General features: G+C 54.2%; 1 protein-coding gene across 1 annotated transcript; it reads left to right on the plus strand.

Annotated features, from left to right (window-relative positions):
* The first annotated feature begins 2869 nt into the window (after nucleotides 1-2869).
* LOC137346935 (trichohyalin-like) lies at nucleotides 2870-41715 on the plus strand. The gene is made up of 19 exons (XM_068010890.1): nucleotides 2870-2974; nucleotides 6754-6972; nucleotides 7201-7362; nucleotides 10231-10392; nucleotides 11161-11502; nucleotides 12331-12522; nucleotides 16081-16362; nucleotides 16447-16632; nucleotides 17912-18103; nucleotides 21662-21943; nucleotides 22028-22213; nucleotides 23313-23504; nucleotides 23679-24014; nucleotides 26945-27136; nucleotides 34136-34357; nucleotides 35459-35587; nucleotides 37929-38150; nucleotides 39252-39380; nucleotides 41512-41715. The coding sequence occupies exons 1-19, from the start codon at nucleotides 2870-2872 to the stop codon at nucleotides 41713-41715; spliced, it is 3936 nt and encodes a 1311-aa protein (XP_067866991.1).
* Nucleotides 41716-69170: the final 27455 nt, after the last annotated feature.

Genomic DNA, 69170 nt, shown 5'->3' on the forward strand with positions numbered 1-69170 from the left:
TCTAGGAGTTACAGCAACAGCAGAGGGAGGTCTAGGAGTTACAAAAGCAGCAGAGGGAGGTCTAGGATTTATACCAGCAGCAGAGGGATGTCCAGGAGTTACAATAGCAGCAGAGGGAGGTCTAGGAGTTACAGCAACAGCAGAGGGAGGTCCAGGAGTTACAGCAACAGCAGAGGGAGGTCCAGGAATTATACCAGCAGCAGAGGGGGGTCGAGGAATTATACCAGCAGCAGAGGGGGGTCTAGGAATTATACCAGCAGCAGAGGGGGGTCCAGGAGTTACAACAGCAACAGAGGGAGGTCCAGGAGTTACAGCAAAAGCAGAGGGAGGTCCAGGAGTTACAGCAACGGCAGCAGAGGGAGGTCCAGGAGTTACAACAGCAGCAGAGGGAGGTCCAGGAGTTACAACAACAGCAGAGGGAGGTCCAGGAATTATACCAGCAGCAGAGGGGGGTCCAGGAGTTACAACAACAGCAGAGGGTGGTCCAGGAATTATACCAGCAGCAGAGGGAGGTCCAGGAGTTACAGCAACAGCAGAGGGAGGTCCAGGAATTATACCAGCAGCAGAGGGAGGTCTAGGAGTTACAACAACAGCAGAGAGAGGTCCAGGAATTATACCAGCAGCAGAGGGGGGTCCAGGAGTTACAACAACAGCAGAGGGAGGTCCAGGAATTATACCAGCAGCAGAGGGGGGTCGAGGAATTATACCAGCAGCAGAGGGGGGTCTAGGAATTATACCAGCAGCAGAGGGGGGTCCAGGAGTTACAACAGCAGCAGAGGGAGGTCCAGGAGTTACAGCAAAAGCAGAGGGAGGTCCAGGAGTTACAGCAACAGCGGAGGGGGGTCCAGGAGTTACAGCAACAGTAGCAGAGGGAGGTCTTGGAGTTACAACAGCAGCAGAGGGGGGTCCAGGAGTTATACCAGCAGCAGAGGGAGGTCCAGGAGTTATACCAGCAGCAGAGGGAGGTCCAGGAGTTATACCAGCAGCAGAGGGGGGTCCAGGACTTGCAACAGCAGCAGAGGGAGGTCTAGGAGTTACAACAGCAGCAGAGGGAGGTCCAGGAGTTATACCAGCAGCAGAGGGATGTCCAGGAGTGACGACAGTAGCAGAGGGAGGTCCAGGAGTTGTACCAGCAGCAGAGGGCGGTCCAGGAGTTACAACAGCAGCAGAGGGAGGTCCAGGAGTTATACCAGCAGCAGAGGGAGGTCCAGGACCTGCAACAGCAGCAGAGGGAGGTCCAGGAGTTACAGCAACAGCAGAGGGAGGTCGAGGAGTTACAACAGCAGCAGAGGGAGGTCCAGGAGTTATACCAGCAGAAGAGGGAGGTCCAGGAGTGACGACAGTAGCAGAGGGAGGTCCAGGAGTTATACCAGCAGAAGAGGGAGGTCCAGGAGTGATGACAGCAGCAGAGGGAGGTCCAGGAGTTACAACAGCAGCAGAGGGAGGTCCAGGAGTTATACCAGCAGCAGAGGGAGGTCCAGGAGTGATGACAGCAGCAGAGGGAGGTCCAGGAGTTATTCCAGCAGCAGAGGGAGGTCTAGGAGTTACAACAGCAGCAGAGGGAGGTCCAGGAGTTATACCAGCAGCAGAGGGGGGTCCAGGAGCTATACCAGCAGCAGAGGGGTGTCCAGGAGTTATACCAGCAGCAGAGGGAGGTCCAGGAGTGATGACAGCAGCAGAGGGAGGTCCAGGAGTTATACCAGCAGCAGAGGGGGGTCCAGGAGTTATACCAGCAGCAGAGGGAGGTCCAGGAGTTATACCAGCAGCAGAGGGAGGTCCAGGAGTTACGACAGCAGCAGAGGGAGGTCTAGGAGTTACAGCAACAGCAGAGGGAGGTCTAGGAGTTACAAAAGCAGCAGAGGGAGGTCTAGGATTTATACCAGCAGCAGAGGGATGTCCAGGAGTTACAATAGCAGCAGAGGGAGGTCTAGGAGTTACAGCAACAGCAGAGGGAGGTCCAGGAGTTACAGCAACAGCAGAGGGAGGTCCAGGAATTATACCAGCAGCAGAGGGGGGTCGAGGAATTATACCAGCAGCAGAGGGGGGTCTAGGAATTATACCAGCAGCAGAGGGGGGTCCAGGAGTTACAACAGCAACAGAGGGAGGTCCAGGAGTTACAGCAAAAGCAGAGGGAGGTCCAGAAGTTACAGCAACTGCAGCAGAGGGAGGTCCAGGAGTTACAACAGCAGCAGAGGGAGGTCCAGGAGTTACAACAACAGCAGAGGGAGTTCCAGGAATTATACCAGCAGCAGAGGGAGGTCTAGGAGTTACAACAACAGCAGAGGGAGGTCTAGGAATTATACCAGCAGCAGAGGGGGTTCCAGGAGTTACAACAACAGCAGAGGGTGGTCCAGGAATTATACCAGCAGCAGAGGGAGGTCCAGGAGTTACAGCAACAGCAGAGGGAGGTCCAGGAATTATACCAGCAGCAGAGGGAGGTCTAGGAGTTACAACAACAGCAGAGGGAGGTCCAGGAATTATACCAGCAGCAGAGGGGGGTCGAGGAATTATACCAGCAGCAGAGGGGGGTCTAGGAATTATACCAGCAGCAGAGGGGGGTCTAGGAATTATACCAGCAGCAGAGGGGGGTCCAGGAGTTACAACAGCAGCAGAGGGAGGTCCAGGAGTTATACCAGCAGCACAGGGAGGTCCAGGAGTTACAACAGCATCAGAGGGAGGTCTAGGAGTTACAACAGCAGCAGAGGGAGGTCCAGGAGTTATACCAGCAGCAGAGGGAGGTCCAGGAGTGACGACAGTAGCAGAGGGAGGTCCAGGAGTTATACCAGCAGCTGAGGGAGGTCCAGGAGTTACAACAGCAGCAGAGGGAGGTCCAGGAGTTATACCAGCAGCAGACGGAGGTCCAGGAGTGATGACAGTAACAGAGGGAAGTCCAGGAGTTATACCAGCAGCAGAGGGAGGTCCAGGAGTGATGACAGCAGCAGAGGGAGGTCCAGGAGTTATTCCAGCAACAGAGGTGGGTCCAGGAGTTTTACCAGCAGCAGAGGGAGGTCCAGGAGTGATGACAGCAGCAGAGGGATGTCCAGGAGTTATTCCAGCAGCAGAGGGAGGTCTAGGAGTTACAACAGCAGCAGAGGGAGGTCCAGGGGTTATACCAGCAGCAGAGGGGCGTCCAGGAGTTATACCAGCAGCAGAGGGGGGTCTAGGAGTTATACCAGCAGCAGAGGGAGGTCCAGGAGTGATGACAGCAGCAGAGGGAGGTCCAGGAGTTATACCAGCAGCAGAGGGAGGTCCAGGAGTTATACCAGCAGCAGAGGGATGTCCAGGAGTTACGACAGCAGCAGAGGGAGGTCTAGGAGTTACAGCAACAGCAGAGGGAGTTCTAGGAGTTACAAAAGCAGCAGAGGGAGGTCTAGGATTTATACCAGCAGCAGAGGGAGGTCTAGGAGTTGTGCCAGCAGCAGAGGGGGGTCGAGGAATTATACCAGCAGCAGAGGGTGGTGTAGGAATTATACCAGCAGCAGAGGGGGGTCGAGTAATTATACCAGCAGCAGAGGGGGGTGTAGGAATTATATCAGCAGCAGAGGGGGGTCTAGGAGTTACAACAACAGCAGAGGGAGGTCCAGGAATTATACCAGCTGCAGAGGGGGGTCTAGGAATTATACCAGCAGCAGAGGGGGGTCCAGGAGTTACAACAGCAGCAGAGGGAGGTCCAGGAGTTACAACAGCAGCAGAGGGAGGTCCAGGAGTTATACCAGCAGCACAGGGAGGTCCAGGACTTGCAACAGCAGCAGAGGGAGGTCCAGGAGTTATACCAGCAGCAGAGGGAGGTCCAGGAGTTACAACAGCATCAGAGGGAGGTCTAGGAGTTACAACAGCAGCAGAGGGAGGTCCAGGAGTTATACCAGCAGCAGAGGGAGGTCCAGGAGTGACGACAGTAGCAGAGGGAGGTCCCGGAGTTATACCAGCAGCTGAGGGAGGTCCAGGAGTTACAACAGCAGCAGAGGGAGGTCCAGGAGTTATACCAGCAGCAGAGGGAGGTCCAGGAGTGATGACAGTAGCAGAGGGAAGTCCAGGAGTTATACCAGCAGCAGAGGGAGGTCCAGGAGTGATGACAGCAGCAGAGGGAGGTCCAGGAGTTATTCCAGCAACAGAGGTGGGTCCAGGAGTTATACCAGCAGCAGAGGGAGGTCCAGGAGTGATGACAGCAGCAGAGGGATGTCCAGGAGTTATTCCAGCAGCAGAGGGAGGTCTAGGAGTTACAACAGCAGCAGAGGGAGGTCCAGGGGTTATACCAGCAGCAGAGGGGCGTCCAGGAGTTATACCAGCAGCAGAGGGGGGTCTAGGAGTTATACCAGCAGCAGAGGGAGGTCCAGGAGTGATGACAGCAGCAGAGGGAGGTCCAGGAGTTATACCAGCAGCAGAGGGAGGTCCAGAAGTTATACCAGCAGCAGAGGGATGTCCAGGAGTTACGACAGCAGCAGAGGGAGGTCTAGGAGTTACAGCAACAGCAGAGGGAGTTCTAGGAGTTACAAAAGCAGCAGAGGGAGGTCTAGGATTTATACCAGCAGCAGAGGGAGGTCTAGGAGTTGTGCCAGCAGCAGAGGGGGGTCGAGGAATTATACCAGCAGCAGAGGGGGGTGTAGGAATTATACCAGCAGCAGAGGGGGGTCGAGGAATTATACCAGCAGCAGAGGGGGGTGGGTGTAGGAATTATACCAGCAGCAGAGGGGGGTCTAGGAGTTACAACAACAGCAGAGGGAGGTCCAGGAATTATACCAGCAGCAGAGGGGGGTCTAGGAATTATACCAGCAGCAGAGGGGGGTCCAGGAGTTACAACAGCAGCAGAGGGAGGTCCAGGAGTTACAACAGCAGCAGAGGGAGGTCCAGGAGTTATACCAGCAGCACAGGGAGGTCCAGGACTTGCAACAGCAGCAGAGGGAGGTCCAGGAGTTATACCAGCAGCAGAGGGAGGTCCAGGAGTTACAACAGCATCAGAGGGAGGTCTAGGAGTTACAACAGCAGCAGAGGGAGGTCCAGGAGTTATACCAGCAGCAGAGGGAGGTCCAGGAGTGACGACAGTAGCAGAGGGAGGTCCAGGAGTTATACCAGCAGCTGAGGGAGGTCCAGGAGTTACAACAGCAGCAGAGGGAGGTCCAGGAGTTATACCAGCAGCAGAGGGAGGTCCAGGAGTGATGACAGTAGCAGAGGGAAGTCCAGGAGTTATACCAGCAGCAGAGGGAGGTCCAGGAGTGATGACAGCAGCAGAGGGAGGTCCAGGAGTTATTCCAGCAACAGAGGTGGGTCCAGGAGTTATACCAGCAGCAGAGGGAGGTCCAGGAGTGATGACAGCAGCAGAGGGATGTCCAGGAGTTATTCCAGCAGCAGAGGGAGGTCTAGGAGTTACAACAGCAGCAGAGGGAGGTCCAGGGGTTATACCAGCAGCAGAGGGGCGTCCAGGAGTTATACCAGCAGCAGAGGGGGGTCTAGGAGTTATACCAGCAGCAGAGGGAGGTCCAGGAGTGATGACAGCAGCAGAGGGAGGTCCAGGAGTTATACCAGCAGCAGAGGGAGGTCCAGGAGTTATACCAGCAGCAGAGGGATGTCCAGGAGTTACGACAGCAGCAGAGGGAGGTCTAGGAGTTACAGCAACAGCAGAGGGAGTTCTAGGAGTTACAAAAGCAGCAGAGGGAGGTCTAGGATTTATACCAGCAGCAGAGGGAGGTCTAGGAGTTGTGCCAGCAGCAGAGGGGGGTCGAAGAATTATACCAGCAGCAGAGGGGGGTGTAGGAATTATACCAGCAGCAGAGGGGGGTCTAGGAGTTACAACAACAGCAGAGGGAGGTCCAGGAATTATACCAGCAGCAGAGGGGGGTCCAGGAGTTATTCCAGCAGCAGAGGGGGGTGTAGGAATTATACCAGCAGCAGAGGGGGGTGTAGGAATTATACCAGCAGCAGAGGGGGGTCCAGGAGTTATTCCAGCAGCAGATGTGGGTCCAGGAGTGATGACAGCAGCAGAGGGAGGTCCAGCAATTATACCAGCAGCAGAGGGAGGTCCAGGAGTTACAACAGCAGCGGAGGGAGGTCCAGGAGTTATACCAGCAACAGAGGGAGATCCAGGAGTTATAACAGCAGCGGAGGGATGTCCAGGAGTTATACCCGCAGCAGAGGGAGGACCAGGAGTTATACCAGCAGCAGAGGGAGGTCCAGGAGTTATACCAGCAGCAGAGGGGGGTCCAGGAGTTATACCAGCAGCAGAGAGAGGTCCAGGAGTTTCAGCAACAGCAGAGGGAGGTCCAGGAGTTATACCAGCAGCAGAGGGAGGTCCAGGTGTTATAGCAGCAGCAGAGGGAGGTCCAGGAGTGATACCAGCAGCAGAGGGAGGTCCAGGAGTTAAACCAGCAGCTGAGGGAGGTCCAGGAGTTAAACCAGCGGCAGAGGGAGGTCCAGGTGTTATACCAGCAGCAGAGGGAGGTCCAGGAGTTATACCAGCAGCAGAGGGAGGTCCAGGAGTTAAACCAGCGGCAGAGGGAGGTCCAGGAGTTAAACCAGCAGCAGAGGGGGGTCTAGGAGTTACAACAGCAGCAGAGGGAGGTCCAGGAGTTAAACCAGCAGCAGAGGGAGGTCCAGGAGTTAAACCAGCGGCAGAGGTAGGTCCAGGTGTTATACCAGCAGCAGAGGGATGTCCAGGAGTTAAACCAGCAGCAGAGGGAGGTCCAGGAGTTAAACCAGCGGCAGAGGGAGGTCCAGGTGTTATACCAGCAGCAGAGGGAGGTCCAGGAGTTATACCAGCAGCAGAGGGAGGTCCAGGAGTTAAACCAGCGGCAGAGGGAGGTCCAGGAGTTAAACCAGCAGCAGCGGGCGGTCCAGGCGTTATACCAGCAGCAGAGGGAGGTCCAGGGCCTATACCAGGAGCAGAGCGAGGTCCAGACGTTATACCAGCAGCGGAGGGAGGTCCAGGAGTTATACCAGCGGCAGAGGGAGGTCCAGGAGTTGCAACAGAAGCTGAGGGAGGTCCAGGAGTAATACCAGCAGCATAGGGAGCTCCAGGAGTTATACCAGCAACAGAGGGAGGTCCAGGAGTTATACCCGCAGCAGAGGGAGGTCCAGGAGTTATACCAGCAGCAGAGGGAGGTCCAGGAGTTATACCAGCAGCGGAGGGACGTCCAGGAGTTATACCCGCAGCAGAGGGAGGTCCAGGAGTTATACCAGCAGCAGAGGGAGGTCCATGAGTTATACCAGCAGCAGAGGGAGGTCCAGGAGTTATACCAGCAGCGGAGGGAGGTCCAGGAGTTAAACCAGCGGCAGCGGGCGGTACAGGAGTTATACCAGCAGCAGAGGGAGGTCCAGGAGTTAAACCAGCAGCAGCGGGCGGTGCAGGAGTTATACCAGCAGCAGAGGGAGGTCCAGGAGTTATACCAGCAGCAGAGCGAGTTCCAGGAGTTATACCAGCAGCAGAGGGAGGTCCAGGAGTTGCAACAGCAGCGGAGGGAGGTCCAGGAGTTATACCAGCAGCAGAGGGACGTCCAGGAGTTACAACAGCAGCGGAGGGAGTTCCAGGAGTTATACCAGCAACAGAGGGAGGTCCAGGAGTTATAACAGCAGCCGAGGGAGTTCCAGGAGTTATACCCGCAGCAGAGGGAGGTCCAGGAGTTATACCAGCAGCAGAGGGAGGTCCAGGAGTTATACCAGCAGCAGAGGGAGATCCAGGAGTTATACCAGCAGCAGAGGGAGGTCCAGGAGTTATACCAGCAGCTGAGGGAGGTCCAGGAGTTACAACAGCAGCGGAGGGAGGTCCAGGAGTTATACCAGCAGCAGAGGGAGGTCCAGGAGTTATACCAGCCGCGGAGGGAGGTTCAGGAGTTATACCAGCAGCAGAGGGAGGTCCAGGAGTGATGACAGTAGCAGAGGGAAGTCCAGGAGTTATACCAGCAGCAGAGGGAGGTCCAGGAGTGATGACAGCAGCTGAGGGAGGTCCAGGACTTGCAACAGCAGCAGAGGGAGGTCCAGGAGTTATACCAGCAGCAGAGGGAGGTCCAGGAGTTACAACAGCATCAGAGGGAGGTCTAGGAGTTACAACAGCAGCAGAGGGAGGTCCAGGAGTTATACCAGCAGCAGAGGGAGGTCCAGGAGTGACGACAGTAGCAGAGGGAGGTCCAGGAGTTATACCAGCAGCTGAGGGAGGTCCAGGAGTTACAACAGCAGCAGAGGGAGGTCCAGGAGTTATACCAGCAGCAGAGGGAGGTCCAGGAGTGATGACAGTAGCAGAGGGAAGTCCAGGAGTTATACCAGCAGCAGAGGGAGGTCCAGGAGTGATGACAGCAGCAGAGGGAGGTCCAGGAGTTATTCCAGCAACAGAGGTGGGTCCAGGAGTTATACCAGCAGCAGAGGGAGGTCCAGGAGTGATGACAGCAGCAGTGGGATGTCCAGGAGTTATTCCAGCAGCAGAGGGAGGTCTAGGAGTTACAACAGCAGCAGAGGGAGGTCCAGGGGTTATACCAGCAGCAGAGGGGCGTCCAGGAGTTATACCAGCAGCAGAGGGGGGTCTAGGAGTTATACCAGCAGCAGAGGGAGGTCCAGGAGTGATGACAGCAGCAGAGGGAGGTCCAGGAGTTATACCAGCAGCAGAGGGAGGTCCAGAAGTTATACCAGCAGCAGAGGGATGTCCAGGAGTTACGACAGCAGCAGAGGGAGGTCTAGGAGTTACAGCAACAGCAGAGGGAGTTCTAGGAGTTACAAAAGCAGCAGAGGGAGGTCTAGGATTTATACCAGCAGCAGAGGGAGGTCTAGGAGTTGTGCCAGCAGCAGAGGGGGGTCGAGGAATTATACCAGCAGCAGAGGGGGGTGTAGGAATTATACCAGCAGCAGAGGGGGGTCTAGGAGTTACAACAACAGCAGAGGGAGGTCCAGGAATTATACCAGCAGCAGAGGGGGGTCCAGGAGTTATTCCAGCAGCAGAGGGGGGTGTAGGAATTATACCAGCAGCAGAGGGGGGTGTAGGAATTATACCAGCAGCAGAGGGGGGTCCAGGAGTTATTCCAGCAGCAGATGTGGGTCCAGGAGTGATGACAGCAGCAGAGGGAGGTCCAGCAATTATACCAGCAGCAGAGGGAGGTCCAGGAGTTACAACAGCAGCGGAGGGAGGTCCAGGAGTTATACCAGCAACAGAGGGAGATCCAGGAGTTATAACAGCAGCGGAGGGAGGTCCAGGAGTTATACCCGCAGCAGAGGGAGGACCAGGAGTTATACCAGCAGCAGAGGGAGGTCCAGGAGTTATACCAGCAGCAGAGGGGGGTCCAGGAGTTATACCAGCAGCAGAGAGAGGTCCAGGAGTTTCAGCAACAGCAGAGGGAGGTCCAGGAGTTATACCAGCAGCAGAGGGAGGTCCAGGTGTTATAGCAGCAGCAGAGGGAGGTCCAGGAGTGATACCAGCAGCAGAGGGAGGTCCAGGAGTTAAACCAGCAGCTGAGGGAGGTCCAGGAGTTAAACCAGCGGCAGAGGGAGGTCCAGGTGTTATACCAGCAGCAGAGGGAGGTCCAGGAGTTATACCAGCAGCAGAGGGAGGTCCAGGAGTTAAACCAGCGGCAGAGGGAGGTCCAGGAGTTAAACCAGCAGCAGAGGGGGGTCTAGGAGTTACAACAGCAGCAGAGGGAGGTCCAGGAGTTAAACCAGCAGCAGAGGGAGGTCCAGGAGTTAAACCAGCGGCAGAGGTAGGTCCAGGTGTTATACCAGCAGCAGAGGGAGGTCCAGGAGTTAAACCAGCAGCAGAGGGAGGTCCAGGAGTTAAACCAGCGGCAGAGGGAGGTCCAGGTGTTATACCAGCAGCAGAGGGAGGTCCAGGAGTTATACCAGCAGCAGAGGGAGGTCCAGGAGTTAAACCAGCGGCAGAGGGAGGTCCAGGAGTTAAACCAGCAGCAGCGGGCGGTCCAGGCGTTATACCAGCAGCAGAGGGAGGTCCAGGACCTATACCAGGAGCAGAGCGAGGTCCAGACGTTATACCAGCAGCGGAGGGAGGTCCAGGAGTTGCAACAGAAGCTGAGGGAGGTCCAGGAGTAATACCAGCAGCATAGGGAGCTCCAGGAGTTATACCAGCAACAGAGGGAGGTCCAGGAGTTATACCTGCAGCAGAGGGAGGTCCAGGAGTTATACCAGCAGCAGAAGTAGGTCCAGGAGTTATACCAGCAGCGGAGGGAGGTCCAGGAGTTATACCCGCAGCAGAGGGAGGTCCAGGAGTTATACCAGCAGCAGAGGGAGGTCCATGAGTTATACCAGCAGCAGAGGGAGGTCCAGGAGTTATACCAGCAGCGGAGGGAGGTCCAGGAGTTAAACCAGCGGCAGCGGGCGGTACAGGAGTTATACCAGCAGCAGAGGGAGGTCCAGGAGTTAAACCAGCAGCAGCGGGCGGTGCAGGAGTTATACCAGCAGCAGAGGGAGGTCCAGGAGTTATACCAGCAGCAGAGCGAGTTCCAGGAGTTATACCAGCAGCAGAGGGAGGTCCAGGAGTTGCAACAGCAGCGGAGGGAGGTCCAGGAGTTATACCAGCAGCAGAGGGACGTCCAGGAGCTACAACAGCAGCGGAGGGAGTTCCAGGAGTTATACCAGCAACAGAGGGAGGTCCAGGAGTTATAACAGCAGCCGAGGGAGTTCCAGGAGTTATACCCGCAGCAGAGGGAGGTCCAGGAGTTATACCAGCAGCAGAGGGAGGTCCAGGAGTTATACCAGCAGCAGAGGGAGATCCAGGAGTTATACCAGCAGCAGAGGGAGGTCCAGGAGTTATACCAGCAGCTGAGGGAGGTCCAGGAGTTACAAAAGCAGCGGAGGGAGGTCCAGGAGTTATACCAGCAGCAGAGGGAGGTCCAGGAGTTATACCAGCCGCGGAGGGAGGTTCAGGAGTTATACCAGCAGCAGAGGGAGGTCCAGGCGTTATACCAGCCGCGGAGGGAGGTCCAGGAGTTATACCAGCAGTGGAGGGCGGTCCAGCAGTTATACCAGCCGCAGAGGGAGGTCCAGGAGTTATACCAGCAGCGGAGGGAGGTCCAGGAGTTACAACAGCAGCGGAGGGAGGTCCAGAAGTTACAACAGCAGCGGAGGGAGGTCCAGGAGTTACAACAGCAGCGGAGGGAGGTCCAGGAGTTACAGCAGCAGCGGAGGGAGGTCCAGGAGTTACAACAGCAGTGGAGGGAGGTCCAGGAGTTATACCAGCAGCAGAGGGAGGTCCAGGAGTTACAGCAGCAGCGGAGGGAGGTCCAGGAGTTACAGCAGCAGCGGAGGGATGTCCTGGAGTTATACCAGCAGCAGAGGGAGGTCCAGGAGATATACCAGCAGCTGAGGGAGGTCCAGGTGTTATACCAGCAGCAGAGGGAGGTCCAGGTGTTATACCAGCAGCAGAGGGAGGTCCAGGAGTTAAACCAGCAGCAGCGGGCGTTCCAGGCGTTATTCCAGCAGCAGAGGGAGGTCCAGGAGTTATACCAGGAGCAGAGCGAGGTCCAGGCATTATACCAGCAGCGGAGGGAGGTCCAGGAGTTATACCAGCGGGACAGGGAGGTCCAGGAGTTGCAACAGCAGCTGAGGGAGGTCCAGCAATTATACCAGCAGCAGAGGGAGGTCCAGGAGTTACAACAGCAGCGGAGGGAGGTCCAGGAGTTATACCAGCAACAGAGGGAGATCCAGGAGTTATAACAGCAGCGGAGGGAGGTCCAGGAGTTATACCCGCAGCAGAGGGAGGTCCAGGAGTTATACCAGCAGCAGAGGGAGGTCCAGGAGTTATACCAGCAGCAGAGGGAAGTCCAGAAGTTACAACAGCAGCGGAGGGAGTTCCAGGAGTTATACCAGCAGCAGAGGGAGGTCCAGGAGTTATACCAGCAGCAGAGGGAGTTCCAGGAGTTATACCAGCAGCTGAGGGAGGTCCAGGAGATATACCAGCAGCGGAGGGAGGTCCAGGAGTTACAACAGCAGCAGAGGGACGTCCAGGAGTTATACCAGCCGCGGAGGGATGTCCAGGAGTTATACCAGCAGTGGAGGGAGGTCCAGCAGTTATACCAGCCGCAGAGGGAGGTCCAGGAGTTATACCAGCAGCGGAGGAAGTTCCAGGAATTACAGCAACAGCAGAGGGATGTCTAGCAGTTACAACAGCAGCAGAGGGAGGTCCAGGAGTTATAACAGCAGCAGAGGAAGGTCCAGGAGTGACAACAGCAGCAGAGGGAGGTCCGGGAGTTATACCAGCAGCAGAGGGAGGTCCAGGAGTGACGACAGCAGCATAGGGAGGTCCAGGACTTGCAACAGCAGCAGAGGGAGGTCCAGCAGTTACAACAGCAGCAGAGGGAGGTCCAGTTGTTATACCAGCAGCAGAGGGAGGTCCAGGAGTTATACCAGCAGCAGAGGGAGGTCCAGGAGTTATACCAGCAGCGGAGGGAGGTCCAGGAGTTAAACCAGCGGCAGCGGGCGGTCCAGGAGTTATACCAGCAGCAGAGGGAGGTCCAGGAGTTAAACCAGCAGCAGCGGGCGGTCCAGGAGTTATACCAGCAGCAGAACGAGTTCCAGGAGTTATACCAGCAGCAGAGGGAGGTCCAGGAGTTGCAACAGCAGCGGAGGGATGTCCAGGAGTTATACCAGCAGCAGAGGGAGGTCCAGGAGTTACAACAGCAGCGGAGGGAGGTCCAGGAGTTATACCAGCAACAGAGGGAGGTCCAGGAGTTATAACAGTAGCGGAGGGAGGTCCAGGAGTTATACCCACTGCAGAGGGTGTTCCAGGAGTTATACCAGCAGCAGAGGGAGGTCCAGGAGTTATACCAGCAGCTGAGGGAGGTCCAGGAGTTACAACAGCAGCGGAGGTAGGTCCAGGAGTTATACCAGCAGCAGAGGGCGGTCCAGGAGTTATACCAGCCGCGGAGGGAGGTTCAGGAGATATACCAGCAGCAGAGGGAGGTCCAGGAGTTATACCAGCCGCGCAGGGAGGTACAGGAGTTATACCAGCAGTGGAGGGAGGTCCAGCAGTTATACCAGCCGCAGAGGGAGGTCCAGGAGTTATACCAGCAGCGGAGGGAGGTCCAGGAGTTACAACAGCAGCGGAGGGATGTCCAGGAGTTACAACAGCAGCGGAGGGACGTCCAGGAGTTACAACAGCAGCGGAGGGAGTTCCAGGAGTTACAGCAGCAGCGGAGGGAGGTCCAGGAGTTACAACAGCAGTGGAGGGAGGTTCAGGAGTTATCACCAGCAGCAGAGGGAGGTCCAGGAGTTACAGCAGCAGCGGAGGGAGGTCCTGGAGTTATACCAGCAGCAGAGGGAGGTCCAGGAGTTATACCAGCAGCTGAGGGAGGTCCAGGTGTTATACCAGCAGCAGAGGGAGGTCCAGGAGTTATACCAGCAGCAGAGGGATGTCCAGGAGTTATACCAGCAGCAGAAGGAGGTCCAGGAGTTACAACAGCAGCAGAGGGAGGTCCAGGAGTTATACCAGCAGCGGAGGGATGTCCAGGAGTTATACCAGCAGCAGAGGGAGGTCCAGGAGTTACAACAGCAGCGGAGGGAGGTCCAGGAGTTATACCAGCAACAGAGGGAGGTCCAGGAGTTATAACAGCAGCGGAGGGAGGTCCAGGAGTTATACCCACTGCAGAGGGAGGTCCAGGAGATATACCAGCAGCAGAGGGAGGTCCAGGAGTTATACCAGCAGCAGAGGGTGTTCCAGGAGTTATACCAGCAGCAGAGGGAGGTCCAGGAGTTATACCAGTAGCTGAGGGAGGTCCAGGAGTTACAACAGCAGCGGAGGGAGGTCCAGGAGTTATCCCAGCCGCGGAGGGAGGTTCAGGAGTTATACCAGCAGCGCAGGGAGGTACAGGAGTTATACCAGCAGTGGAGGGAGGTCCAGCAGTTATACCAGCCGCAGAGGGAGGTCCAGGAGTTATACCAGCAGCGGAGGGAGGTCCAGGATTTACAACAGCAGCGGAGGGATGTCCAGGAGTTACAACAGCAGCGGAGGGACGTCCAGGAGTTACAACAGCAGCGGAGGGAGGTCCAGGAGTAACAGCAGCAGCGGAGGGAGGTCCAGGAGTTACAACAGCAGTGGAGGGAGGTCCAGGAGTTATACCAGCAGCAGAGGGAGGTCCAGGAGTTACAGCAGCAGCGGAGGGCGGTCCAGGAGTTACAGCAGCAGCGGAGGGAGGTCCTGGAGTTATACCAGCAGCAGAGGGAGGTCCAGGAGGTATACCAGCAGCTGAGGGAGGTCCAGGTGTTATACCAGCAGCAGAGGGAGGTCCAGGAGTTATACCAGCAGCAGAGGGAGGTCCAGGAGTTATACCAGCAGCAGAGGGAAGTCCAGGAGTTACAACAGCAGCAGAGGGAGGTCCAGGAGTTATACCTTCAGCAGAGGGAGGTCCAGGAGTTATACCAGCAGCAGAGGGAGGTCCAGGAGTTATACCAGCTGCAGAGCGAGGTCCAGGAGTTATACCAGCAGCTGAGGGAGGTCCAGGTGTTATACTAGCAGCAGAGGGAGGTCCAGGAGTTATACCAGCAGCAGAGGGAGGTCCAGGAGTTATACCAGCAGCAGAGGGAGGTCCAGGAGTTACAGCAGCAGCAGAGGGAGGTCCAGGAGTATACCAGCAGCAGAGGGAGGTCCAGGGGTTATACCAGCAGCAGAGGGAGGTCCAGGAGTTACAACAGCAGCGGAGGGAGGTCCAGGAGTTATACCAGCAGCTGAGGGAGGTCCAGGTGTTATACCAGCAGCAGAGGAAGGTGCAGGAGTTACAACAGCAGCAGAGGGAGGTCCAGGATTTATACCAGCAGCAGAGGGAGGTCCAGGAGTTATACCAGCAGCCGAGGGAGGTCCAGGAGTTATTCCAGCAGCAGAGGGAGGTCTAGGAGTTACAACGGCAGCAGAGGGAGGTCCAGGAGATATACCAGCAGCAGAGTGGGGTCCAGGAGTTTTACCAGCAGCAGAGGGGGGTCCAGGAGTTATACCAGCAGCAGAGGGAGGTCCAGGAGTGATGACAGCAGCAGAGGGAGGTCCAGGAGTTATACCAGCAGCAGAGGGATGTCCAGGAGTTACGACAGCAGCAGAGGGAGGTCTAGGAGTTACAGCAACAGCAGAGGGAGGTCTCGGAGTTACAAAAGCAGCAGAGGGAGGTCTAGGATTTATACCAGCGGCAGAGGGAGGTCCAGGAGTTATTCCAGCAGCAGAGGGGTGTCGAGGAATTATACCAGCAGCAGAAGGGGGTCTTGGAGTTCCAACAGCAGCAGAGGGAGGTCCAGGAGTTACAGCAACAGCAGAGGGAGGTCCAGGAGTTACAGCAACAGCAGAGGGAGGTCCAGGAGTTACAACAACAGCAGAGGGAGGTCCATGAATTATACCAGCAGCAGAGGGGGGTCGAGGAATTATACCAGCAGCAGAGGGAGGTCCAGGAGTTACAACAGCAGCGGAGGGAGGTCCAGGAGTTATACCAGCAACAGAGGGAGATCCAGGAGTTATAACAGCAGCGGAGGGAGGTCCAGGAGTTATACCCGCAGCAGAGGGAGGTCCAGGAGTTATACCAGCAGCAGAGGGAGGTCCAGGAGTTATACCAGCAGCAGAGGGAAGTCCAGAAGTTACAACAGCAGCGGAGGGAGTTCCAGGAGTTATACCAGCAGCAGAGGGAGGTCCAGGAGTTATACCAGCAGCAGAGGGAGTTCCAGGAGTTATACCAGCAGCTGAGGGAGGTCCAGGAGATATACCAGCAGCGGAGGGAGGTCCAGGAGTTACAACAGCAGCAGAGGGACGTCCAGGAGTTATACCAGCCGCGGAGGGAGGTCCAGGAGTTATACCAGCAGTGGAGGGAGGTCCAGCAGTTATACCAGCCGCAGAGGGAGGTCCAGGAGTTATACCAGCAGCGGAGGAAGGTCCAGGAATTACAGCAACAGCAGAGGGAGGTCTAGCAGTTACAACAGCAGCAGAGGGAGGTCCAGGAGTTATACCAGCAGCAGAGGAAGGTCCAGGAGTGACAACAGCAGCAGAGGGAGGTCCGGGAGTTATACCAGCAGCAGAGGGAGGTCCAGGACTTGCAACAGCAGCAGAGGGAGGTCCAGCAGTTACAACAGCAGCAGAGGGAGGTCCAGTTGTTATACCAGCAGCAGAGGGAGGTCCAGGAGTTATACCAGCAGCAGAGGGAGGTCCAGGAGTTATACCAGCAGCGGAGGGAGGTCCAGGAGTTAAACCAGCGGCAGCGGGCGGTCCAGGAGTTATACCAGCAGCAGAGGGAGGTCCAGGAGTTAAACCAGCAGCAGCGGGCGGTCCAGGAGTTATACCAGCAGCAGAACGAGTTCCAGGAGTTATACCAGCAGCAGAGGGAGGTCCAGGAGTTGCAACAGCAGCGGAAGGATGTCCAGGAGTTATACCAGCAGCAGAGGGAGGTCCAGGAGTTACAACAGCAGCGGAGGGAGGTCCAGGAGTTATACCAGCAACAGAGGGAGGTCCAGGAGTTATAACAGTAGCGGAGGGAGGTCCAGGAGTTATACCCACTGCAGAGGGTGTTCCAGGAGTTATACCAGCAGCAGAGGGAGGTCCAGGAGTTATACCAGCAGCTGAGGGAGGTCCAGGAGTTACAACAGCAGCGGAGGGAGGTCCAGGAGTTATACCAGCAGCAGAGGGAGGTCCAGGAGTTATACCAGCCGCGGAGGGAGGTTCAGGAGTTACAGCAGCAGCGGAGGGAGGTCCAGGAGTTACAACAGCAGTGGAGGGAGTTTCAGGAGTTATCACCAGCAGCAGAGGGAGGTCCAGGAGTTACAGCAGCAGCGGAGGGCGGTCCAGGAGTTACAGCAGCAGCGGAGTGAGGTCCTGGAGTTATACCAGCAGCAGAGGGAGGTCCAGGAGTTATACCAGCAGCTGAGGGAGGTCCAGGTGTTATACCAGCAGCAGAGGGAGGTCCAGGAGTTATACCAGCAGCAGAGGGAGGTCCAGGAGTTATACCAGCAGCAGTAGGAGGTCCAGGAGTTACAACAGCAGCAGAGGGAGGTCCAGGAGTTATACCAGCAGCGGAGGGATGTCCAGGAGTTATACCAGCAGCAGAGGGAGGTCCAGGAGTTACAACAGCAGCGGAGGGAGGTCCAGGAGTTATACCAGCAACAGAGGGAGGTCCAGGAGTTATAACAGCAGCGGAGGGAGGTCCAGGAGTTATACCCACTGCAGAGGGAGGTCCAGGAGTTATACCAGCAGCAGAGGGAGTTCCAGGAGTTATACCAGCAGCTGAGGGAGGTCCAGGAGATATACCAGCAGCGGAGGGAGGTCCAGGAGTTACAACAGCAGCAGAGGGACGTCCAGGAGTTATACCAGCCGCGGAGGGAGGTCCAGGAGTTATACCAGCAGTGGAGGAAGATCCAGGAATTACAGCAACAGCAGAAGGAGGTCCAGGAGTTATACCAGCAGCAGAGGAAGGTCCAGGAGTGACAACAGCAGCAGAGGGAGGTCCGGGAGTTATACCAGCAGCAGAGGGAGGTCCAGGAGTGACGACAGCAGCAGAGGGAGGTCCAGGACTTGCAACAGCAGCAGAGGGAGGTCCAGCAGTTACAACAGCAGCAGAGGGAGGTCCAGGAGTTATACCAGCAGCAGAGGAAGGTCCAGGAGTGACAACAGCAGCAGAGGGAGGTCCGGGAGTTATACCAGCAGCAGAGGGAGGTCCAGGAGTGACGACAGCAGCAGAGGGAGGTCCAGGACTTGCAACAGCAGCAGAGGGAGGTCCAGCAGTTACAACAGCAGCAGAGGGAGGTCCAGTTGTTATACCAGCAGCAGAGGGAGGTCCAGGAGTGACAACAGCAGCAGAGGGAGGTCCGGGAGTTATACCAGCAGCAGAGGGAGGTCCAGGAGTTATACCAGCAGCAGAGGGAGGTCCAGGACTTGCAACAGCAGCAGAGGGAGGTCCAGCAGTTACAACAGCAGCAGAGGGAGGTCCAGTTGTTATACCAGCAGCAGAGGGAGGTCCAGGAGTTATACCAGCAGCAGAGGGAGGTCCAGGAGTTATACCAGCAGCGGAGGGAGGTCCAGGAGTTAAACCAGCGGCAGCGGGCGGTCCAGGAGTTATACCAGCAGCAGAGGGAGGTCCAGGAGTTAAACCAGCAGCAGCGGGCGGTCCAGGAGTTATACCAGCAGCAGAACGAGTTCCAGGAGTTATACCAGCAGCAGAGGGAGGTCCAGGAGTTGCAACAGCAGCGGAGGGATGTCCAGGAGTTATACCAGCAGCAGAGGGAGGTCCAGGAGTTACAACAGCAGCGGAGGGAGGTCCAGGAGTTATACCAGCAACAGAGGGAGGTCCAGGAGTTATAACAGTAGCGGAGGGAGGTCCAGGAGTTATACCCACTGCAGAGGGTGTTCCAGGAGTTATACCAGCAGCAGAGGGAGGTCCAGGAGTTATACCAGCAGCTGAGGGAGGTCCAGGAGTTACAACAGCAGCGGAGGTAGGTCCAGGAGTTATACCAGCAGCAGAGGGCGGTCCAGGAGTTATACCAGCCGCGGAGGGAGGTTCAGGAGATATACCAGCAGCAGAGGGAGGTCCAGGAGTTATACCAGCCGCGCAGGGAGGTACAGGAGTTATACCAGCAGTGGAGGGAGGTCCAGCAGTTATACCAGCCGCAGAGGGAGGTCCAGGAGTTATACCAGCAGCGGAGGGAGGTCCAGGAGTTACAACAGCAGCGGAGGGATGTCCAGGAGTTACAACAGCAGCGGAGGGACGTCCAGGAGTTACAACAGCAGCGGAGGGAGTTCCAGGAGTTACAGCAGCAGCGGAGGGAGGTCCAGGAGTTACAACAGCAGTGGAGGGAGGTTCAGGAGTTATCACCAGCAGCAGAGGGAGGTCCAGGAGTTACAGCAGCAGCGGAGGGAGGTCCTGGAGTTATACCAGCAGCAGAGGGAGGTCCAGGAGTTATACCAGCAGCTGAGGGAGGTCCAGGTGTTATACCAGCAGCAGAGGGAGGTCCAGGAGTTATACCAGCAGCAGAGGGATGTCCAGGAGTTATACCAGCAGCAGAAGGAGGTCCAGGAGTTACAACAGCAGCAGAGGGAGGTCCAGGAGGTATACCAGCAGCGGAGGGATGTCCAGGAGTTATACCAGCAGCAGAGGGAGGTCCAGGAGTTACAACAGCAGCGGAGGGAGGTCCAGGAGTTATACCAGCAACAGAGGGAGGTCCAGGAGTTATAACAGCAGCGGAGGGAGGTCCAGGAGTTATACCCACTGCAGAGGGAGGTCCAGGAGATATACCAGCAGCAGAGGGAGGTCCAGGAGTTATACCAGCAGCAGAGGGTGTTCCAGGAGTTATACCAGCAGCAGAGGGAGGTCCAGGAGTTATACCAGTAGCTGAGGGAGGTCCAGGAGTTACAACAGCAGCGGAGGGAGGTCCAGGAGTTATCCCAGCCGCGGAGGGAGGTTCAGGAGTTATACCAGCAGCGCAGGGAGGTACAGGAGTTATACCAGCAGTGGAGGGAGGTCCAGCAGTTATACCAGCCGCAGAGGGAGGTCCAGGAGTTATACCAGCAGCGGAGGGAGGTCCAGGATTTACAACAGCAGCGGAGGGATGTCCAGGAGTTACAACAGCAGCGGAGGGACGTCCAGGAGTTACAACAGCAGCGGAGGGAGGTCCAGGAGTAACAGCAGCAGCGGAGGGAGGTCCAGGAGTTACAACAGCAGTGGAGGGAGGTCCAGGAGTTATACCAGCAGCAGAGGGAGGTCCAGGAGTTACAGCAGCAGCGGAGGGCGGTCCAGGAGTTACAGCAGCAGCGGAGGGAGGTCCTGGAGTTATACCAGCAGCAGAGGGAGGTCCAGGAGGTATACCAGCAGCTGAGGGAGGTCCAGGTGTTATACCAGCAGCAGAGGGAGGTCCAGGAGTTATACCAGCAGCAGAGGGAGGTCCAGGAGTTATACCAGCAGCAGAGGGAAGTCCAGGAGTTACAACAGCAGCAGAGGGAGGTCCAGGAGTTATACCAGCAGCAGAGGGAGGTCCAGGAGTTATACCAGCAGCAGAGGGAGGTCCAGGAGTTATACCAGCTGCAGAGCGAGGTCCAGGAGTTATACCAGCAGCTGAGGGAGGTCCAGGTGTTATACTAGCAGCAGAGGGAGGTCCAGGAGTTATACCAGCAGCAGAGGGAGGTCCAGGAGTTATACCAGCAGCAGAGGGAGGTCCAGGAGTTACAGCAGCAGCAGAGGGAGGTCCAGGAGTATACCAGCAGCAGAGGGAGGTCCAGGGGTTATACCAGCAGCAGAGGGAGGTCCAGGAGTTACAACAGCAGCGGAGGGAGGTCCAGGAGTTATACCAGCAGCTGAGGGAGGTCCAGGTGTTATACCAGCAGCAGAGGAAGGTGCAGGAGTTACAACAGCAGCAGAGGGAGGTCCAGGATTTATACCAGCAGCAGAGGGAGGTCCAGGAGTTATACCAGCAGCAGAGGGAGGTCCAGGAGTTATTCCAGCAGCAGAGGGAGGTCTAGGAGTTACAACGGCAGCAGAGGGAGGTCCAGGAGATATACCAGCAGCAGAGTGGGGTCCAGGAGTTTTACCAGCAGCAGAGGGGGGTCCAGGAGTTATACCAGCAGCAGAGGGAGGTCCAGGAGTGATGACAGCAGCAGAGGGAGGTCCAGGAGTTATACCAGCAGCAGAGGGATGTCCAGGAGTTACGACAGCAGCAGAGGGAGGTCTAGGAGTTACAGCAACAGCAGAGGGAGGTCTCGGAGTTACAAAAGCAGCAGAGGGAGGTCTAGGATTTATACCAGCGGCAGAGGGAGGTCCAGGAGTTATTCCAGCAGCAGAGGTGTGTCGAGGAATTATACCAGCAGCAGAAGGGGGTCTTGGAGTTCCAACAGCAGCAGAGGGAGGTCCAGGAGTTACAGCAACAGCAGAGGGAGGTCCAGGAGTTACAGCAACAGCAGAGGGAGGTCCAGGAGTTACAACAACAGCAGAGGGAGGTCCATGAATTATACCAGCAGCAGAGGGGGGTCGAGGAATTATACCAGCAGCAGAGGGAGGTCCAGGAGTTACAACAGCAGCGGAGGGAGGTCCAGGAGTTATACCAGCAACAGAGGGAGATCCAGGAGTTATAACAGCAGCGGAGGGAGGTCCAGGAGTTATACCCGCAGCAGAGGGAGGTCCAGGAGTTATACCAGCAGCAGAGGGAGGTCCAGGAGTTATACCAGCAGCAGAGGGAAGTCCAGAAGTTACAACAGCAGCGGAGGGAGTTCCAGGAGTTATACCAGCAGCAGAGGGAGGTCCAGGAGTTATACCAGCAGCAGAGGGAGTTCCAGGAGTTATACCAGCAGCTGAGGGAGGTCCAGGAGATATACCAGCAGCGGAGGGAGGTCCAGGAGTTACAACAGCAGCAGAGGGACGTCCAGGAGTTATACCAGCCGCGGAGGGAGGTCCAGGAGTTATACCAGCAGTGGAGGGAGGTCCAGCAGTTATACCAGCCGCAGAGGGAGGTCCAGGAGTTATACCAGCAGCGGAGGAAGGTCCAGGAATTACAGCAACAGCAGAGGGAGGTCTAGCAGTTACAACAGCAGCAGAGGGAGGTCCAGGAGTTATACCAGCAGCAGAGGAAGGTCCAGGAGTGACAACAGCAGCAGAGGGAGGTCCGGGAGTTATACCAGCAGCAGAGGGAGGTCCAGGACTTGCAACAGCAGCAGAGGGAGGTCCAGCAGTTACAACAGCAGCAGAGGGAGGTCCAGTTGTTATACCAGCAGCAGAGGGAGGTCCAGGAGTTATACCAGCAGCAGAGGGAGGTCCAGGAGTTATACCAGCAGCGGAGGGAGGTCCAGGAGTTAAACCAGCGGCAGCGGGCGGTCCAGGAGTTATACCAGCAGCAGAGGGAGGTCCAGGAGTTAAACCAGCAGCAGCGGGCGGTCCAGGAGTTATACCAGCAGCAGAACGAGTTCCAGGAGTTATACCAGCAGCAGAGGGAGGTCCAGGAGTTGCAACAGCAGCGGAAGGATGTCCAGGAGTTATACCAGCAGCAGAGGGAGGTCCAGGAGTTACAACAGCAGCGGAGGGAGGTCCAGGAGTTATACCAGCAACAGAGGGAGGTCCAGGAGTTATAACAGTAGCGGAGGGAGGTCCAGGAGTTATACCCACTGCAGAGGGTGTTCCAGGAGTTATACCAGCAGCAGAGGGAGTTCCAGGAGTTATACCAGCAGCTGAGGGAGGTCCAGGAGTTACAACAGCAGCGGAGGGAGGTCCAGGAGTTATACCAGCAGCAGAGGGAGGTCCAGGAGTTATACCAGCCGCGGAGGGAGGTTCAGGAGTTACAGCAGCAGCGGAGGGAGGTCCAGGAGTTACAACAGCAGTGGAGGGAGTTTCAGGAGTTATCACCAGCAGCAGAGGGAGGTCCAGGAGTTACAGCAGCAGCGGAGGGCGGTCCAGGAGTTACAGCAGCAGCGGAGTGAGGTCCTGGAGTTATACCAGCAGCAGAGGGAGGTCCAGGAGTTATACCAGCAGCTGAGGGAGGTCCAGGTGTTATACCAGCAGCAGAGGGAGGTCCAGGAGTTATACCAGCAGCAGAGGGAGGTCCAGGAGTTATACCAGCAGCAGTAGGAGGTCCAGGAGTTACAACAGCAGCAGAGGGAGGTCCAGGAGTTATACCAGCAGCGGAGGGATGTCCAGGAGTTATACCAGCAGCAGAGGGAGGTCCAGGAGTTACAACAGCAGCGGAGGGAGGTCCAGGAGTTATACCAGCAACAGAGGGAGGTCCAGGAGTTATAACAGCAGCGGAGGGAGGTCCAGGAGTTATACCCACTGCAGAGGGAGGTCCAGGAGTTATACCAGCAGCAGAGGGAGTTCCAGGAGTTATACCAGCAGCTGAGGGAGGTCCAGGAGATATACCAGCAGCGGAGGGAGGTCCAGGAGTTACAACAGCAGCAGAGGGACGTCCAGGAGTTATACCAGCCGCGGAGGGAGGTCCAGGAGTTATACCAGCAGTGGAGGAAGATCCAGGAATTACAGCAACAGCAGAGGGAGGTCCAGGAGTTATACCAGCAGCAGAGGAAGGTCCAGGAGTGACAACAGCAGCAGAGGGAGGTCCGGGAGTTATACCAGCAGCAGAGGGAGGTCCAGGAGTGACGACAGCAGCAGAGGGAGGTCCAGGACTTGCAACAGCAGCAGAGGGAGGTCCAGCAGTTACAACAGCAGCAGAGGGAGGTCCAGGAGTTATACCAGCAGCAGAGGAAGGTCCAGGAGTGACAACAGCAGCAGAGGGAGGTCCGGGAGTTATACCAGCAGCAGAGGGAGGTCCAGGAGTGACGACAGCAGCAGAGGGAGGTCCAGGACTTGCAACAGCAGCAGAGGGAGGTCCAGCAGTTACAACAGCAGCAGAGGGAGGTCCAGTTGTTATACCAGCAGCAGAGGGAGGTCCAGGAGTTACAACAGCAGCGGAGGGAGGTCCAGGAGTTATACCAGCAGCGGAGGGAGGTCCAGGAGTTAAACCAGCGGCAGCGGGCGGTCCAGGAGTTACACCAGCAGCAGAGGGAGGTCCAGGAGTTAAACCAGCAGCAGCGGGCGGTCCAGGAGTTATACCAGCAGCAGAACGAGTTCCAGGAGTTATACCAGCAGCAGAGGGAGGTCCAGGAGTTGCAACAGCAGCGGAGGGATCACCAGGAGTTATACCAGCAGCAGAGGGAGGTCCAGGAGTTACAACAGCAGCGGAGGGAGGTCCAGGAGTTATAACAGCAACAGAGGGAGGTCCAGGAGTTATAACAGTAGCGGAGGGAGGTCCAGGAGTTATACCCACTGCAGAGGGTGTTCCAGGAGTTATACCAGCAGCAGAGGGAGGTCCAGGAGTTATACCAGCAGCTGAGGGAGGTCCAGGAGTTACAACAGCAGCGGAGGGAGGTCCAGGGGTTATACCAGCAGCAGAGGGAGGTCCAGGAGTTATACCAGCCGCGGAGGGAGGTTCAGGAGTTATACCAGCAGCAGAGGGAGGTCCAGGAGTTATACCAGCCGCGCAGGGAGGTACAGGAGTTATACCAGCAGTGGAGGGAGGTCCAGCAGTTATACCAGCCGCAGAGGGAGGTCCAGGAGTTATACCAGCAGCGGAGGGAGGTCCAGGAGTTACAACAGCAGCGGAGGGATGTCCAGGAGTTACAACAGCAGCGGAGGGACGTCCAGGAGTTACAACAGCAGCGGAGGGAGTTCCAGGAGTTACAGCAGCAGCGGAGGGAGGTCCAGGAGTTACAACAGCAGTGGAGGGAGGTTCAGGAGTTATCACCAGCAGCAGAGGGAGGTCCAGGAGTTACAGCAGCAGCGGAGGGCGGTCCAGGAGTTACAGCAGCAGCGGAGGGAGGTCCTGGAGTTATACCAGCAGCAGAGGGAGGTCCAGGAGTTACAGCAACAGCGGAGGGCGGTCCAGGAGTTACAGCAGCAGCGGAGGGAGGTCCTGGAGTTATACCAGCAGCAGAGGGAGGTCCAGGAGGTATACCAGCAGCTGAGGGAGGTCCAGGTGTTATACCAGCAGCAGAGGGAGGTCCAGGAGTTATACCAGCAGCAGAGGGAGGTCCAGGAGTTATACCAGCAGCAGAGGGAGGTCCAGGAGTTACAACAGCAGCAGAGGGAGGTCCAGGAGTTATACCAGCAGCAGAGGGAGGTCCAGGAGTTATACCAGCAGCAGAGGGAGGTCCAGGAGTTACACCAGCTGCAGAGCGAGGTCCAGGAGTTATACCAGCAGCTGAGGGAGGTCCAGGTGTTATACTAGCAGCAGAGGGAGGTCCAGGAGTTATACCAGCAGCAGAGGGAGGTCCAGGAGTTATACCAGCAGCAGAGGGAGGTCCAGGAGTTACAGCAGCAGCAGAGGGAGGTCCAGGAGTATACCAGCAGCAGAGGGAGGTCCAGGAGTTATACCAGCAGCAGAGGGAGGTCCAGGAGTTACAACAGCAGCGGAGGGAGGTCCAGGAGTTATACCAGCAGCTGAGGGAGGTCCAGGTGTTATACCAGCAGCAGAGGAAGGTGCAGGAGTTACAACAGCAGCAGAGGGAGGTCCAGGAGTTATACCAGCAGCAGAGGGAGGTCCAGGAGTTATACCAGCAGCAGAGGGAGGTCCAGGAGTTATTCCAGCAGCAGAGGGAGGTCTAGGAGTTACAACGGCAGCAGAGGGAGGTCCAGGAGATATACCAGCAGCAGAGTGGGGTCCAGGAGTTATACCAGCAGCAGAGGGGGGTCCAGGAGTTATACCAGCAGCAGAGGGAGGTCCAGGAGTGATGACAGCAGCAGAGGGAGGTCCAGGAGTTATACCAGCAGCAGAGGGATGTCCAGGAGTTATACCAGCAGCAGCGGGGGGTCCAGGAGTTACAGCAACAGCAGAGGGAGGTCTAGGAGTTACAAAAGCAGCAGAGGGAGGTCTAGGATTTATACCAGCGGCAGAGGGAGGTCCAGGAGTTATTCCAGCAGCAGAGGGGTGTCGAGGAATTATACCAGCAGCAGAGGGGGGTCTTGGAGTTCTAACAGCAGCAGAGGGAGGTCCAGGAGTTACAGCAACAGCAGAGGGAGGTCCAGGAGTTACAGCAACAGCAGAGGGAGGTCCAGGAGTTACAACAACAGCAGAGGGAGGTCCATGAATTATACCAGCAGCAGAGGGGGGTCGAGGAATTATACCAGCAGCAGAGGGGGGTCTAGGAATTATACCAGCAGCAGAGGGGGATCCAGGAGTTACAGCAAAAGCAGAGGGTGGTCCAGGAGTTACAGCAACAGCAGCAGAGGGAGGTCCAGGAGTTACAGCAAAAGCAGAGGGTGGTCCAGGAGTTACAACAACAGCAGAGGGGGATCCAGGAGTGACAACAGATGCAGAGGGAGGTTGAGGAGTTACAACAGCAGCAGAGGGAGGTCCAGGAGTTACAACAGCAGCAGAAGGAGGTTGAGGAGTTACAACAGCAGCAGAGGGAGGTCCAGGAGTTACAACAACAGCAGAGGGGGATCCAGGAGTGACAACAGATGCAGAGGGAGGTTGAGGAGTTACAACAGCAGCAGAGGGAGGTCCAGGAGTGACGACAGCAGCAGAAGGAGGTCCAGGAGTTATACCAGCAGCAGAGGGGGGTCCAGGAGTTATACCAGCAGCAGAAGGGGGTCCAGGAGTTATACCAGCAGCAGAAGGGGGTCCAGGAGTTATACCAGCAGCAGAGGGATGACCAGGAGTGACGACAGCAGCAGAGGGAGGTCCAGGAGTTATACCAGCAGCAGAGCGGGGTCCAGGAGTTATACCAGCAGCAGAAGGGGGTCCAGGAGTTATACCAGCAGCAGAGGGAGGTCCAGGATTTACAACAGCAGCAGAGGGAGGTTCAGGAGTTTCAGCAACAGCAGAGGGAGGTCCAGGAGTTATACCAGCAGCAGAGTGAGATCCAGGAGTTTCAGCAACAGCAGAGGGAGGTCCAGGAGTTATACCAGCAGCAGAGGGAGGTCCAGGAGTTATACCAGCAGCAGCGGGGGGTCCAGGAGTTATACCAGCAGCAGAGGGAGGTCCAGGAGTTTCAGCAACAGCAGAGGGAGGTCCAGGAGTTATACCAGCAGCAGAGGGAGGTCCAGGTGTTATACCAGCAGCAGAGGGAGGTCCAGGAGTTATACCAGCAGCAGAGGGAGGTCCAGGAGTTAAACCAGCAGCAGAGGGACGTCCAGGAGTTAAACCAGCGGCAGAGGGAGGTCCAGGTGTTATACCAGCAGCAGAGGGATGTCCAGGAGTTAAACCAGCAGCAGAGGGAGGTCCAGGAGTTAAACCAGCAGCAGGGGAGGTCCAGGATTTAAACCAGCGGCAGAGGGAGGTCCAGGTGTTATACCAGCAGCGGAGGTAGGTCCAGGAGTTAAACCAGCAGCAGAGCGAGGTCCAGGAGTTAAACCAGCAGCAGAGGGAGGTCCAGGATTTAAACCAGCGGCAGAGGGAGGTCCAGGTGTTATACAAGCAGCGGAGGGAGGTCCAGGAGTTATACCAGCAGCAGAGGGAGGTCCAGGAGTTAAACCAGCGGCAGAGGGAGGTCCAGGAGTTAAACCAGCGGCAGAGGGTGGTCCAGGTGTTATTCCAGCAGCAGAGGGAGGTCCAGGAGTTATACCAGCGGCAGAGGGAGGTCCAGGAGTTAAACCAGGAGCAGCGGGCGGTCCAGGAGTTATACCAGCAGCAGAGGGAGGTCCAGGAGTTATACCAGGAGCAGAGCTTGGTCCAGGAGTTATACCAGCAGCGGAGGGAGGTCCAGGAGTTATACCAGCGGCAGAGGGAGGTCCAGGAGTTGCAACAGCAGCTGAGGGAGGTCCAGGAGTTATACCAGCAGCAGAGGGAGGTCCAGGAGTTACAACAGCAGCGGAGGGATGTCCAGGAGTTATACCAGCAACAGAGGGAGGTCCAGGAGTTATAACAGCAGCGGAGGGAGGTCCAGGAGTTATACCCGCAGCAGAGGGAGGTCCAGGAGTTATACCAGCAGCAGAGGGAGGTCCAGGAGTTATACCAGCAGCAGAGGGAGGTCCAGAAGTTGCAACAGCAGCGGAGGGAGTTCCAGGAGTTATACCAGCAGCAGAGGGAGGTCCAGGAGTTATACCAGCAGCAGAGGGAGTTCCAGGAGTTATACCAGCAGCTGAGGGAGGTCCAGGAGTTATACCAGCAGCGGAGGGTGGTCCAGGAGTTACAATAGCAGCAGAGGGAGGTCCAGGAGTTATACCAGCCGCGGAGGGAGGTCCAGGAGTTATACCCGCAGTGGAGGGTGGTCCAGCAGTTATACGAGCCGCAGAGGGAGGTCCAGGAGTTATACCAGCAGCAGAGGAAGGTCCAGGAGTTACAGCAACAGCAGAGGGAGGTCTAGGAGTTACAACAGCAGCAGAGGGAGGTCCAGGAGATATACCAGCAGCAGAGTAAGGTCCAGGAGTTATACCAGCAGCAGAGGGAGGTCCAGGAGTTATACCAGCAGCAGAGGGAGGTCCAGGTGTTATACAAGCAGCAGAGGGAGGTCCAGGAGTTATACCAGTAGCAGAGGGAGGTCCAGGAGTTACACCAGCGGCTGCGGGCGGTCCAGGAGTTATACCAGCAGCAGAGTGAGGTCCAGGAGTTAAACCAGCAGCAGCGGGCGGTCCAGGAGTTATACCAGCAGCAGAGGGAGGTCCAGGAGTTATAGCAGCAGCAGAGCGAGTTCCAGGAGTTATACCAGCAGCAGAGGGAGGTCCAGGAGTTGCAACAGCAGCGGAGGGAGGTCCAGAAGTTATACCAGCAGCGGAGGGAGGTCCAGGAGTTACAACAGCAGCGGAGGGAGGTCCAGGAGTTATACCAGCAGCAGAGGGAGGTCCAGGAGTTATAACAGCAGCGGAGGGAGGTCCAGGAGTTATACCCGCAGCAGAGGGAGGTCCAGGAGTTATACCAGCAGCAGAGGGAGGTCCAGGAGTTATACCAGCAGCAGAGGGAGTTCCAGGAGTTATACCAGCAGCAGAGGGAGGACCAGGAGTTATACCAGCAGCTGAGGGAGGTCCAGGAGTTCCAACAGCAGCGGAGGGAGGTCCAGAAGTTATACCAGCAGCAGAGGGAGGTCCAGGAGTTATACCAGCAGCAGAGGGAGGTCCAGGAGTGATACCAGCCGTGGAGGGAGGTTCAGGAGTTATACCAGCAGCAGAGGCAGGTCCAGGAGTTACACCAGCCGCGGAGGGAGGTCCAGGAGTTAGACCAGCAGTGGAGGGAGGTCCAGCAGTTATACCAGCCGCAGAGGGAGGTCCAGGAGTTATATCAGCAGCGGAGGGAGGTCCAGGAGTTACAACAGCAGCGGAGGGAGGTCCAGGAGTTACAACAGCAGCGGAGGGAGGTCCAGGAGTTACAACAGCAGCGGAGGGAGGTCCAGGAGTTACAGCAGCAGTGGAGGGATGTCCAGGAGTTACAACAGCAGTGGAGGGAGGTCCAGGAGTTATACCAGCAGCAGAGGGAGGTCCAGGAGTTATACCAGCAGCTGAGGGAGGTCCAGGTGTTATACCAGCAGCAGAGGGAGGTCCAGGATTTATACCAGCAGCTGAGGGAGGTCCAGGTGTTATACCAGCAGCAGAGGGAGGTCCAGGAGTTATACCAGCAGCAGAGGGAGGTCCAGGAGTTATACCAGCAGCAGAGGGAGGTGCAGGAGATATACCAGCAGCAGAGTGAGGTCCAGGAGTTATACCAGCAGCAGAGGGAGGTCCAGGAGTTACAGCAACAGCAGAGAGGGGATCTAAGAGTTACACCAGCAGCAGAGGGAGGTTCCGGAGTTACAACAGCAGCAGAGGGAGGTCCAGGTGTTATACCAGCAGCAGAGGGGGGTCCTGGAGTTACAGCAACAGCAGCAGAGGGAGGTCCAGGAGTTATACCAGCAGCAGAGGGAGGTCCAGGAGATATACCAGCAGCAGAGGGAGGTCCAGGAGTTATACCAGCAGCAGAGGGAGGTCCAGGAGTTACAGCAACAGCAGAGAGGGGATCTAAGAGTTACACCAGCAGCAGAGGGAGGTTCCGGAGTTACAACAGCAGCAGAGGGAGGTCCAGGTGTTATACCAGCAGCAGAGGGGGGTCCAGGAGTTACAGCAACAGCAGCAGAGGGAGGTTCAGGATTTACAACAGCAGCAGAGGGAGGTCCAGGTGTTATACCAGCAGCAGAGGGAGGTCCAGGAGTTATACCAGCAGCAGAGCGAGGTCCAGGAGTTATACCAGCAGCAGAGGGAGTTCCAGGAGTTATACCAGCAGCAGAGGGAGGTCCAGGAGTTACAACAGCAGCAGAGGGAGGTCCAGGAGTTTTACCAGCAGCAGAGGGAGGTCCAGGAGTTATACCAGCAGCAGAGGGAGGTCCAGGAGTTATACCAGCTGCAGAGCGAGGTCCAGGAGTTATACCAGCAGCTGAGGGAGGTCCAGGCGTTATACCAGCAGCAGAGGGAGGTCCAGGAGTTATACCAGCAGCAGAGGGAGGTCCAGGAGTTATACCAGCAGCAGAGGGAGGTCCAGGAGTTACAACAGCAGCAGTGGGAGGTCCAGGAGTTATACCAGCAGCAGAGGGACGTCCAGGAGTTATACCAGCAGCAGAGGGAGGCCCAGGAGTTATACCAGCAGCAGAGGGAGGTCCAGGAGTTACAACAGCAGCGGAGGGAGGTCCAGGAGTTATACCAGCAGCTGAGGAAGGTCCAGGTGTTATACCAGCAGCAGAGGAATTTGCAGGAGTTACAACAGCAGCAGAGGGAGGTCCAGGAGTTATACCAGCAGCAGAGGGAGGTCCAGGAGTTATTCCAGCAGCAGAGGGAGGTCTAGGAGTTACAGCAGCAGCAGAGGGAGGTCCAGGAGTTATACCAGCAGTAGAGGGGGGTCCAGGAGTTATACCAGCAGCAGAGGGAGGTCCAGGAGTTATTCCAGCAGCAGAGGGAGGTCTAGGAGTTACAGCAGCAGCAGAGGGAGGTCCAGGAGTTATACCAGCAGCAGAGGGGGGTCCAGGAGTTATACCAGCAGCAGAGGGGGGTCCAGGAGTTATACCAGCAGCAGAGGGAGGTCCAGGAGTGATGACAGCAGCAGAGGGAGGTCCAGGAGTTATACCAGCAGCAGCGGGATGTCCAGGAGTTACGACAGCAGCAGAGGGAGGTCCAGGAGTTCCAGCAACAGCAGAGGGAGGTTCAGGAGTTCCAGCAAGAGCAGCAGAGGGAGGTCCAGGAGTTATAACAGCAGCAGAGGGAGGTCCAGGAGTTATACCAGCAGCAGAGGGAGGTCTTGGAGTTACAACAGCAGCAGAAGGAGGTCCAGGAGTTACAACAGCAGCAGAGGGAGGTCCAGGAGTTACAACAACAGCAGAGGGAGTTCCAGGAGTTACAACAACAGCAGAGGGAGGTCCAGGAGTTACAGCAACAGCAGAGGGAGGTCCAGGAGTTACAGCAACAGCAGAGGGAGGTCCAGGGGATACAACAACAGCAGAGGGAGGTCCAGGAATTATACCAGCAGCAGAGGGCGGTCGAGGAATTATACCAGCAGCAGAGGGGTGTCTAGGAATTATACCAGCAGCAGAGGGGGGTCCAGGAGTTACAACAGCAGCAGAGGGAGGTCCAGGAGTTACAACAACAGCAGAGGGGGGTCCAGGAGTGACAACAGCAGCAGAGGGAGGTCCAGGAGTTACAACAGCAGCAGAAGGAGGTCGAGGAGTTACAACAGCAGCAGAAGGAGGTCCAGGAGTTATACCAGCAGCAGAGGGAGGTCCAGGAGTGACGACAGCAGCAGAAGGAGGTCCAGGAGTTATACCAGCAGCAGAAGGGGGTCCAGTAGTTATACCAGCAGCAGAAGGGGGTCCAGGAGTTATACCAGCAGCAGAGGGAGGACCAGGAGTGACGACAGCAGCAGAGGGAGGTCCAGGAGTTATACCAGCAGCAGAGGGGGGTCCAGGAGTTATACCAGCAGCAGAAGGTAATCCAGGAGTTATCCCAGCAGCAGAGGGAGGTCCAGCAGTTACAACAGCAGCAGAGGGAGGTCCAGGAGTTACAGCAACAGCAGAGGGGTGTCCAGGAGTTTCAGCAACAGCAGAGGGAGGTCCAGGAGTTATACCAGCAGCAGAGTGAGGTCCAGGAGTTTCAGCAACAGCAGAGGGAGGTCCAGGAGTTATACCAGCAGCAGAGGGGGGTCCAGGAGTTATACCAGCAGCAGAGGGAGGTCCAGGAGTTTCAGCAACAGCAGAGGCAGGTCCAGGAGTTATACCAGTAGCAGAGGGAGGTCCAAGTGTTATACCAGCAGCAGAGGGAGGTCCAGCAGTTATACCAGCAGCAGAGGGAGGTCCAGGAGTTAAACCAGCAGCAGAGGGAGGTCCAGGAGTTAAACCAGCTGCAGAGGGAGGTCCAGGTGTTATACCAGCAGCAGAGGGAGGTCCAGGAGTTAAACCAGCAGCAGAGGGAGGTCCAGGAGTTAAACCAGCAGCAGAGGGAGGTCCAGGAGTTAAACCAGCGGCAGAGGGAGGTCCAGGTGTTATACCAGCACCAGAGGGAGGTCCAGGAGTTATACCAGCAGCAGAGGGAGGTCCAGGAGTTAAACCAGCGGCAGAGGGAGGTCCAGGAGTTAAACCAGCAGCAGCGGGCGGTCCAGGAGTTATACCAGCAGCAGAAGGAGTTCCAGGAGTTAAACCAGCGGCAGAGGGAGGTCCAGGAGTTAAACCAGCGGCAGAGGGAGGTCTAGGTGTTATACCAGCAGCGGAGGGAGGTCCAGGAGTTATACCAGCAGCAGTGGGAGGTCCAGGAGTTATACCAGCAGCTGAGGGAGGTCCAGGTGTTATACCAGCAGCAGAGGGAGGTCCAGGAGTTATACCAGCAGCTGAGGGAGGTCCAGGTGTTATATCAGCAGCAGAGGGAGGTCCAGGAGTTATACCAGCAGCAGAGGGAGGTCCAGGAGTTATACCAGCAGCAGAGGGAAGTCCAGGAGTTACAACAGCAGCAGAGTGAGGTCTTTGAGTTACAACAGCAGCAGAGGGGGGTCCAGGAGATATACCATCAGCAGAGGGAGGTCCAGGAGTTATACCAGCAGCAGAGGGAGGTCCAGGAGATATACCAGCAGCAGAGGGAGGTCCAGGAGTTATACCAGCAGCAGAGGGGGGTCCAGGAGTTACAGCAACAGCAGCAGATTGAGGTCCAGGAGTTATACCAGCAGCAGAGGGAGGTCCAGGAGATATACCAGCAGCAGAGGGAGGTCCAGGAGTTATACCAGCAGCAGAGGGAGGTCCAGGAGTTACAGCAACAGCAGAGAGGGGATCTAAGAGTTACACCAGCAGCAGAGGGAGGTCCAGGTGTTATACCAGCAGCAGAGGGGGGTCCAGGAGTTACAGCAACAGCAGCAGAGGGAGGTCCAGGAGTTATACCAGCAGTAGAGGGAGGTCCAGGAGATATACCAGCAGCAGAGGGAGGTCCAGGAGTTATACCAGCAGCAGAGGGAGGTCCAGGCGTTACAGCAACAGCAGAGAGGGGATCTAAGAGTTACACCAGCAGCTGAGGGAGGTTCCGGAGTTACAACAGCAGCAGAGGGAGGTCTAGGTGTTATACCAGCAGCAGAGCGGGGTCCAGGAGTTACAGCAACAGCAGCAGAGGGAGGTCCAGGATTTACAACAGCAGCAGAGGGAGGTCCAGGTGTTATACCAGCAGCAGAGGGAGGTCCAGCAGTTATACCAGCAGCAGAGCGAGGTCCAGGAGTTATACCAGCAGCAGAGGGACGTCCAGGAGTTATACCAGCAGCAGAGGGAGGTCCAGGAGTTACAACAGCAGCAGAGGGAGGTCCAGGAGTTATACCAGCAGCAGAGGGGTGTCCAGGAGTTATACCAGCAGCAGAGGGGGGTCCAGGAGTTATACCAGCAACAGAGGGAGGTCCAGGAGTGATGACAGCAGCAGAGGGAGGTCCAGGAGTTATACCAGCAGCAGAGGGAGGTCCAGGAGTTATACCAGCAGCAGAGGGAGGTCCAGGAGTTATACCAGCAGCGGAGGGAGGTCCAGGAGTTATACCAGCGGCAGAGGGAGGTCCAGGAGTTGCAACAGCAGCTGAGGGAGGTCCAGCAGTTATACCAGCAGCAGAGGGAGGTCCAGGAGTTACAACAGCAGCGGAGGGAGGTCCAGGAGTTATACCAGCAACAGAGGGAGGTCCAGGAGTTATAACAGTAGCGGAGGGAGGTCCAGGAGTTTTACCAGCAGCAGAGGGAGGTCCAGGAGTTATACCACAGCAGAGGGAGGTCCAGAAGTTACAACAGCAGCGGAGGGAGTTCCAGGAGTTATACCAGCAGCCAAGGGAGGTCCAGGAGTTATACCAGCAGCTGAGGGAGGTCCAGGAGTTATACCAGCAGCGGAGGGAGGTCCAGGAGTTACAACTGCAGCAGAGGGAGGTCCAGGAGTTATACCAGCCGCGGAGGGAGGTCCAGGAGTTATACCAGCAGTGGAGGGAGGTCCAGCAGTTATACCAGCCGCAGAGGGAGGTCCAGGAGTTATACCAGCAGCGGAGGAAGGTCCAGGAGTTACAGCAACAGCAGAGGGAGGTCTAGGAGTTACAACAGCAGCAGAGGGAGGTCCAGGAGTTATACCAGCAGCAGAGGAATGTCCAGGAGTGACAACAGCAGCAGAGGGAGGTCCAGGAGTTATACCAGCAGCAGAGGGAGGTCCAGGAGTGACGACAGCAGCAGAGGGAGGTCCAGGACTTGCAACAGCAGCAGAGGGAGGTCCAGCAGTTACAACAGCAGCAGAGGGAGGTCCAAGTGTTATACCAGCAGCAGATGGAGGTCCAGGAGTTATACCAGCAGCAGCAGGAGGTCCAGGAGTTATACCAGCAGCGGAGGGAGGTCCAGGAGTTAAACCAGCGGCAGCGGGCGGTCCAGGAGTTATACCAGCAGCAGAGGGAGGTCCAGGAGTTATACCAGCAGCAGAGCGAGTTCCAGGAGTTATACCAGCAGCAGAGGGAGGTCCAGGAGTTACAACAGCAGCGGAGGAAGGTCCAGAAGTTATACCAGCAACAGAGGGAGGTCCAGGAGTTATAACAGCAGTGGAGCGAGGTCCAGGAGTTATACCCGCAGCAGAGGGAGGTCCAGGAGTTACAACAGCAGCGGAGGGAGGTCCAGGAGTTATACCAGCAACAGAGGGAGGTCCAGGAGTTATAACAGCAGCGGAGGGAGGTCCAGGAGTTATACCCGCAGCAGAGGGAGGTCCAGGAGTTATACCAGCAGCAGAGTGAGGTCCAGGAGTTATACCAGCAGCAGAGGGAGTTCCAGGAGTTATACCAGCAGCAGAGGGAGGTCCAGGAGTTATACCAGCAGCTGAGGGAAGTCCAGGAGTTACAACAGCAGCGGAGGGAGGTCCAGGAGTTATACCAGCAGCAGAGGGAGGTCCAGGAGTTATAGCAGCCGCGGAGGGAGGTTCAGGAGTTATACCAGCAGCAGAGGGAGGTCCAGGAGTTATACCAGCCGTGGAGGGAGGTCCAGGAGTTATACCAGCAGTGGAGGGAGGTCCATCAGTTATACCAGCCGCAGAGGGAGGTCCAGGAGTTATACCAGCAGCGGAGGCAGGTCCAGGAGTTACAACAGCAGCGGAGGGAGGTCCAGGAGTTACAACAGCAGCGGTGGGAGGTCCAGGAGTTACAGCAGCAGCGGAGGGAGGTCCAGGAGTTACAACAGCAGCGGAGGGAGGTCCAGGAGTTACAACAGCAGCGGTGGGAGGTCCAGGAGTTATACCAGCAGCAGAGGGGGGTCCAGGAGTTATACCAGCAGCAGAGGGAGGTCCAGGAGTTTCAGCAACAGCAGAGGGAGGTCCAGGAGTTATACCAGTAGCAGAGGGAGGTCCAGGTGTTATACCAGCAGCAGAGGGAGGTCCAGCAGTTATACCAGCAGCAGAGGGAGGTCCAGGAGTTAAACCAGCAGCAGAGGGAGGTCCAGGAGTTAAACCAGCTGCAGAGGGAGGTCCAGGTGTTATACCAGCAGCAGAGGGATGTCCAGGAGTTAAACCAGCAGCAGAGGGAGGTCCAGGAGTTAAACCAGCAGCAGAGGGAGGTCCAGGAGTTAAACCAGCGGCAGAGGGAGGTCCAGGTGTTATACCAGCACCAGAGGGAGGTCCAGGAGTTATACCAGCAGCAGAGGGAGGTCCAGGAGTTAAACCAGCGGCAGAGGGAGGTCCAGGAGTTAAACCAGCAGCAGCGGGCGGTCCAGGAGTTATACCAGCAGCAGAAGGAGTTCCAGGAGTTAAACCAGCGGCAGAGGGAGGTCCAGGAGTTAAACCAGCGGCAGAGGGAGGTCTAGGTGTTATACCAGCAGCGGAGGGAGGTCCAGGAGTTATACCAGCAGCAGTGGGAGGTCCAGGAGTTATACCAGCAGCTGAGGGAGGTCCAGGTGTTATACCAGCAGCAGAGGGAGGTCCAGGAGTTATACCAGCAGCTGAGGGAGGTCCAGGTGTTATATCAGCAGCAGAGGGAGGTCCAGGAGTTATACCAGCAGCAGAGGGAGGTCCAGGAGTTATACCAGCAGCAGAGGGAAGTCCAGGAGTTACAACAGCAGCAGAGAGGGGTCCAGGATTTACAGCAACAGCAGAGTGAGGTCTTTGAGTTACAACAGCAGCAGAGGGGGGTCCAGGAGATATACCAGCAGCAGAGGGAGGTCCAGGAGTTATACCAGCAGCAGAGGGAGGTCCAGGAGATATACCAGCAGCAGAGGGAGGTCCAGGAGTTATACCAGCAGCAGAGGGGGGTCCAGGAGTTACAGCAACAGCAGCAGATTGAGGTCCAGGAGTTATACCAGCAGCAGAGGGAGGTCCAGGAGATATACCAGCAGCAGAGGGAGGTCCAGGAGTTATACCAGCAGCAGAGGGAGGTCCAGGAGATATACCAGCAGCAGAGGGAGGTCCAGGAGTTATACCAGCAGCAGAGGGGGGTCCAGGAGTTACAGCAACAGCAGCAGATTGAGGTCCAGGAGTTATACCAGCAGCAGAGGGAGGTCCAGGAGATATACCAGCAGCAGAGGGAGGTCCAGGAGTTATACCAGCAGCAGAGGGAGGTCCAGGAGTTACAGCAACAGCAGAGAGGGGATCTAAGAGTTACACCAGCAGCAGAGGGAGGTCCAGGTGTTATACCAGCAGCAGAGGGGGGTCCAGGAGTTACAGCAACAGCAGCAGAGGGAGGTCCAGGAGTTATACCAGCAGTAGAGGGAGGTCCAGGAGATATACCAGCAGCAGAGGGAGGTCCAGGAGTTATACCAGCAGCAGAGGGAGGTCCAGGCGTTACAGCAACAGCAGAGAGGGGATCTAAGAGTTACACCAGCAGCTGAGGGAGGTTCCGGAGTTACAACAGCAGCAGAGGGAGGTCTAGGTGTTATACCAGCAGCAGAGCGGGGTCCAGGAGTTACAGCAACAGCAGCAGAGGGAGGTCCAGGATTTACAACAGCAGCAGAGGGAGGTCCAGGTGTTATACCAGCAGCAGAGGGAGGTCCAGCAGTTATACCAGCAGCAGGGCGAGGTCCAGGAGTTATACCAGCAGCAGAGGGACGTCCAGGAGTTATACCAGCAGCAGAGGGAGGTCCAGGAGTTACAACAGCAGCAGAGGGAGGTCCAGGAGTTATACCAGCAGCAGAGGGGTGTCCAGGAGTTATACCAGCAGCAGAGGGGGGTCCAGGAGTTATACCAGCAACAGAGGGAGGTCCAGGAGTGATGACAGCAGCAGAGGGAGGTCCAGGAGTTATACCAGCAGCAGAGGGAGGTCCAGGAGTTATACCAGCAGCAGAGGGAGGTCCAGGAGTTATACCAGCAGCGGAGGGAGGTCCAGGAGTTATACCAGCGGCAGAGGGAGGTCCAGGAGTTGCAACAGCAGCTGAGGGAGGTCCAGCAGTTATACCAGCAGCAGAGGGAGGTCCAGGAGTTACAACAGCAGCGGAGGGAGGTCCAGGAGTTATACCAGCAACAGAGGGAGGTCCAGGAGTTATAACAGTAGCGGAGGGAGGTCCAGGAGTTTTACCAGCAGCAGAGGGAGGTCCAGGAGTTATACCACAGCAGAGGGAGGTCCAGAAGTTACAACAGCAGCGGAGGGAGTTCCAGGAGTTATACCAGCAGCCAAGGGAGGTCCAGGAGTTATACCAGCAGCTGAGGGAGGTCCAGGAGTTATACCAGCAGCGGAGGGAGGTCCAGGAGTTACAACTGCAGCAGAGGGAGGTCCAGGAGTTATACCAGCCGCGGAGGGAGGTCCAGGAGTTATACCAGCAGTGGAGGGAGGTCCAGCAGTTATACCAGCCGCAGAGGGAGGTCCAGGAGTTATACCAGCAGCGGAGGAAGGTCCAGGAGTTACAGCAACAGCAGAGGGAGGTCTAGGAGTTACAACAGCAGCAGAGGGAGGTCCAGGAGTTATACCAGCAGCAGAGGAATGTCCAGGAGTGACAACAGCAGCAGAGGGAGGTCCAGGAGTTATACCAGCAGCAGAGGGAGGTCCAGGAGTGACGACAGCAGCAGAGGGAGGTCCAGGACTTGCAACAGCAGCAGAGGGAGGTCCAGCAGTTACAACAGCAGCAGAGGGAGGTCCAAGTGTTATACCAGCAGCAGATGGAGGTCCAGGAGTTATACCAGCAGCAGCAGGAGGTCCAGGAGTTATACCAGCAGCGGAGGGAGGTCCAGGAGTTAAACCAGCGGCAGCGGGCGGTCCAGGAGTTATACCAGCAGCAGAGGGAGGTCCAGGAGTTATACCAGCAGCAGAGCGAGTTCCAGGAGTTATACCAGCAGCAGAGGGAGGTCCAGGAGTTACAACAGCAGCGGAGGAAGGTCCAGAAGTTATACCAGCAACAGAGGGAGGTCCAGGAGTTATAACAGCAGTGGAGCGAGGTCCAGGAGTTATACCCGCAGCAGAGGGAGGTCCAGGAGTTACAACAGCAGCGGAGGGAGGTCCAGGAGTTATACCAGCAACAGAGGGAGGTCCAGGAGTTATAACAGCAGCGGAGGGAGGTCCAGGAGTTATACCCGCAGCAGAGGGAGGTCCAGGAGTTATACCAGCAGCAGAGTGAGGTCCAGGAGTTATACCAGCAGCAGAGGGAGTTCCAGGAGTTATACCAGCAGCAGAGGGAGGTCCAGGAGTTATACCAGCAGCTGAGGGAAGTCCAGGAGTTACAACAGCAGCGGAGGGAGGTCCAGGAGTTATACCAGCAGCAGAGGGAGGTCCAGGAGTTATAGCAGCCGCGGAGGGAGGTTCAGGAGTTATACCAGCAGCAGAGGGAGGTCCAGGAGTTATACCAGCCGTGGAGGGAGGTCCAGGAGTTATACCAGCAGTGGAGGGAGGTCCATCAGTTATACCAGCCGCAGAGGGAGGTCCAGGAGTTATACCAGCAGCGGAGGCAGGTCCAGGAGTTACAACAGCAGCGGAGGGAGGTCCAGGAGTTACAACAGCAGCGGTGGGAGGTCCAGGAGTTACAGCAGCAGCGGAGGGAGGTCCAGGAGTTACAACAGCAGCGGAGGGAGGTCCAGGAGTTACAACAGCAGCGGTGGGAGGTCCAGGAGTTATACCAGCAGCAGAGGGGGGTCCAGGAGTTATACCAGCAGCAGAGGGAGGTCCAGGAGTTTCAGCAACAGCAGAGGGAGGTCCAGGAGTTATACCAGTAGCAGAGGGAGGTCCAGGTGTTATACCAGCAGCAGAGGGAGGTCCAGCAGTTATACCAGCAGCAGAGGGAGGTCCAGGAGTTAAACCAGCAGCAGAGGGAGGTCCAGGAGTTAAACCAGCTGCAGAGGGAGGTCCAGGTGTTATACCAGCAGCAGAGGGATGTCCAGGAGTTAAACCAGCAGCAGAGGGAGGTCCAGGAGTTAAACCAGCAGCAGAGGGAGGTCCAGGAGTTAAACCAGCGGCAGAGGGAGGTCCAGGTGTTATACCAGCACCAGAGGGAGGTCCAGGAGTTATACCAGCAGCAGAGGGAGGTCCAGGAGTTAAACCAGCGGCAGAGGGAGGTCCAGGAGTTAAACCAGCAGCAGCGGGCGGTCCAGGAGTTATACCAGCAGCAGAAGGAGTTCCAGGAGTTAAACCAGCGGCAGAGGGAGGTCCAGGAGTTAAACCAGCGGCAGAGGGAGGTCTAGGTGTTATACCAGCAGCGGAGGGAGGTCCAGGAGTTATACCAGCAGCAGTGGGAGGTCCAGGAGTTATACCAGCAGCTGAGGGAGGTCCAGGTGTTATACCAGCAGCAGAGGGAGGTCCAGGAGTTATACCAGCAGCTGAGGGAGGTCCAGGTGTTATATCAGCAGCAGAGGGAGGTCCAGGAGTTATACCAGCAGCAGAGGGAGGTCCAGGAGTTATACCAGCAGCAGAGGGAAGTCCAGGAGTTACAACAGCAGCAGAGAGGGGTCCAGGATTTACAGCAACAGCAGAGTGAGGTCTTTGAGTTACAACAGCAGCAGAGGGGGGTCCAGGAGATATACCAGCAGCAGAGGGAGGTCCAGGAGTTATACCAGCAGCAGAGGGAGGTCCAGGAGATATACCAGCAGCAGAGGGAGGTCCAGGAGTTATACCAGCAGCAGAGGGGGGTCCAGGAGTTACAGCAACAGCAGCAGATTGAGGTCCAGGAGTTATACCAGCAGCAGAGGGAGGTCCAGGAGATATACCAGCAGCAGAGGGAGGTCCAGGAGTTATACCAGCAGCAGAGGGAGGTCCAGGAGTTACAGCAACAGCAGAGAGGGGATCTAAGAGTTACACCAGCAGCAGAGGGAGGTCCAGGTGTTATACCAGCAGCAGAGGGGGGTCCAGGAGTTACAGCAACAGCAGCAGAGGTAGGTCCAGGAGTTATACCAGCAGTAGAGGGAAGTCCAGGAGATATACCAGCAGCAGAGGGAGGTCCAGGAGTTATACCAGCAGCAGAGGGAGGTCCAGGCGTTACAGCAACAGCAGAGAGGGGATCTAAGAGTTACACCAGCAGCAGAGGGAGGTTCCGGAGTTACAACAGCAGCAGAGGGAGGTCTAGGTGTTATACCAGCAGCAGAGCGGGGTCCAGGAGTTACAGCAACAGCAGCAGAGGGAGGTCCAGGATTTACAACAGCAGCAGAGGGAGGTCCAGGTGTTATACCAGCAGCAGAGGGAGGTCCAGGAGTTATACCAGCAGCAGAGGGAGGTCCAGGAGTTACAACAGCAGCAGAGGGAGGTCCAGGAGTTATACCAGCAGCAGAGGGGTGTCCAGGAGTTATACCAGCAGCAGAGGGGGGTCCAGGAGTTATACCAGCAACAGAGGGAGGTCCAGGAGTGATGACAGCAGCAGAGGGAGGTCCAGGAGTTATACCAGCAGCAGAGGGAGGTCCAGGAGTTATACCAGCAGCAGAGGGAGGTCCAGGAGTTATACCAGCAGCGGAGGGAGGTCCAGGAGTTATACCAGCGGCAGAGGGAGGTCCAGGAGTTGCAACAGCAGCTGAGGGAGGTCCAGCAGTTATACCAGCAGCAGAGGGAGGTCCAGGAGTTACAACAGCAGCGGAGGGAGGTCCAGGAGTTATACCAGCAACAGAGGGAGGTCCAGGAGTTATAACAGTAGCGGAGGGAGGTCCAGGAGTTTTACCAGCAGCAGAGGGAGGTCCAGGAGTTATACCACAGCAGAGGGAGGTCCAGAAGTTACAACAGCAGCGGAGGGAGTTCCAGGAGTTATACCAGCAGCCAAGGGAGGTCCAGGAGTTATACCAGCAGCAGAGGGAGTTCCAGGAGTTATACCAGCAGCTGAGGGAGGTCCAGGAGTTATACCAGCAGCGGAGGGAGGTCCAGGAGTTACAACTGCAGCAGAGGGAGGTCCAGGAGTTATACCAGCCGCGGAGGGAGGTCCAGGAGATATACCAGCATTGGAGGGAGGTCCAGCAGTTATACCAGCCGCAGAGGGAGGTCCAGGAGTTATACCAGCAGCAGAGGAAGGTCCAGGAGTGACAGCAACAGCAGAGGGAGGTCTAGGAGTTACAACAGCAGCAGAGGGAGGTCCAGGAGTTATACCAGCAGCAGAGGAAGGTCCAGGAGTGACAACAGCAGCAGAGGGAGGTCCAGGAGTTATACCAGCAGCAGAGGGAGGTCCAGGAGTGACGACAGCAGCAGAGGGAGGTCCAGGACTTGCAACAGCAGCAGAGGGAGGTCCAGCAGTTACAACAGCAGCAGAGGGAGGTCCAGGTGTTATACCAGCAGCAGATGGAGGTCCAGGAGTTATACCAGCAGCAGCGGGAGGTCCAGGAGTTATACCAGCAGCGGAGGGAGGTCCAGGAGTTAAACCAGCGGCAGCGGGCAGTCCAGGAGTTATACCAGCAGCAGAGCGAGTTCCAGCAGTTATACCAGCAGCAGAGGGAGGTCCAGGAGTTACAACAGCAGCGGAGGAAGGTCCAGAAGTTATACCAGCAACAGAGGGAGGTCCAGGAGTTATAACAGCAGCGGAGCGAGGTCCAGGAGTTATACCCGCAGCAGAGGGAGGTCCAGGAGTTACAACAGCAGCGGAGGGAGGTCCAGGAGTTATACCAGCAACAGAGGGAGGTCCAGGAGTTATACCAGCAGCAGAGTGAGGTCCAGGAGTTATACCAGCAGCAGAGGGAGTTCCAGGAGTTATACCAGCAGCAGAGGGAGGTCCAGGAGTTATACCAGCAGCAGAGTGAGGTCCAGGAGTTATACCAGCAGCAGAGGGAGTTCCAGGAGTTATACCCGCAGCAGAGGGAGGTCCAGGAGTTATACCAGCAGCAGAGTGAGGTCCAGGAGTTATACCAGCAGCAGAGGGAGTTCCAGGAGTTATACCAGCAGCAGAGGGAGGTCCAGGAGTTATACCAGCAGCTGAGGGAGGTCCAGGAGTTACAACAGCAGCGGAGGGAGGTCCAGGAGTTATACCAGCAGCAGAGGGAGGTCCAGGAGTTATAGCAGCCGCGGAGGGAGGTTCAGGAGTTATACCAGCAGCAGAGGGAGGTCCAGGAGTTATACCAGCCGCGGAGGGAGGTCCAGGAGTTATACCAGCAGTGGAGGGAGGTCCATCAGTTATACCAGCCGCAGAGGGAGGTCCAGGAGTTATACCAGCAGCGGAGGCAGGTCCAGGAGTTACAACAGCAGCGGAGGGAGGTCCAGGAGTTACAACAGCAGCGGTGGGAGGTCCAGGAGTTACAGCAGCAGCGGAGGGAGGTCCAGGAGTTACAACAGCAGCGGAGGGAGGTCCAGGAGTTACAACAGCAGCGGTGGGAGGTCCAGGAGTTACAGCAGCAGCGGAGGGAGGTCCAGGAGTTACAACAGCAGCGGAGGGAGGTCCTGGAGTTATACCAGCAGCAGAGGGAGGTCCAGGAGTTATACTAGCAGCTGAGGGAGGTCCAGGTGTTATACCAGCAGCAGAGGGAGGTCCAGGAGTTATACCAGCAGCAGAGGGATGTCCAGGAGTTATACCAGCAGCAGAGGGAAGTCCAGGAGTTACAGCAGCAGCAGAGAGGGGTCCAAGATTTACAGCAACAGCAGAGGGAGGTCTTTGATTTACAACAGCAGCAGAGGGAGGTCCAGGAGTTACAGCAACAGCAGAGAGGGAATCCAAGAGTTACACCAGCAGCAGAGGGAGGTTCCGGAGTTACAACAGCAGCAGAGGGAGTTCCAGGTGTTATACCAGCAGCAGAGGGAGGTCCAGGAGTTATACCAGCAGCAGAGCGAGGTCCAGGAGTTATACCAGCAGCAGAGGGAGGTCCAGGAGTTATACCAGCAGCAGAGGGAGGTCCAGGAGTTACGACAGCAGCAGAGGGAGGTCCAGGAGTTATACCAGCAGCAGAGGGAGGTCCAGGAGTTATACCAGCAGCAGAGCGAGGTCCAGGAGTTATACCAGCAGCAGAGGGAGGTCCAGGAGTTATACCAGCAGCAGAGGGAGGTCCAGGTATTATACCAGCAGCAGAGGGAGGTCCAGGAGTTATACCAGCAGCAGAGGGAGGTCCAGGAGTTACAACAGCAGCAGCGGGAGGTCCAGGAGTTATACCAGCAGCAGAGGGAGGTCCAGGAGTTACAGCAGCAGCGGAGGGAAGTCCAGGAGTTATACCAGCAGCTGAGGGAGGTCCAGGTGTTATACCAGCAGCAGAGGAAGGTCCAGGAGTTACAACAGCAGCAGAGGGAGGTCCAGGAGTTATACTAGCAGCAGAGGGAGGTCCAGGAGTTATACCAGCAGCAGAGGGAGGTCCAGGAGTTATACCAGCAGCAGAGGGAGGTCCAGGAGTTATACCAGCAGCAGAGGGAGGTCCAGGAGTTACAACAGCAGCGGAGGGGGGTCCAGGAGTTACAACAGCAGCAGAGGGGGGTCCAGGAGTTACAACAGCAGCAGAGGGAGGTCCAGGAGTTACAACAGTAGCAGAGGGGCGTCCAGGAGTTTCAACAGCAGCAGTGGGGGGTCCAGGAGTTATACCAGCAGCAGAGCGAGGTCCAGGAGTTATACCAGCAGCAGAGGGAGGTCCAGGAGTTATACCAGCAGCAGAGGGAGGTCCAGGAGTTACAACAGCAGCAGAGGGAGGTCCAGGAGTTATACCAGCAGCAGAGGGAGGTCCAGGAGTTATACCAGCAGCAGAGGGAGGTCCAGGAGTTATACCAGCTGCAGAGCGAGGTCCAGGAGTTATACCAGCAGCTGAGGGAGGTCCAGGTATTATACCAGCAGCAGAGGGATGTCCAGGAGTTATACCAGCAGCAGAGGGAGGTCCACGAGTTATACCAGCAGCAGAGGGAGGTCCAGGAGTTACAACAGCAGCAGAGGGAGGTCCAGGAGTTATACCAGCAGCAGAGGGAGATCCAGGAGTTATACCAGCAGCAGAGGGAGGTCCAGGAGTTATACCAGCAGCTGAGGGAGGTCCAGGTGTTATACCAGCAGCAGAGGAAGGTCCAGGAGTTACAACAGCAGCAGAGGGAGGTCCAGGAGTTATACCAGCAGCAGAGGGAGGTCCAGGAGTTACAACAGCAGCGGAGGGTGGTCCAGGAGTTACAACAGCAGCAGAGGGAGGTCCAGGAGTTACAACAGCAGCAGTAGGGTGTCCAGGAGTTACAACAGTAGCAGAGGGGCGTCCAGGAGTTACAACAGCAGCAGTGGGGTGTCCAGGAGTTACAACAGCAGCAGAGGGGGATCCAGGAGTTACAGCAGCAGCAGAGGGGGGTCCAGGAGTTACAAGAGCAGCAGAGGGGGGTCCAGGAGTTACAGCAGCAGCAGAGGGGGGTCCAGGGGTTACAACAGCAGCAGAGGGAGGTCCAGGAGTTACAACAGCAGCAGAGGGGGGTCCAGGAGTTACAACAGCCGCAGAGGGGGGTCCAGGAGTTACAACAGCAGCAGAGGGGGGTCCAGGAGTTACAACAGCAGCAGAGGGGGGTCCAGGAGTTACAGCAGCAGCAGAGGGGGGTCCCGGAGTTACAACAGCAGCGGAGGGGGGTCCAGGAGTTACAACAGCAGCAGGGGGGGGGTCCAGGAGTTACAACAGCCGCAGAGGGGGGTCCAGGAGTTACAACAGCAGCAGAGGGGGGTCCAGGAGTTACAGCAGCAGCAGAGGGGGGTCCAGGAGTTACAACAGCAGCAGAGGGAGGTCCAGGAGTTACAGCAACAGCAGAGGGAGGTCCAGGAGTTACAACAGTAGCAGAGGGGGGTCCAGGAGTTACAGCAGCAGCAGAGGGGGGTCCAAGATTTACAACAGAAGCAGAGGGGGGTCCAGGCGTTACAACTGCAGCAGAGGGGGGTCCAGGATTTACAACAGCAGCAGAGGGGGGTCCAGGATTTACAACAGCAGCGGAGGGGGGTCCAGGAGTTACAGCAGCAGCGGAGGGGGGTGCAGGAGTTACAGCAGCAGCGGAGGGGGGTGCAGGAGTTACAGCAGCAGCGGACGGGGGTGCAGGAGTTACAGCAGCTGCGGAGGGGGGGTCCAGGAGTTACAGCAACAGCAGAGCGGTCCGCCAGCACTCCAGATGCACAGCAGACGTGAAAGGCAGCATTACAAGCTGGGTTGGCAGGGCTTTAAAGATGGTGCCAGCTCCTGTGTTCTAGTCACCTGACGCCGCTATCAGTGTCTTGTAGCCCACTCCACCCCCATCCCCCTGTCCTCCAATAGGACAGGCCCCGCACCTGGGTTATGTTAATTGACCGGCTGCTGCATGATCCCAGTTGGCCAGCCATGTGACATGCAGCAACGGATCCACTCCCGTCCTGCCACTGGGACCCATGACAGGCTGACAAAATTCAACCCTGTGTGTGTGTTTATTAATATGTGTATGTGTATCAATGTGTATATATATATATATATATATATATGTGTATGTATGTGTGACTGAGTGTGAGTGTAACGAGTGTGAGTGTGAGTTTGAGTGTTAGCTGTATCTCTTAGACAATGCCCTACGTGACCAGTTCCTATAGATGGAGCTGTCGGTTCTGTCCTTTATCAGCTTCATAATCGACATTTTCTCTCCGACTCCAGTCTCATTTTCAATTCTATGATACAGCAGAAATTCCACAGGGGATAATTACCTTCGTCTTAAAATGTCTCAACACAGCCTAATGATTTGAATGGAAGATGATTCTAATTATTAGCAGTCATTGCACAAGGCAAGCACTGTTTCCTTCTGATAGTATTTTAATAGACTCTGAAAGTGAATTTCCTTAAATTGGCATTCCATAACACAGGCTGACAGATACAATAGATACAATGCTTGTGGTTGGCAGTTTATAAAATATAGTGAAGTTGGGCTCCAATAATACTTCAATGATGTTTTGCCATAGTTGCAATTTTTTATTGGCACTCTCAGCCTTACCTCTCAATCGCCTTCAGTAGATCCGAGAGGTCATAAGGGGGGAGTGGGTGTAGGGAGGGCGAGGTCTATGAAACCCACCCAGTGTCAACTGTCCCGAGGTGCGACCATTTCAAGTCAATTTCATTGGTTCAACAACAACAACTTACACATATTTAGCACCTCTAACATACTAAAACATTCCAAGGCACTTCAAAGAAGCATTATAAAACAAAATTTGACATGGAGCCACACAAATGAGCAGATGACCAAAAAGGAGGTAGGTTTTAAGGCGCATCTTAAAGGAGGAAAGAGAGGTAGAGAGGCGGAGAGGTTGATGGAAGGAATTCCAGAGATTGGGGGCCCAGGCAGCTGAAGGCACAGCCACTATTGGTAGAGTGATTAAAACCAAGGATGCTCAAGAGGCCAGTGTAAGTATAAGGATCTGAAAGGTTAATGTTGAGAGAGTGCAAAGAATAAGAGATCACGGGCTGAATTTTACATTAGGCGGACGGGAATTCACCACCGACGTGAAAGTCTGTGGCGAACCCGCTTCCGCTTAGCCTGGGGTCCGTCCCGTTTTTTACGGATCCCCCGGCTTTAATTGCCCTGAGACGGGACTTCCACCCACTTGAGGGAGGAGGTCCGGCCTCCGTGAGCTGACGGCCAATCAGCGGGCTGGCGGCTCTTAGTCCCAGCAGCGCCACCGGCAGCGGTGGCCACTGCTGGGACTGCAGCCCAGCCAGCACCATGGAGCCTGGAGGGAAGATAGGTTAAGGTTGCCTCACCAGGGGGATCGGACCTTCCCTGGTGAGGCTAGAGTGGTCATTTGGGGGGAGGGGGGTGCATCCTGGGTCCCAGGGTTGGGTTGGAGGCGGGGACGGCCCTCAATTGGGCACCCTGTGCTTGATTGCCATGGCACCACCCACCCCGGGGCATGGAAAGGCCAGCAGCCTTCACTGGGCGGCCTTTCACATTCCCAGCACCCCCGCTTGCCACTGGTAAAATACCCATGGAGGTGGGCAGGGCCCTTGAGTGGCCATTAAGTGGCCACGTAGGGCCATGATTGGCCTCGGGCAGACAGGCGGTTTCCCTCACCCCACCCGATGCCGTAAACTTGGTCGGAAGCGGACGCGGGGCGGGTAGGCCTCCTGGAGCCTCCCGCTCAATTTACGTCGCCTACACACCACCATCCGACCTGCTGGGGCAGTGTAAAATTCAGTTCCACGTGTGAGAGAGACTTGAAGCATGGCTTAAGAGGAGTCCACACAGACTGGTGTGAAGCTGCACATAGTTACAGTTTCATAAAGATTAATGTTCTAATTACTCCAGACTAAGGAATCTCTGTAAGATAGATTAACTAAGAATATTAAGGTGGCAGCATACCAAACATACAACAGCCAGAATTGGAGTAGCACAGATATCTCAGAGGGTTATAGAGCTGGAGGAGATTAAGCTGATTTATGGACTCTGCTAATGGGAAATTTAAAGATTGAGTTAGCCGGGAGATCAACATTGACCATCCAGTGGTTAGTGGATTTGATGCAGCTGTGTATTTTGTATTAATTAGATTGTTACAGCCACATTTAACTTCTCATCTGGAAGATGGTGCCTCTGACAGTGCAGCATTCTGTCAGGATGGCAGTGAAGTGTCAGCCTGGCTTATGGGCTCAAGACCCTGCAGTGGGGCTTAATAGAAATATTTTATTGAAACCCTATGTCACCTATTGAATTCCCCCAATTTGCCTAGCTACCCATACAGGATTACAAGGGGAGTAGCCATATACAGAAGCTCAGTAGAACATTCCTCTCAAACCAATTCTCAAGCATTTTTCTTTGTTCTGTTCTTTGCTGTTCTTTTGAGTATTCTAGAGTCTTTGTGTCTGTGGATGTGGTGCAGACATTTTATTTCCAAGAACTGTAATATTTCCTCAGGACCTTGAAATCTTTTGGTGAAGGAAGGGAATGAGTAACAGAGAAATGCTGGAAATTGTTGATTCTTCATTGAGTTAACAGCAACTGACTGGAGAGTTTTATTGCTCGACTCCTGATTTTGCTGCTTTCTGTCAACCAGCCAATCATTGACAAGGGAAAACCAGCCCCCTCATCACCAATCAATTGAAGAGGCAATTCTTTAATTCTCTGCAAACTCCCACTCCAATCTCACTGACCTTGCCTCCAACATTTGTCCATTAAAGTTCAATGGAACAGCATCTCATTGCACCACTGCTCCCATTTCTTTGTACAGCAGCTGTTGTGATGATTCTGCTGTTGTCATTTACACCTCTTCTAAACAAATCTTTTGTTTCTTTCTTTGTCCCGTTACTGTTTCCTTTTGCCTTCCACTGTCATCCTTTTTGTTATTTAATCTCTCCTACCTTCCACCCTATCATAGACCTTCCCTTTTGTTCTTCCCCCCCTTGTTCTTTCCTTACCTCTGTACTTGTTTAAAACCTGACACATCTCTAGCTTTTTCATTTCTGAAAGTTATCAACCTGAAATGTTAACTCTATTTCTCTCATTACAGATGCTGCCAGGTCTGCTGAGGATTTCCAGCATTTTCTGTTTTTATTTTATCTTCTTTGGCCTCCTTATCTCGAGAGACAATGGATACGCGCCTGGAGGTGGTCAGTGGTTTGTGAAGCAGCGCCTGCAGTGGCTATAAAGGCCAATTCTAGAGTGACAGGCTCTTCCACAGGTGCTGCAGAGAAATTTGTTTGTCGGGGCTGTTGCACAGTTGGCTCTCCCCTTGCGCCTTTGTCTTTTTTCCTGCCAACTACTAAGTCTCTTCGACTCGCCACAATTTAGCCCTGTCTTTATGGCTGCCTGCCAGCTCTGGCGAACGCTGGCAACTGACTCCCACAACTTGTGATCAATGTCACAGGACTTGATGTCGCGTTTGCAGACGTCTTTAAAGCGGAGACATGGACGGCCGGTGGGTCTGATACCAGTGGTGAGCTCGCTGTACAATGTATCTTTGGGGATCCTGCCATCTTTCATGCGGCTCACATGGCCAAGCCATCTCAAGCGCCGCTGACTCAGTAGGGTGTATGAGCTGGGGATGTTGGCCGCCTCGAGGACTTCTGTGTTGGAGATACGGTCCTGCCACCTGATGCCAAGGATTCTCCGGAGGCAGCGAAGATGGAATGAATTGAGACGTCGCTCTTGGCTGACATACGTTGTCCAGGCCTCGCTGCCATAGAGCAAGGTACTGAGGACACAGGCCTGATACACTCGGACTTTTGTGTTCCGTGTCAGTACGCCATTTTCCCACACCCTCTTGGCCAGTCTGGACATAGCAGTGGAAGCCTTTCCCATGCGTTTGTTGATTTCTGCATCTAGAGACAGGTTACTGGTGATAGTTGAGCCTAGGTAGGTGAACTCTTGAACCACTTCCAGAGCGTGGTCGCCAATATTGATGGATGGAGCATTTCTGACATCCTGCCCCATGATGTTCGTTTTCTTGAGGCTGATGGTTAGGCCAAATTCATTGCAGGCAGCCGCAAACCTGTCGATGAGACTCTGCAGGCACTCTTCAGTGTGAGATGTTAAAGCAGCATCGTCAGCAAAGAGGAGTTCCCTGATGAGGACTTTCCGTACTTTGGACTTCGCTCTTAGACGGGCAAGGTTGAACAACCTGCCCCCTGATCTTGTGTGGAGGAAAATTCCTTCTTCAGAGGACTTGAACGCATGTGAAAGCAGTAGGGAGAAGAAAATCTCAAAAAGTGTGGGTGCGAGAACACAGCCCTGTTTCACGCCACTCAGGATAGGAAAGGGGTCTTATGAGGAGCCACCATGTTGAATTGTGCCTTTCATATTGTCATGGAATGAGGTGATGATACTTAGTAGCTTTGGTGGGCATCCAATCTTTTCTAGTAGTCTGAAGAGACCACGTCTGCTGACGAGGTCAAAGGCTTTGGTGAGATCAATGAAAGCACTGTAGAGGGGCATCTATTGTTCACGGCATTTCTCCTGTATCTGACGAAGGGAGAACAGCATGTCAACGGTCGATCTCTCTGCATGAAAGCCACACTGTGCCTCAGGGTAGACGCGCTCGACCAGCTTCTGGAGCCTGTTCAGAGCGACTCGAGCAAAGACTTTCCCCACTATGCTGAGCAGGGAGATTCCACGGTAGTTGTTGCAGTCACCACGGTCACCTTTGTTTTTATAGAGGGTGATGATATTGGCATCGCGCATGTCCTGGGGTACTGCTACCTCGTCCCAGCACAGGCATAGCAGTTCATGTAGTGCTGAGAGTATAGCAGGCTTGGCACTCTTGATTATTTCAGGGGTAATGCTGTCCTTCCCAGGGGCTTTTCCATTGGCTAGAGAATCAATGGCATCACTGAGTTCCGATTTGGTTGGCTGTATGTCCAGCTCATCCATGACTGGTAGAGGCTGGGCTGCATTGAGGGCAGTCTCAGTGACAACATTCTCCCTGGAGTACAGTTCTAGGTAGTGCTCAACCCAGCGGTCCATTTGTTTGCGTTGGTCAGTGATTATGTCCCCTGATTTAGACTTGAGGGGGGCGATCTTCTTGATGGTTGGCCCAAGAGCTCTCTTAATGCCATCATACATTCCTCTGATGTTTCCGGTGTCTGAGGCCAGCTGAATATGACTGCATAGGTGTTGCCAGTAGTCGTTTGCGCAGCGCCTGGCTGTTCTTTGTGCAGTGCTTCTGGCTGCTTTAAGTGCTGCGGATGTTAAATCGCTGGGGGCTTTCTTGTAGTTCAACAGTGCAATGCGCTTAGCGGCTATGACAGGTTCCAGCTCTTCATTATGAGATTGAAACCAGTCTGCATTTCTCTTCGCACTTTTGCCGTAGGTGGTCAAAGCTGACTCATAGATGGCGTCTCTGATGTGGGCCCACTTGGTCTCAGCATCCCTTGTGGGAGTGTTTTGAAGGGCTGTTACAAGTGAATTTAGAAATTTATGTAACAGCTGTGGGTGAGAAATTCTGCTCGTGTTGATGCGCGGGTGGCCCTTCTGCTTGGAATGTTGCAACTTCTTTGGTCTGAGTCTAACCTTGCTGCACACCAGGGAGTGGTTGGTGTCGCAGTCCGCACTGTGGAAGCTGCGTGTGATTTGAACACTGTTTAAGGCGGCTCGCCTTGTGACAATGAGGTCTAGCTGGTGCCAACGACGTGATCTTGGGTGCCTCCATGAAACCTGATGACAGGGTTTAGTGTGAAAGAACGAGTTGGTGATGCAGAGGTTATGATAGGTACACAACTCAAGCAGTCTCTGCCTGTTCTCATTCATCCTTCCAATGCCATAGCGCCCAAGGCAGGAGGGCCATGAGTCATGGTCGGGCCATGAGTCATGGATGGCCCCAACCCTGACTTATACCACCACAGTCCCTGGCATGGCTGAGCTAACATCTAAGGCTCTTGTACTGCTCAGCCCAGAGTGATTTAATGCCATCAGAATCCCAGCAGGTTATCAGTAAAACCCAGCAGCCAGTCAGTACACTATTTCCTTCCACCGGGGATCACTCAGAAGGAGTGGTAGGTTAGAGGCCATCACCTGACCAGTAACATGCTCACTCTGGCTGACACCTTCACACACACTACATAATACAGGAAATCCCAGCTCTTGGACTTGAACATTGCACTGAGTATTTACTTGTCATTGAGTGTAATGTAGTTGTGTAAAATGACATTAGACGGGATTCAACAGGTGAGCATAGGACAAAATGAGTTGGGCAGTTGACAGATGTGGTTTGCCCCTTTCAGACATGGAGAGTGTGGGGGACTGTGCCAGGGGTTAGTGCCTGGCACATCATTCCTTCTTACTGGTACCACTGCTAGTACCTCTCATTGGTATTCCCAACCTCATACTCTTCTCTCCTGGGCGTTGATCTCCACAATGAGGCTTCATGTTATGTTCTGTGCAATAGACCACAATTATTATAGGGCAAGGGGATTTGGAGAATAGGATATACCTAATCAAGCTGGACATCACCTGAAACAGCCCTTTACATTTAGAACTAAGGAGTCTGACACCTGTCTGAACTGGCAATGCAGGAAAACCAGGTCTACATTTGGCCCAAAAAGCAGTCCTTAAAGGGACAACTGCAGGCTTACACTCATGGGAAGTGTTTAACACTACTTGAATGTGGAACTGGGGGAGCAGGAGTATGCATCCTGACCTTACATTAGACAGTGGCATAGTGGTACTGTCACTGGACTAGTAATCCAGAGGCCCAATGGACCTATGGTTCCCAAAGTTTTTAACGATTGGGATTTTCCGTCGCCTCATGTCTGTTGTAAACTAATTGATTGAGATTGATTGCAGTGATTATCTAACAACACCAGCCTCATTGTGTCATATAGCTGCCAGGATGGTTGAAGGAGAACTACATCGACCATAGTCCTTTCTTCATCATGCAATTCCTATTAGATGTGCTGCAAAATAGATTTAAGAGGAATCTAGATAAACACATGAGTAAGAAAGGAATAGAGGGATATGCTGTTGGGGTGAAATGAAGTAGGGTGGGAGGAGGTTTGTCTGGAACATAATCCCTGGCATAGACCTGTTGGGCTGAAAGGCCTGTTTCTGCGCTCTACTTTCTGTGTAATATTAGAAATTCAGCTCAAAGGTAAAATCTGAAAGATTAAAAATGATGCATTTGCAAATATAAAATGGATTTGAAAACTCATTCTGCAAGGATCATGCTACATCAGTAGTATGGAGCCCACCTCAATGGAGTTCGCATCTATTGATTACTTAACTCAGGAATTTGGTGAGAGAGGGAATTCAGCACGATGGAAGGAAGAGGTGCTGTTTTTTTTTAACACAAGGAACGGTCCAAGAGAGGGAGTGAGAGCTGAGAGCTGACGTCTAGGGGTATTATTTACATGATTGGTTGGTAAGTTTTACTGTTTTTCTCTAAACTAAGGCTGTAGTTTAAACTAGGACCGGGGAGATACAAGGACTCTATTATATTTATACCTTAACTAGTTATACTACTTAACAATAGCTAAAAATAATCATGAGTGACATTTCAAAACCTGAAACCCTAATTAATTTAATAAAGCACAATAGAGATGTCAGAGCAGGTGATGTGCTGCAGCTGTAGCGTGTAGGAGCTGGTGGACACCAGTGTAATCAATAGCAACCACATCTGCAGTGAGTGTCTGCAGCTCGAGGAACTTTGGCTCAGAGTTGATGTGCTGGAGCCTGACCTTCAGACACTGTGATGCATCGTGGAGGGATGAAGTTACCTGGACACCTTGTTCCAAGAGGCAGTCACACCCCTTAGATTAACTACTTCAGATTTGATCTGTGGTCAGGGACCGGAGGGTGTGACTACAAGTGAGGCAGGTATGAGGATCCAAAAGGGAGCACTGGAAGAGCCTTAGCCGTTACACTGTCCAACAGGTACAAGACCCTTGCAGCCTGTGTTGACGAGAGCAGGGACTGCAGGGAGGATGAACAAATTGATCACAGCACTGTGGTACAGGGGGCCATTCAAGTGAGAAGAGTAAAAAGGAATGTAGAAGTGTTAGGGGACAGTATAGTTAGGAGGATAGATACTGTTCTCTACAGTCATATGTGTGAGTTCTGAAGGCTGTGTTGCCTGCCTGATGCCAGGGTTAAGGACGTCTCCTCAGGCTGTAGAGGAACTTGGAGTGTGAGGGGTGGGATCCAATTGCCGTGGTCCATGGAGCTACCAAGAATATAGGTAGGATTAAGAAAGAGTTTCTGCTAGGGGAGTATGAGTGGCGAGGGGTTAAATTAAAAAGAATAACTACAAAGGTAATAATCTCTGGATTACTATCTGAGCCATGAGCAAATTATCATAGGGTAAATAAGATCATAGAGTTGAATGTGTGTCTCAGTGTGGTGTGGGAGAAATGGGTTTCAATTCATGGGGTACTGGCACCAGTACTGGGGGAAGAGGGAGCTGTTCTATTGGGACAGGCTTCACCTGACCTACACCGGGACAAGTGTCCTGGCGAATTGAATAACTAGGGCTGTAGAGAGGGCTTTAAACTAAATAGAGGGGGAGAGTTTAGGTGAGGAGAAATTTAGAAAGTTTATGAGAAAGGACAAGGCAATAGTGCAGGTAGCAATAAGGGTAATGATAACGAGCGTGTGACAGGAAGGGACAGAGCATACAAATATAAGAGTGCACCAGCAAATAGGGTCAGAGTAGGGAAAAATAGTGAAAAGGCAGAATTAAAAGTTCTTTATCTAAATGCACACAGCATTCATAACAAGATGGATGAATTGATGGCACAAATAGAAATAAATTGGTATGATACGATAGCCATTACAGAGACTTGGTTGCAAGGTGACCATGGCTCGGAACTGAATATTTAAGGGTATTCGAGGAGATGGTGGCATAGTGATCCAGAGGCCCAGGCTAATGCCTTGGGGACACGGGTTCAAATCCCACCATGGCAGCTGGTGGAATTTAAATTCAATTAATTAATAAAACTCTGGAATTGAAAGCTAATCTCAGTAATGGTGCCATGAAACTATTATCGATTGTGGTAAAAACCCACCTAATTCACTAATGTCCTTTAGGGAAGGAAATCTGCCGTCCTTACCTGGCCTGGCCTACTGTGACTCCAGACCCATTCAATTTGGTTGACTCTTAACTACCCTCTGAAATGGCCTAGCAAACCACTCAGTTATCAAGGGCAGTTAGGGACGTGGAACAAATGCTGGCTTCGCCAGTGACGTCCACATCCCATGAAAGAATTTTTTTTAAATGACAGTTTGAAAAGATAGGAAGAAAGGAAAAGGAAGTGGGATGGCTCTGATAGTAAAGGATGAGATGAGTACAGGAGTGAGGCATGATCTTGGCTCAGAAGATCAAAATGTAGAATCAATTTAGGTGGAGATAAGAAACAGCAAGGGAGGAAGTCACTGGTGGGAGAAGTTTAAGGCCCCTAACAGTAGCTACACTGCAGGACAGAGTATAAATCAAGAAATAAAGGGGGCTTGTAAGAAAGGTACTGCAATAATGATGGGTGATTTTAATCTTCATATAGATTCGACGAATCAAATTGGCAAAGGTTGAGGATGAATTCATAGACTGTACTCAGGAGGTGACTGCAACAACTACCGTGGAATCTCCCTGCTCAGCATACTGGGGAAAGTCTTTGCTCGAGTCACTCTAAACAGGCTCCAGAAGCTGGCCGAGCGCGTCTACCCTGAGGCACAGTGTGGCTTTCATGCAGAGCGATCGACCGTTGACATGCTGTTCTCCCTTCGTCAGATACAGGAGAAATACTGCTAACAACAGATGCCCCTCTACATTGCTTTCATTGATCTCACCAAAGCCTTTGACCTCGTCAGCAGACGTGGTCTCTTCAGACTACTAGAAAAGATTGGATGCCCACCAAAGCTACTAAGTATCATCACCTCATTCCATGACAATATGAAAGGCACAATTCAACATGGTGGCTCCTCATCAGACCCCTTGCCTATCCTGAGTGGCGTGAAACAGGGCTGTGTTCTCGCACCCACACTTTTTGAGATTTTCTTCTCCCTATTGCTTTCACATGCGTTCAAGTCCTCTGAAGAAGGAATTTTCCTCCACACAGGATCAGGGGACAGGTTGTTCAACCTTGCCCGTCTAAGAGCGAAGTCCAAAGTACGGAAAGTCCTCATCAGGGAACTCCTCTTTGCTGACGATGCTGCTTTAACATCTCACACTGAAGAGTGCCTGCAGAGTCTCATCGACAGGTTTGCAGCTGCCTGCAATGAATTTGGCCTACCCATCAGCCTCAAGAAAACGAACATCATGGGGCAGGACATCAGAAATGCACCATCCATCAATATCGGCGACCACTCTCTGGAAGTGGTTGAAGAGTTCACCTACCTAGGCTCAACTATCACCAGTAACCTGTCTCTAGATGCAGAAATCAACAAGCGTATGGGAAAGGCTTCCAGTGCTATGTCCAGACTGGCCAAGAGAGTGTGGGAAAATGGCGCACTGACACAGAACACAAAAGTCCGAGTGTATCAAGCCTGTGTCCTCAGTACCTTGCTCTATGGCAGCGAGGCCTGGACAACGTATGTCAGCCAAGAGCGACGTCTCAATTCATTCCATCTTCGCTGCCTCCGGAGAATCCTTGGCATCAGGTGGCAGGACTGTATCTCCAACACAGAAGTCCTCGAGGCGGCCAACATCCCCAGCTTATGCACACTATTGAGTCAGCGGCGCTTGAGATGGCTTGGCCATGTGAGCCGCATGGAAGATGGCAGGATCCCCAAAGACACATTGTACAGCGAGCTCGCCACTGGTATCAGACCCATCGGCCGTCCATGTCTCCGCTTTAAAGACGTCTGCAAACGCGACATGAAATCCTGTGACATTGATCACAAGTCGTGGGAGTCAGTTGCCAGCGTTTGCCAGAGCTGGCGGGCAGCCATAAAGGCGGGGCTAAAGTGTGGCGAATCGAAGAGACTTAGCAGTTGGCAGGAAAAAAGACAGAGGCGCAAGGGAAGAGCCAACAGTGCAACAGCCCCGACAATCAAATTTTTCTGCAGCACCTGTGGAAGAGCCTGTCACTCTAGAATTGGCCTTTATTGCTCCACACACCACTGACCACCTCCAAGCGCGTATCCGTTGTCTCTCGAGATAAGGAGGCCAAAGACAAGACTCAGGAAAGTTTCTTCGAACAATACGTTGTAGAACTAACCAAGAAACAGGCTATTTTAGACTTGGTAATATATAATGAGACAGTATTAATAGATGATCTCATTGTAAGGGACTTCACATTTGAAGGGTACAAATTTAGGTCTGAAACTAGTGTCTTAAACTTAAAAAAAGCAATTACAAAGGTTTGAAGACAGAGTTGGCTAAAGTAGACTGGGAAAATGGGTTAAAAGGTAAGATGATAGATAAGCAGTGGCAGACATTTAAGGAGATATTTCATAACTCTCAACAAAGAAATATTCCATTGAGAAAGAAGGACATTATGAGAAAGATGAACCATCTGTGGATAACAAAGAAAGTTGAGGATGGTATCAAATTGAAAGAAAAGGTGTACAATTCTGTGAAGATTAATGGAAGGCCAGAAGATTGGGAAAAGTTTCAAAACAGGCAAAGGATGAAGAAAGAAAAAGAGAGAGAAATTAGAATGTGAGAGTAAACTAGCAAGAAATATAAAAACAGACAGTAAGGGGCTTCTTCAAGTAAGGAGGAAGATGGGATTGAAAGTAAGTGTTGGTTCCTTCGAGGATGAGACTGGGGAATTAATAATGGGAAACAAGGAAATGGCAGAGACTTTAAACAAATATTTTGTATCTGTCTTCATAGTAGAAGACACAAAAAGCATCCCAAGAATAGTAGAAAATTAAGAGGCAAAAGACAGGGAACGTAACCTAAGAGGAACTTAAAATAATCATTATCACTAGAGAAAAAGTACTAGGAAAACTAATAGGATTAAAGGCCAAGTCCCCTGGATCTGATGGCCCACATCCTCAGGTTGTAAAAGAAGTGGCTGCAGAGATAGTGGATACATTGGTTGGAATCTTCCAAAATTTCCTAGATTCTGGAAAGATCCAGACGATTGGAAAATGGCAAATGTAACACCCCTATTCAAGAAAGGAGGGAGACAGAGAGTAGGAAACTATAGGCCAGTTAGCCTAACATCTGTCATTGGGAAAATGCTCGAATCAATCAATAAGGAAGTAGTAGCAGGGCATTTAGAAAATCATAATACAATCAAGCAGAGTCAACATGGTTTTATGAAATGGAATTGTGTTTGACAAATTTATTAGAGTTCCTTGAGCATGTAAAGAGCAGAGTGGATAAAGGGGAACCAGTGGATGTAGCATATTTGGATTTCCAAAAGGCATTCGATAAGGTGCCATATGAAAGTTTACTACACAAGATAAGAGCTCGTGCTATTGGGGGTAATATATTAGCATGGAGAGATGATTGGCTAACTAACAGGAAGCAGAGAGTTGGGATAAATGGGTCATTTTCAGGTTGGTAAACTATAACTAGTGGGGTGGCACAGGGATCAGTGCTGGGGCCTCAACTATTTACAATCTATATTAATGACTTAGATGAAGGGACTGAGTGTATTGTCGCCAAATTTGCTGACAATACAAAGACAAGTGGGAAAGAAAGTTGTAAGGAGGAACACAGAATCGACAAAGGGATATAGGTAGGTTAAGTGAGTGGGCAAAAATTTGGCAGATGGAGTATAATATGGGAAAATGTGCGGTTATCCACTTTGGTAGGAAGAATAGAAAAGCAAAATTTTATTTAAGTGGAGGGAGACACAGTGGCGCAGTGTTTGCACCGCAGTCTCACAGCTCCAGCGACCCGGGTTCGATTCTGGGTACTGCCTGTGCGGAGTTTGCAAGTTCTCCCTGTGTCTGCGTGGGTTTTCGCCGGGTGTTCCGGTTTCCTCCCACAGCCAAAGACTTGCAGGTTGATAAGTAAATTGGCCATTATAAATTGCCCCTAGTATCGGTAGGGGAATATAGGGACAGGTGGGGATGTGGTAGGAATATGGGATTAGTGTAGGATTAGTATAAATGGGAGGTTTATGGTCGGTACAGAATCGGTGGGCCGAAGGGCCTGTTTCAGTGCTGTATCTCTAAATAAATAAAAATAAATAAAGGATACTGCGGTACAGAGTGATCTGGGTGTCCTCATACATCAATCACAAAAAGTTATCATGCAGGTACAGCAAGTAATTAGGAAGGCAAATGGATTGTTGGCCTTTATTGCAAAGGGGATGAAATATACAAGTAGGAAAGTCTTGTTACATCTGTACAGGGCGTCTGTGAGACCACACCTCGAGTACTGCCTGCAGTTTTGGTCTCCTTATTTAAAGACGGTTATACTTGAATTGCAAGCTGTTTACAGAAGGTTCATTAGGTTATTTCCTGGTATGAAGGGGGTTGTCTTATGAGGGGGATTGACAGGGTAGATGCTGAGAGGATGTTTCCCAAGAACACAAGAGTAGGAGCAGTAATATGGCCCATCGAAACTGCTCCGCCATTCAATACGATCATGGCTGATCTTGGGCTTCAATTCCACTTTCCTGCCCGCTCCCCAGATCCCTTAATTCCCTGCAAGATCAAAAATGTATCTATCCCAGCCTTAAATGTACAAGAATACAAGAAATAGGAGCAGAAGTAGATCACATGGCCCATATTGGGAAATCCAGAACTAGGGGGCACAGTTTCAAAATAAGGGCTCTCCTAATTAAGAGAGATGAGGAGGAGTTTCTTCTCTCAGAGGGTTGTTAATCTTTGGAATTCTCTACACAAGAGAGCAGTGGAAGCTGGGTCATTGAATATATTCAAGGCTGAGTTAGACAGAGTTTTGATCTACAGCGGAGTCAAGGGTTATGGGGGGTGGGGGGTAGGGAAGCAGGCAGGAAAGTAGAGGTGAGGCCACGATCAGATCAGCCATGATCTTATTGAGTGGCAGAGCAGACTGGAGGGGCTGAGGCACAGAAAGTAGAAAGGGGAGGAGAGAACATTAGGGAGGGTCTGCGATAGGGTGGAAGGCAGGAGAGATTAAATGACAAAAGGGATGATGGTGCAAGGGAATAGGAACAAGAAACATAAAGATGGGTTTAAAGGAGGTGTAAATGAGAATAGCAGAAGCACTACCAACAGCTGCTGTCTGAAAAAATAGGAGCAGTAGTTCTGATCTGAAATTGTTGAACTCAATGTTGAGTCCGGAAGGCTGTAAAGTGCCTGATTGAAAATGAGGTGCTGTTCCTCAGGTTTATGTTGAGCTTCATTGGAACAGTGTAGGAGGCTGAGGGCAGAGGTCAGAGTAGGAGTGGGGCAGAGAAAGAAACTGGCAGGCAAACGGAAGCTCGGGGTCACACTGACGGACACTTGTGGGTCCTAGCTGTTCATGCCATTTTGTGGGATGTGTGGAACATTCCTCATCCCAGTCCCTCACCTCCTTTTCCAGTACATTGATAACTGTGTCAGTGCCATTTCCTGCTCTCACCCTGAGCTGGTAAATTTAATCAAATTTGCTTCCAATTTCCAACCTTGCCTCACCATCAACATGGAGGGATTCCCCTCCGCCATGGTTGACAGGGTCCTCGACCATGTGCATTCCATTTCCTGCATCTCTGCTCTCACCCTTTCCACTCCCTCCCAGATAGGGTTCCCCTTGCCCCCACCTTCCACCCCACCAGCTTCCACATTCACCGGATCATTCTCTACCATTTCCACCACCTCCATCATGATGTCACCACCAAACACATCTTCCCCTCTCCTCCCCTCCCTTCCAGCATTCTAAAGAGACTGTTCCCTCCACAACAACCTGGTCCACTCCTCAATCACCTCCAACACTTGCTCCCCCTTTTCATACAAGCGCAGGAGATGCAGCACTTTTACTTCCTCCCTTCTCACCATCCAAGGCCCAAAACACTCCTTCCAGGTGAAACAGAGATTTACATGTACTCCTTTCAATTTAGTATGCTGGATTCGCTGCTCTCGGTGTGATCTCCTCTACACTGGGGAGACTGAAAAGAGATTGGCTGACTGCTTTGGTAACAGTTCCATTCAGTCCAGAAGCATGACCCGGAGCTTCCTGTCGCCTGTCATTTTAATCTGCATCCCACTCCTATGGTGACCTCATACATTGTTGCATTGAAGCACAAGGAACAGATCAAAACCACTGCTCCCACTTTTTCAGACAGCAGCTGTTGGTATTAACTCTGTTATTTCCATTCACACATCCTCTGGACCCATATTTTCTTTACTTCTCCCATTATTGTCTCCTTTTGCCTTACACCACCATCCTTTTTGTTATTTAATATCTCTTGTCTTCCACCCTATCACAGACATTCCCTTTTGTTCTTTCCCCCTCCTCCTTTTCCCTGTCTCTTTACTTGCTTGAAAACTGTTAAATCTCCAATTTCATCCAGTTCTGATGAAAGGTCATCGACCTGAAACATTAACTTTTTTCTCTCTCCACAAATGCTGCCAGACCTGCAGAGTATTTTCAGCAATTTCTGTTTTTATTTCTGATTTCCAGCATCCGCAGTTTGGTCAATGGCTTCTTTGTTCAATCCAGGAATGCTGGGTCCCAAATTATATTATACTTAAAATCATGTGTCAGTTGATTGGTGATATGAACTGTAGTTACCTGCAGAAGGAACTCTTCCCTGCCCAAGAGAAACAGCACCTGGAAACGAGTGGATTAAATAACAATCAGATTCTTGGAATTTAGCGAGATAATTACATGGTGTTTACATTATTCCAGTAATGTTATTATAAATAATAAAACAGCCCTGAAAGTACACACTGGTTGCAGTACCATTAAAGCCCTTACAGTATGATGAGAACAGAGCTCCCTCGGACACACTGTTTCAATGAGGAATGCAGGAGAGCATGCCAGGAGCAGCACCAGGCATACCAAAAAATGAGGCGTCAACCCGGTGAAGCTACAACATAGAACGACATGCATTCTAAACAGTGGAAGTAGCATACTGTAGATATAGCTAAACGATCCCACACCCAAGGGATGAGATCTAACTTCTACAGTTCTGCCACATCCAGTCATGAATGGTGATGGAAATTTAAACAACTAATCGAAGGAGGAGGCTATACAAATATCCACTTCCTCAATAATGGGGGAAGCTGAGTACATCCGAGGTCCCCAGCATCATTAATGCCAGTCTTCAGCCAATTCGAATCACTCAATGTAATATCAAGAAATGGAAAGATACTGCAAAGGCTATGGGCCCTGACAAAATTCCGGCAATAGTACTGAAAACCTGTGCTCCAGAACTAGCCATGCCCCTCGCCAAGCTGTTCCAGTACAGCTACAACACTGGCATCTACCCGGCGATGTGGAAAATTGCCCAGGTATGTCCTGTCCACAAAAAGCTGGACAAATCCAACCTGGCCAATTTCCGCCCCATCAGTCTACTTTTGATCATCAGCAAAGTGATGGAAGGTGTCATTGACAGTGCTATCAAGCAGCACTTACTCAGCAATAACCTGCTCACTGACGCTCAGTTTGGGTTCTGCCAGAGCCACTCAGCTCCTGATCTCATTACAGCCTTGGTCCAAAATTGGTCGAAAGAGCTGAATTCCAGATCTGAGGTGAGAGTGACTACCCTTGACATCAAGGCAGCATTTGACTGAGTATGGCATTAAGGAGCCCAAGCAAAATTGAAGTCAAGGAGAATCAGGGGGAAAACTCTCCACTGGTTAGAGTCATACATAGCACAAAGGAAGATGGTTGTAGTTGTTGGAGGCCAATCATCTCAGTCCCAAGACATCACTGCAGTAATTCCTCAAGGTAGTGTCCGAGGCCCAACCATCTTCAGCTGCTTCATCAATGACCTTCCCTCCATCATAAGGTCAGAAGTGGGGATGTCCACTGATGATTTCACAGTGCTCAGTACCTTCACAACTCCTCAGATACTGAAGAAGTCAATACCCACATGCAGCAATGGACAACATTCAGGCTGGTACGTGGTAAGTAACATTTGTGCCATACAAGTGCCAGGCAATAACCATCTGCAACAGGAGAGAATCTAACCATCACCCCTTGACATTTAATGACATTCCCATCATTGAATCCCACACTATCAACATCCTGGGAGTTACCATTGACCAGAAACTGAATTGGCCCAGCCATATAAATATTGTGGCAGGTCAGAGGCTGGGAATTCTGCAGTGAGTAACTCACCTCTTGACTCCCCAAAGCCTGTCCCCCATCTGCAAGGCATAAGTCAGGAGTGTGATGGAATACTCTCCACTTGCTTGGATTAATGTAGCTCCATAACACTCAGGAAGCTCAACAGCATCCAGGCCAAAGCATTCCCACTTGACCAGCACCCCATCACCACCTTAAATTTTCATTTGAGCTTCTTCAGTGTTGTTGGAGCTGTACCCATCCAGGCAAGTGGAGAGTATTCCATCACACTCCTGACTTGCGCCTTGTAGATGGGGGACAAGCTTTGGGGAGTCAGGAGGTGAGTTACTGACCGCAGGATTCCCAGCCTCTGACCTGCTCTTTGAACAACAGTATTTATGTGGCTGGTCCTGTCAAATTTCAGGTCAATGGCAGCCCCCAGGATGTTGATAGTGGGGGATTCAGCGATGGTAAATGACGTTAAATGCCAAGGGGAGATGGTTAGATTCTCTTTTGTTGGAGATGGTCATTGCCTGGAACTTGTGTGGTGCGAATGCTACTTGCCACTTCTCAGCCCAAGCCTGGATATTGTCCAGGTCTTGCTGCATTTCTACACAGACTTATTCAGTATCTGAGGAGTTGTGAAGGTACTGAACACTGTGAAATCATCAGCGAACATCCCCACTTCTGACCTTATGATGGAGGGAAGGTCATTGATGAAACAGCTGAAGATGGTTGGGCCGAGGACACAGTGTGAGACTCCCCTATAGTGACTTCAGTGAGAGACCCTACATAGCGACAGCTGTGTAGAATTCCTCCCACCCGCTGCCCCCCCCCCCCCCCGCCCCCCACGGTGCCAGTTTTGTGAAATCCCTTATTGTGACAACTTTGAGGGAGCCCCCTATTGTGACATCAGTGTGAGACCCCCTTCATAGTGACAGCTGTGTGTGACCCCCGGATAATGTGAGGTGCGTGAAACGGACCCACGCGGCCGAACTTTCTGCTCCTGTCTAAGGTGGGCTCTGTGGTGTGGTGGGAATGGAGAATTGCCATGGAGTAGTCCACCCCAAAATGTGACACTGCACTGCAGTGTTCCGATTCTATCAGGCAAGTACCGTGACAATATTGACGCCATGGCACGATAGCATCGTAATTTAAATGTCTGAAATGCTGTTTTACATTCATTTGAATCTAATTATCAGAGATCCAACAAATTTCCTGCTATTTTGTATGTGACATGTGGCAATCACGTGACTTCAGTTTTGCAACCCTGAAAGCTGGCAACACAGAGGCAAGAGGTCTTGGTGCCATGAAAGGGAAGGAAACCTGACCATAGTAGCACAGGCAAAATGGGGGGGGTACAGCGGCCATTGCTGCTATGCTGAGTGTCCAATGTGTACCGGGGGTGCTCTGCAAGGGGGTTGTGTGATGTGGGGGGATCTCGGCAAAGGGGTGGTGTGTGAATGGGAGAGGTCTGCAAGGGGGCTCTGTGTGAATGGGGGAACACTGCCAGGGGGGTCTGTGTGAAAGGGGGAGCTCTGTGTGAATGGGGGAGCTCTGCAAGGGGGTTGTGTGATTTGGGGGGATCTCGGCAAGGGGGTTGTGTTTGAATGGGGGTGCTCTGCAAGGGAGTTCTGTGTGAATGGGGGAACTCTGCCAGGGGGGGTCCGTGTGAATGGGGGAGCTCTGTGTGAATGGGGGAGCTCTGCAAGGAGGTTGTGTGATTTGGGGGGATCTCGGCAAGGGGGTTGCGTGTGAATGGGGGAGCTCTGTGTGAATTGGGGAGCTCTGCAAGGGGGCTCTGTGTGATTGGGGGAGCTCTGCCAGGGGGTTGTGTGTGAATGGGGGATCTCGGCAAGGGGGTTGTGTGTGAATGGGGGAGCTCTGCAAGGGAGTTCTGTGTGAATGGGGGAACTTTGCCAGGGGGGGTCCGTGTGAATGGGGGAGCTCAGTGTGAATGGGGGAGCTCTGCAAGGAGGTTGTGTGATTTGGGGGGATCTCGGCAAGGGGGTTGTGTGTGAATGGGGGAGCTCTGTGTGAATGGGGGAGCTCTGCAAGGGGGCTCTGTGTGATTGGGGGAGCTCTGCCAGGGGGTTGTGTGTGAATGGGGGAGCTCTGGCAGGTGGTTGAGTGTGAATGGTGGAGCTCTGTGTGAATGGGGGAGCTCTGCAAGGGGGCTCTGTGTGAATGGGGGAGCTCTGCCAGGGGGTTGGGTGCGAATGGGGGAGCTCTGCCAGGGGGTTGTGTGTGAATGGGGGAGCTCTGTGTGAATGGGGGAGCTCTGCAAGGGGGCTCTGTGTGAATGGGGGATCTCGGCAAGGGGGTTGTGTGTGAATGGGGGAGCTCTGTGTGAATGGGGGAGCTATGCAAGGGGGCTCTGTGTGAATGGGGGAGCTCTGCCAGGGGGTTGTGTGTGAATGGGGGAGCTCTGGCAGGTGGTTGTGTGTGAATGGTGGAGCTCTGTGTGAATGGGGGAGCTCTGCAAGGGGGTTGTGTGTGAATGGGGGAACTTTGTGTGAATGGGGGAGCTCTGCAAGGGGGCTCTGTGTGAATGGGGGATCTCGGCAAGGGGGTTGTGTGTGAATGGGGGAGCTCTGTGTGAATGGGGAAGCTCTGCAAGGGGGTTGTGTGTGAATGGGGGAGCTCTGGCAGGTGGTTGTGTGTGAATGGGGGACCTCTGCAAGGGGGTTCGGTTTGAATGGGGGAGCACTGCCGGGGGGTCCGTGTGAATGGGGGAGCTCTGTGTGAATGGGGGAGCTCTGCAAGGGGGTTGTGTGTGAATGGGGTAACTCTGCCAGTGGGGTCTGTGTGAATGTGGGAGCTCTGCAAGGGGGTTGTGTGTGAATGGGGGAGCTCTGCCAGGGGGTTGTGTGTGAATGGGGTAACTCTGCCAGAGGGGTCCATGTGAAAGTGGGAGCTTTGCAAGGGGGTTGTGTGTGAATGTGGGAGCTCTGCAAGGGGGCTCTGTGTGAATGGGGGAGCTCTGCAAGGGGGTACTGTGTGAATGGGGTAACTCTGCCAGGGGGGTCCGTCTGAATGGGGGAGCTCTGTGTGAATGGGGGAGCTCTGCAAGGGTGTTGTGTGTGAATGGGGGAGCTCTGTGTGAATGGGGGAGCTCTGCAAGGGGGCTCTGTGTGAATGGGGGAGCTCTGCCAGGGGGCTGTGTGTGTGAATGGGGGAGCTCTGCCAGGGGGTTGTGTGTGAATGGGGGAGCTCTGCCAGGGGGTTGTGTGTGAATGTGGGAGCTCTGCCAGGGGGCTCTGTGTGAATGGGGGAGCTCTGCAAGAGGGCTCTGTGAGAATGGGGGAGCTCTGCCAGGGGTCTCTGTGTGTGAATGGGGGAGCTCTGCAAGGGGGTTGTGTGTGAATGTGGGAGCTCTGCAAGGGGGTTCTGTGTGAATGGGGGAGCTCTGCAAGGGGGTCTGTGTGAAAGGGGGAACTCTGCCAGGGGGGTCCATGTGAATGGGGGAGCTCTGTGTGAATGGGGGAGCTCTGCAAGGTGGTTGTGTGATTTGGGGGGATCTCGGCAAGGGGGTTGTGTGTGAATGGGGGAGCTCTGTTTGAATGGGGGAACTCTGCAAGGGGGCTCTGTGTGAATGGGGGAGCTCTGCCAGGGGGCTCTGTGTGTGAATGGGGGAGCTCTGCCAGGGGGTTGAGTGTGAATGGGGGAGCTCTGCAAGGGGATTCTGTGTGAATGTGGGAGTTCTGCAAGGGGGCTCTGTGTAAATGGGGGAGCTCTGCAAGGGGGCTCTGTGTGAATGGGGGAACTCTGCCAGGGGGGTCCGTGTGAATGGGGGAGCTCAGTGTGAATGGGGGAGCTCTGCAAGGGGGCTCTGTGTGAATGGGGGAGCTCTGCCAGGGGGTTGTGTGTGAATGGGGTAACTCTGCCAGAGGGGTCCATGTGAAAGTGGGAGCTTTGCAAGGGGGTTGTGTGTGAATGTGGGAGCTCTGCAAGGGGGCTCTGTGTGAATGGGGGAGCTCTGCAAGGGGGTACTGTGTGAATGGGGTAACTCTGCCAGGGGGGTCCGTCTGAATGGGGGAGCTCTGTGTGAATGGGGGAGCTCTGCAAGGGTGTTGTGTGTGAATGGGGGAGCTCTGTGTGAATGGGGGAGCTCTGCAAGGGGGCTCTGTGTGAATGGGGGAGCTCTGCCAGGGGGCTGTGTGTGTGAATGGGGGAGCTCTGCCAGGGGGTTGTGTGTGAATGGGGGAGCTCTGCCAGGGGGTTGTGTGTGAATGTGGGAGCTCTGCCAGGGGGCTCTGTGTGAATGGGGGAGCTCTGCAAGAGGGCTCTGTGAGAATGGGGGAGCTCTGCCAGGGGTCTCTGTGTGTGAATGGGGGAGCTCTGCAAGGGGGTTGTGTGTGAATGTGGGAGCTCTGCAAGGGGGTTCTGTGTGAATGGGGGAGCTCTGCAAGGGGGTCTGTGTGAAAGGGGGAACTCTGCCAGGGGGGTCCATGTGAATGGGGGAGCTCTGTGTGAATGGGGGAGCTCTGCAAGGTGGTTGTGTGATTTGGGGGGATCTCGGCAAGGGGGTTGTGTGTGAATGGGGGAGCTCTGTGTGAATGGGGGAACTCTGCAAGGGGGCTCTGTGTGAATGGGGGAGCTCTGCCAGGGGGCTCTGTGTGTGAATGGGGGAGCTCTGCCAGGGGGTTGAGTGTGAATGGGGGAGCTCTGCAAGGGGATTCTGTGTGAATGTGGGAGTTCTGCAAGGGGGCTCTGTGTAAATGGGGGAGCTCTGCAAGGGAGCTCTGTGTGAATGGGGGAACTCTGCCAGGGGGGTCCGTGTGAATGGGGGAGCTCAGTGTGAATGGGGGAGCTCTGCAAGGGGGCTCTGTGTGAATGGGGGAACTCTGACAGGGGGGTCCGTGTGAATGGGGGAGCTCTGTGTGAATGGGAGAGCTCTGCAAGGGGGCTCTGTGTGAATGGGGGAGCTCTGCAAGGGGGCTCTGTGTGAATGGGGGAGCTCTGCCAGGGGGTTGTGTGTGTATGGTGGAGCTCAGCCAGGGGATTCTGTGTGAATGGGGTAACTCTGCCACAAGGGTCCGTGTGAATGGGGGAGCTCTGCAAGGGGGCTCTGTGTGAATGGGGGAGCACTGCAAGGGGGTTCTGTTTGAATGGGGGAGCTCTGCCAGGGGGTTGTGTGAGAATGGTGGAGCTCTGCCAGGGGATTCTGTGTGAATGGGGTAACTCTGCCACAAGGGTCCGTGTGAATGGGGGAGCTCTGCAAGGGGGCTCTGTGTGAATGGGGGAGCACTGCAAGGGGGTTCTGTTTGAATGGGGGAGCTCTGCCAGGGGGTTGTGTGTGAATGGTGGAGCTCTGCCAGGGGGTTCTGTGTGAATGGGGTAACTCTGCCAAAAGGGTCCGTGTGAATGGGGGAACTCTGCAAGGGGGTTGTGTGTGAATGGGGGAGCTCTGTGTTAAATAGGGAGCTCTGCAAGGGGGCTCTGTGTGTGAATGTGGGAGCTCTGCCAGGGGGGTCCGTGTGAATGGGGGAGCTTTGTGTGAGTTGGAGGGATCTCGGCAAGGGGGTTGTGTGTGAATGGGAGAGCTCTGTGTGAATGGGGGAGCTCTACAAAGGGGCTGTGTGTGTGAATGGGGGAGCTCTGCCAGGGGGTTGAGTGTGAATGGGGGAGCTTAGTGTGATTTGGAGGGATCTCGGCAAGGGGGTTGTGTGTGAATGGGGGAGCTCTGTGTGAATGGGGGAACTCTGCCAGGGGGGTCCGTGTAAATGGGGGAGCTTTGTGTGATTTGGAGGGATCTCGGCAAGGGGGTTGTGTGTGAATGGGGGAGCTCTGTGTGAATGGGGGAGCTCTGCAAGGGGGCTCTGTGTGTGAATGGGGGAGCTCTGCCAGGGGGTTGTGGGAATTGGGGGGATCTCGGCAAGGGGGCTCTGAGTGAATGGGGGAGCTCTGCCAGGGGGTTGTGTGTGAATGTGGGAGCTCTGCAAGGGGGTTGTGTGTGAATGTGGGAGCTCTGCAAGGGGGTTCTGTGTGAATGGGGTAACTCTGCCAGGGGGGTCCGTCTGAATGGGGGAGCTCTGTGTGAATGGGGGAGAACTGCAAGAGGGATGTGTGATTTGGGGGGAACCCGGCAATGGGGTTGTGTGTGAATGGGGGAACTCTGCCAGGGGGGTCCGTGTGAATGGGGGAGCTCTGTGTGAATGGGGGAGCTCTGCAAGGGGGCTCTGTGTGAATGGGTGAGCTCTGCAAGGGGGCTCTGTGTGAATGGGGGAGCTCTGCCAGGGGGTTGTGTGTGAATGGTGAAGCTCTGCCAGGGGGTTCTGTGTGAATGGGGGAGCTCTGCAAGGGGGTCTGTGTGAAAGGGGGAACTCTGCCAGGGGGGTCCATGTGAATGGGGGAGCTCTGTGTGAATGGGGGAGCTCTGCAAGGTGGTTGTGTGATTTGGGGGGATCTCGGCAAGGGGGTTGTGTGTGAATGGGGGAGCTCTGTGTGAATGGGGGAACTCTGCAAGGGGGCTCTGTGTGAATGGGGGAGCTCTGCCAGGGGGCTCTGTGTGTGAATGGGG

This window comes from Heterodontus francisci, chromosome 31 (assembly GCF_036365525.1).
Source record: "Heterodontus francisci isolate sHetFra1 chromosome 31, sHetFra1.hap1, whole genome shotgun sequence".
In the NCBI taxonomy this organism is placed as follows: Eukaryota; Metazoa; Chordata; class Chondrichthyes; order Heterodontiformes; family Heterodontidae; genus Heterodontus; species Heterodontus francisci.

Bases quoted from the DNA above. Each gene is read 5' to 3' on its own strand.
- LOC137346935 (XM_068010890.1), top strand. From the start codon at position 2,870: ATGACAGTAACAGAGGGAAGTCCAGGAGTTATACCAGCAGCAGAGGGA. The intron at 6,973-7,200 runs GTCCAGGAGTAA...GAGTTATACCAG, and splicing joins TGCAACAGAAGCTGAGGGAG to CAGCAGAGGGAGGTCCAGGA. The intron at 10,393-11,160 runs GTCCAGGAGTTA...GAGTTATACCAG, and splicing joins TATACCAGCAGCAGAGGGAG to CAGCAGAGGGAGGTCCAGGA.